We start from the raw sequence: 69754 nt of genomic DNA on the forward strand, positions 1-69754 counted from the left end.
AGCGAGAGACTCAGCGGAGGAGGGATATTTGGTATTTGTCTACCTGAAGGAGGAGAAGGAGGATCCCAGGAGCGATGCTCCAACTCTGAAGATACATAGCCTACATGGGTTTTAGTCAGCAAAAAAAAACACTTTGTTTTTCCCCAAAGAGACAGAGAAATCATTCGGTGGAATAAAACGTAGATGAGTAGAGTTACAATTCATCAAATACTCTGCTCTTATGGTTCTTCCCTTTGGCACTTATTTTGGTTGTTCACAATATGTGCTTCATGTTTTGGCTACTCACAATGTTTTGGGGCTTTTCTTGCTGTTATTATCAGTGACCTATGCACTTTGTAAAGCTCTCTCTTGGAAGTCGCTTTGGAGAAAAGCGTCTGCTAAATGAATAAATGTAATGTAATTGTAAATACAGACTGCAATTGGTCATAGCCTACGTGTCCCAACATCAGTTTATTTTTGCTTCTGCATAAAAGTTAGAGCACATTTTAGGCTACTCAAATTTAATACAAATGTACTCTAACAAGATAACATTTGGTTACAATTCTTGTTAGTGTTGTTTCTATTCCATTCTGCCCCTTTATGGATTTTCTGCCCACCTGCCCCATACCTTAGATTACCCTCCCTCACTTCCATCTCAATCACAGGGGCAAACAACATTGCGTTGTTTCAAGGGTAAAGTCAACTCATAACTTGCACTGACAGAATTGATTAAGCAAATCTTTCACTGACTTGTGCACACTGAGCAAACGTAAGTTGTTACAAGTAATAATATAATGACAGTGCATTCAGGTTATTCAAACTTACTTATTAAATATTAAATCACAATACACATTGAGTTAGGCTACATGGGTTTAGTCAATTTAAGGATGAGTTACATGAACTTAGGAAGGCTAACGTAAACAACCCATGTTGCATTCCTACTTGGTAAGGAGTTGGTGATCCAAAATTATTTTAGTTTTCAAACTTTTACAGTGAGGCTATTAATTGAACACCTTTGCTCATCCTTTTTTCTAACAGCTACATTTTGGAGATAACATGTTCTCTTTGATTAATTATCGTCACCAACAACCATTTCTCTAAATAAATCCACTGCAAGAAAAAGTATTTCGAATAATAAACGAATTATTGGACGGATCGTTTTAGTGAACTGAACCTGAAGATTTGTGTCCCTTTAAATGAATCAAACCCTTACAGTCATTCGATTAAACCGCCGATCACTTCGACTCATACTTATGACGTTTTATAAGTGCCCCAATTGGCAAGTTATTTCACAGTATTTTAACAAAGATGAGTGATTCCTCGAGTTGGTTGTCTTTGATTACAGTTGTGTAAACAGTCACTAGTCCACTATTTAAGTATTCCTAGAAATAATGAGAGGAAAGAGATTTTACAAGACAAATATGACCTCAGTCAGTGGGTCAGTTTTTCTCTCTCTTTCGGTGTGTGTTCCGACTCCCTGCTGTTTCCAGGTGCTGATCTCGTCCGCTGAAGTTCCTCTCCATTGCTGACCAACTAGCCATTCAGCAACTCTCACGCATCAATTGTGTGTGTGTGTGTGTGTAGTACGTGTGTGTGCAGTCTGTGTGAGCGGAAAGTGAACCGCACACTTTCAGCTGTTATTGTGTATTATTTCAAGAAAACGGTATTCACGTTCGCAGAAAGTAAGAGTCAATTCACACCAAAAGTTCCCAATAAGGTTTTTGTGGAATGTATTATGCATGCTGCATGAGTTCTCTGTGCAGTACAACAGATGCTTTTATTTTGAAATGGAAAGGTAGGCTACTCTTCTCATGGAATCCTCTTAACCTGACCTGGTTAAAAAGCAGATTAACCGCTAGCGAATGCGCCATCACAGTGATAGGTCCCCCCCCCCCCCCCTCCCCCCCAATAGTTCATCATTTAGACAACAGGGAGCTAGTTTCTGAACGTACGCTTTATTTAGGTTATCCTGATGGCCCCCTCTTTTACACATTGCGTCTGAAACAGGTTCTCTGTACCAGAGTCCTACTGCGATAAACTAAACACTGCTCGATCGCTTAATGGATTATGTCATTTCAACACAATGTCAGACGAAAATGATGAAAACGATGAAGACTCTGATGAATGGGAGGAAGAGGAACGAACAGGAGGCACACTTTCTTTCGTGACTACTTATTTCAGCGGTGTTGTTTCAGGTAGGCAATTTTCTCAAAAAACATCAGTTACCCCGTCAAAAAATAAGTACGCTACACAAGTACTCGCCCATTGAATATAACCAATATGTATTAGCAATTTATGCAATTGGAGAATTTTCAGTGATTGTTTGCCTTTAAAAGGTTATTTTTTAAGTTGCGTTTTGCCACACAACTGTAACTATATAGTAACGACGCTAGAGAGCGATGTTCGTAAATAGTTTTTTTTCACAATTTTTTTATAGATAATTTTTTATTTTGTATTTTACAAAGAGACAACAAAGAAATGTATACCAACAATGACCAGAAATTGAGCATAACCACACAGTATTAAGTATTGTAAAAAAGAAATAGTTGACGTGTTTACATGTACGTCATGGTCCTGCGACACATACTCTGTAGTTCTCTAACAGTGACATGGATGGCTAACTCCTTAATCCTTTTTGCAATGTTTCGGAGGATATCAGTTTTTTGGGGGGATGAATTCCACATTATACGCTAAGTAGACGTTTCGTCATGGATTTCATGTATGTGTATATATAGCCAGGCATGGTGGATCTAGCCCATGCTAAGCTGACTAGCTAGCTAGCATTACCCAACCGGTATTTCACTCCAGGAAATGTGACTTGCACCTCAAAGACAACATTGTTACAACGTCGTTTTGCGAACAGTAGCTGTTCCCTTTTTTGTCGTGACAACTGTAAGTTTGTCACGTAGGATTCCTAAGGAATTTGGGCTGTTTTCGAAGAGTCAACATGCTTAACGTCCCGTCCCAGTCCTTCCCAGCGCCAGGCTCCCAGCAGCGCGTGGCTGCGGCGGGACAGTCCGGGCGAAACAAAGTAAGTTGGTTGTCATGTCCGTCAAAGTGCCATATTCTTCCAGGAAGCACCATAAGTGGACAAGCTGCACCCCATTTAGTGTCATGTTAAGAGTGAGCTCTCTACATGGCATTGTTACACAGTCTCTGAATTGATGAACAATGTTTCTCTTCGTATTGTAGTGAACTGGGTTTGAAAGCAGAATTCAGCGTGTAAGACGTGACAGTTTGAAACAACTTAAACAGTGCATCGGAAAGTATCCACAGGCTTCACTGTTTCCACATGTTGTACACACGATCCCATAATGACAGTGACAACAATTCAAATTAACAACGAAAATGTAACATGAACATAAGTATTCACAGCCTTTGCTCAATACTTTGAATCACCTTTGGCGGTAATTACAGCCTAAAGTCTTTGAGTATCATGCTACAAACTTGGCACACCTATTTTTGGGCAGTTTCTCCCATTCTTCTCTTGCAGGACCTCTCAAGCTCCATCAGGTTAGATGGGGAGGATCAGTGCACAGCTCTCAGATCTCTCCAGAGATGTTCAATCGGGTTTAAGTCTGGGCTCTGGCTGGGCCACTCAAGCATTTTGAGCCAAACATTTTAATGTAATCCATCTAAAAATGTCAAATCAATTCAAAAAAAATATTATTTTATTGCCCTTTTTACAAGCAATGTCACAGAGGGCTTCACATACGCCCATAGACCTGCCCCTCAACTAACCTGAACCCTTAAGGAAGACAAGGAAAAACTCGGAGACGGTTGGTGTAAGAGAGGCTACCGGTAAACATAGTCATACAGCAGGGAAGTGTCAATGGGTGTTGAAACACCAACATCCAGTGTTCAACTGGGGTCAGAGTTGGTAAATGTTAGTTTAAGCAGAGGCAGCCTCAGGGCCACAATATGGCTGTAACAAGATGTGGAAGAAGCAAAGCTCTGTGAATACTTTCCAGATGCACTGTACATAATTCATACTGCTAATAAGACGCATCATAAATATAAGCTTGTGCCTGGTTGTTTATTAACAAGTCTAACTTCACGACACATTAGGCTACATAGTTAAATACAGTGGCTTTCAATAGCACATTCCTGGCTTTGTTTTGGAAACCAGTCACAAGAATGGGGACACCGGTTTCATCAGGATGACAACCTCCTCTTCCACATCTGTCTCCTACATGCCTCCATCGTTGATCCCGTTGCGTTAACTGTGTTTACCTCCTATTTGATTAATTTAACAGACACTTTTTATTTAAAGTGCCGTTCTAACAGTTTATATAGAAAGTACAATGTATGATCCAGGATCAGAAGTGCGTAGTTGTAACAACATTTTCGTCAAGGAACAGCCTGTGTTTACCCAGCACGGAGCAGCATAACCACATCTCAGTTTTTAGGCACTGTGCTACAACAACAATATCAAAGTCCACAGTCCTGCACACGGTCATTCTGGACAAAATATATAAATATAAATAGCAACAGTATTTTAAATATAAAGTGAGTTTACAGTAAGGTAAGTTCAGTACGGTGCAACAATAACATCTCACTCCAGTATGACAGTACAGTGCCACAATAACATCTCACTCCAGTATGACAGTACAGTGCCACAATAACATCTCACTCCAGTATGACAGTACAGTGCCACAATAACAGCTCACTCCAGTATGACAGTACAGTGCCACAAAACCATCTCACTCCAGTATAACAGTACAGTGCAACAATAACATCTCACTCCAGTATAAAAGTACAGTGCCACAATAACATCTCACTCCAGTATGACAGTACAGTGCCACAATAACATCTCACTCCAGTATAACAGTACAGTGCAACAATAACATTGTCGGCTCTGCTTCTGTTGTCGAAGGTGGCTCTCAAGCCCGGCCGCAGCTTGATGGACTGGATCCGAGTGGCCAAGAGTGGGCGGGACTTGACAGGGTTGAAAGGTCGCCTGATCGAGGTGACGGAGGAGGAGCTGGGGAGACACAGCACCAGGGAGGACTGCTGGACCTGCATACGAGGTGACCGCTGCTCCTCCTCAGTAGCCTGCCACCTGCAGGCCCTCTACATCAAAACGAAACACTTATCTGTGTCGCCCCTTTTTAACAGGCAGTGTCAAAGAGGGGTTTGGGTTAGGATGATTCCACCTGGAGAGATACCCTCCTGTAGGATAAAACTCTGACCCCTGCTCTTAGAGAGATACCCTCCTGTAGGTTTATATCCCAACCCCTGCTCTTAGAGAGATACCCTCCCATAGGTTTACACTCTTACCCTGATCACGGGGATACCTTCTTATAGGTTTACACAACAGCCCTGGGGTCCGCTAATTACATCCGAGATCAAATGACTCATCCAAGATTACATCATCTTGCTAATCATGATCTGCCTATTTAGGTTCTTCGAACAGCCCTGTTGTTTATGATTAGTATAGCTGGATTGAGGATAGGTCTGGGATAATAGTGCATTCATGCGTTGGTCTAAAAGGGCTGCTCTTAGAAAGATACCCTCCTGTAGGGTGACACTCCAACCCTGCTCCTGGAGAGATACCCTCCTGTAGGGTGACACTCCAACCCTGCTCCTGGAGAGATACCCTCCTGTGGGGTGACACTCCAACCCTGCTCCTGGAGAGATACCCTCCTGTGGGGTGACACTCCAACCCTGCTCCTGCAGAGATACCCTCCTGTGGGGTTACACTCCAACCCTGCTCCTGCAGAGATACCCTCCTGTGGGGTTACACTCCAACCCTGCTCCTGCAGAGATACCCTCCTGTAGGGTTACACTCCAACCCTGCTCCTGGAGAGATACCCTCCTGTAGGGTTATACTCCAACCCTGCTCCTGGAGAGATACCCTCCTGTAGGGTTACACTCCAACCCTGCTCCTGGAGAGATACCCTCCTGTGGGGTTATACTCTAACCCTGCACCTGGAGAGATACCCTCCTGTAGGGTTACACTCTAACCCTGCTCCTGGAGAGATACCCTCCTGTAGGTTTACACTCCAACCCTGCTCCTGGAGAGATACCCTCCTGTAGGTTTACACTCCAACCCTGCTCCTGGAGAGATACCCTCCTGTAGGGTTATACTCCAACCCTGCTCCTGGAGAGATACCCTCCTGTAGGTTTGCAGGGTTGGAGTGTCAACCTGCAGGAGGGTAGATATCCAGAATTTGCCATGGCAACAAATATTTACCAGGAACTGAGGTTGGTTAAGGTAAATTGGGATGATCTAATTTGAGCTAGTCCAACGTGCTCGTCTCTCCCCATCCTTTTCATCCGCCTGCATCATTCGCTCCTCATCCCAGGTTTTCCACATTAGCTGTAATGCACCCATTTGCAGTCCGGGGAATGTGCTCGCTTGTCAGAGCACAGTGAACAATCAAATCTTAATCCACTTTACGAGAGAAGCGGATGTCAGCAGTAGCGACGAGGACCGTTTGTGTCGCTCTCATTTGACACGCACCATTGGGCACGCACGCGCACAGAGACATATACATGTGTCCTGGTGTGTGTGTGTGTGTGTCCAAGGCTAGTACTTCAGCATGTGACTAGCCTTGGGCTTCTCCCTCTGGCAGAACTCCTCATGTTTGTATTCCAGTGACAGAGTAAGTCTAGGTCAGACAAACTATACAACACGTTCTTGAGGATACAGATTGATAGTTGGACACGTCAATATTCAAATGACTGACCTTAACAGCACCATCTAAAGTCACTGCCCCTACTGTTGTCCACCCACACGAATAAAACATCCAAATGCCGGTTCTCTCCAGCAGAGGGCGCTCCACACCCCTGTCACTGCTCAGGTGACCGTGGCTGCAAGCCTCAGGGACGTTACCATGGGAGCCACGTTTATTTGAGTACTCGTACTGTTCTGCAAGGCCATGCACACTCAAAGACTCTCATATTTTAGCCAGGTTTTCTTTTATTCGTTTTATTCAAATATTCATGTACTAAGTAACTTTTTTTGTGAGTAAATTGTGACTAAATGGTGTGTTTAATGCGTGTTGTGTGTGTGTGTGTGTGTGTGTTAGGCATGGTTTACAATATAAGCCCCTACATGGAGTTCCACCCTGGAGGAGAAGAGGAGTTAATGAAGGCAGCAGGCATTGATGGCACAGACCTGTTTGACCAGGTACAGTCCAGAGTGTGTGTGTGTGTGTGTATGTGTGTGTGTGTGTGTGTGCCAGTACACACATTCTGGGGGATGGTGTCGTTTCTGAGTTGCAAAAACTGTTAAAGCAATAATCTTCCTTTTAGTTACAACATCTAGTTAGAGTAGTCTAAATGGATTATCTGATCGCTTGATTTAAGTAAACACATGTTCTGTTTTACTGCACTGGCAGGCAATTTGCTCCAAACAAGTATACTTGCATTTAATCTTGATAGGGCATTAAAGTGTGTCCTCACTAGGTGTCTGGGCGGATGGGCCAACGTGCTGCTGTTCTTAGTGTGTGTGTGTGTGTGTGTGTATATTGTGTGTGTGTGTGTGTGTGTGAAGGTCCACAGGTGGGTCAACTATGAGTCCATGCTGAAAGAATGCCTTGTGGGCAGGATGGCAGTGAAGATTAGCACTGGCACTAAAGGTACACACCTGTCTGTGAACACACACACACCTGTCTGTGAACACACACACACACACCTGTCTGTGAACACACACACACACCTGTCTGTGAACACACACACACACCTGTCTGTAGAAACACACACACACCTCTCTAGACACACACACACCTGTCTGTAGACACACACAAACCTGTCTGTGAACACACACACACCTCTGTAGACAAACACACACACCTGTCTGTGAACACACACACACCTCTGTAGACACACACACACACACCTGTCTGTGAACACACACACACCTCTGTAGACACACACACACACACACCTCTGTAGACACACACACACACACACCTCTGTAGACACACAGCACATACTTCCCTCCCAGTCAGTATCCACACACACACACACTTCTTTTTGTCAATATCCGTACACACACTTCTCTCTCTGTCAATATCCACACACACTTATCTCTCTGTCAATATCCACACACACTTATCTCTCTGTCAATATCCACACAGACACACACTCACTTCTATCTGTCAATATCCATGCACTTCTGTCTATTATTAAAGGTACCTTCATATAAGGAACTCACCTTCATCATTGTATACGTTGAGATGAAAATATCCTCTTGTCTTCACAGCCCCCAAGAAGGACAGCATGACTCACTTGAACGGTACTGCCATCTGGTCTAGACGTGTAGATCACGTTGATGTACGAGTATTGAGTATGGCATATGGGTGTTAACTTTGAACTCTTCTCTCTTACCCTCTCTCTCTCTCTCTCTCTCTCTCTCTCTCTCTCTCTCCTTCTGTCATCTTTGATTAGGTCTCTCCCTTCCCCCGCCCCCTTCGTCCATGGGCCCTCCTGTAAACCTCGCCCCGCCCTCACCCTCTGCCCCACAACAGCCAGCAGCAGCCCCACCGCCAACCAAAGATGCGCGGCCCAGGTATTCAAAACAAACAGTCCTGATGCAATACCCACAGACTAAAGTATCATCTCAGCTACCAGACACAGTGTAAAGTAACAAATTAGATACCAGACACAGTGTAAAGTAACATATTAGATACCAGACACAGTGTAAAGTAACATCTTAGATACCAGACACAGTGTAAACTTACCACATCTCAGCTACCAGGCACAGTGTAAAGTATCATCTCAGCTACCAGACACAGTGTAAAGTAACATATTAGATACCAGACACAGTGTAAAGTAACCACATCTCAGCTACCAGACACAGTATAAAGTAACCACATCTCAGCTACCAGACACAGTGTAAAGTAACCACATCTCAGCTACCAGACACAGTGTAAAGTAACCACATCTCAGCTACCAGACACAGTGTAAAGTAACCACATCTCAGCTACCAGACACAGTGTACGGTAACATCTCAGCTACCAGACACAGTGTAAAGTAACATCTCAGCTACCAGACACAGTGTAAAGTAACATCTCAGCTACCAGACACAGTGTAAAGTAACATCTCAGCTACCAGACACAGTGTACGGTAACATCTCAGCTACCAGACACAGTGTAAAGTAACATCTCAGCTACCAGACACAGTGTAAAGTAACCACATCTCAGCTACCAGACACAGTGTAAAGTAACCACATCTCAGCTACCAGACACAGTGTAAAGTAACCACATCTCAGCTACCAGACACAGTGTAAAGCAGGGTCGGACTGGGACCGAAAAATAGCCCGGGACTTTGAAACCCAGACCGGCCCGTGTACAGTTGCTTAATACAAATAGGCTATATAATAATAAAGTATAATGCAGTGCTAACAAAATTAGATCTAATACAGTATCTAAAAATGAATATGGCACCAGAAGCTCGTCCTACCGTAGACGATCAGCAGGTTGCGCATCTGTGGTGCTTCGCTCTGCAACTGTCAATGATCCCATCACCATCAAGGGCCATCAGAATCTCCCTTTTCTGTAGCCATCGTCATAAAGTTATCCGTGTTATCTTGGGGACATGCTACTCAGTCTGTTCTTGATAAATGTCAAGGTTGAGAAACGTCTTTCACATGCCACTTGTGTGACAGAAAGAGTGAGGAGGAATTGAAAGGCCAAGCCAATCCCACTCTAGGCATCTGTCCAAAGGTTGTACTTTGTCAGGATTTGCAGTCTCTGCTGACCAGACTCATCTCTTCCTCAGTGTGTTCGCCACCATCAACCTCTTCACCACATTCAGATGTTGGAGTGGATCTTGCACTGTATTCATCTCGAGGTGACATCTTCAGTCTTCCCCACTGTGTTGCTGAGGACTTTAAATCAGCTTGAAGTCGTTCAGCCGCGGCTCTTTCGTCACATCTGACGAGGCACTTACTGACCTTTCCCAGTGCTGCTGTCGGTTGCCCTTTCGGCCTTATTTCAAGGAAGTCTTTTGGATCCGTACAGGCGAAATCCTCCCAACGGTTTTCATTTGCCTCAAAGCGGCGGTGGACGCTCTCTACCACTGTGTCCATTATGACATTCGATTCTGTAATGAGTGGCAGGGTGTGGTGAAGTCTCCTCCGTTGGGATATCTCACCCTGCTTGTTTTTCTTCTTCCTGACGCGTCTTTCAGGGGGAGAAGCGTGGACCTCAGCCTCAGAGTCAGCCTGTTTTTGAGGCTCTGTATCGGCCCACGCCACAAAGCTGTCAGCCGCTTGCTTCAACCCCTCAAAGTCCCTGTCCCGCTCCTTCAGGCTGTCTTGGGTACCTACAGCCAGCCGATGGGCAGTTAGGATGTCCATGCCATTGGTTTGCATGTTGTTAGAGAGGGGTGTTGTCAGAAACCTGGGCAGTGAGAATGGTCTCGTACTTGAGCGGACACTGTAAACCATTTTGCTTTAACTCACACAGTAGGGTTAACGGATGAGGCATTCCCAATCTTCTCTAGAGTTGAAATTAGGTCTACAAACAATGCATTCCAAGATGGCCCAAACACTTTTTTTCAGGGCAACATCTTTGGGCCCCAGCGTGTTTCACCTATTGGTGACAGGCGTCTGTGGCTGAGGGTCATCACTCTGGTGTCTGTGGCTGAGGGTCATCACTCTGGTGTCTGTGACTGAGGGTCATCACTCTGGTGTCTGTGGCTGAGGGTCATCACTCTGGTGTCTGTGGCTGAGGGTCATCACTCTGGTGTCTGTGGCTGAGGGTCGTCACTCTGGTGTCTGTGGCTGAGGGTCATCACTCTGGTGTCTGTGACTGAGGGTCATCACTCTGGTGTCTGTGACTGAGGGTCATCACTCAGGGGTCTGTGGCTGAGGGTCATCACTCTGGGGTCTGTGGCTGAGGGTCATCACTCTGGGGTCTGTGGCTGAGGGTCATCACTCTGGGGTCTGTGACTGAGGGTCATCACTCTGGTGTCTGTGGCTGAGGGTCATCACTCTGGGGTCTGTGGCTGAGGGTCATCACTCTGGTGTCTGTGGCTGAGGGTCATCACTCTGGGGTCTGTGGCTGAGGGTCATCACTCTGGGGTCTGTGACTGAGGGTCATCACTCTGGTGTCTGTGGCTGAGGGTCATCACTCTGGGGTCTGTGGCTGAGGGTCATCACTCTGGGGTCTGTGGCTGAGGGTCATCACTCTGGGGTCTGTGGCTGAGGGTCATCACTCTGGGGTCTGTGGCTGAGGGTCATCACTCGCTCCCTCCCAAATGTTCATCTGCTTATAGTCCTCTCGAATGAATACTGCCACATCATGGAATACAGAAAAGAGGGTAACAGATGGAATGACAATGGCAGTAGTGTCAGTTACAACTAGATTCAAAATGTGTGCATAGCACCAGACATGAACTTGAGTCGTCGAGTGTGCTGAGAGGAGAGTGGAGAATCCATGGTCCTTTCCCTGCATGTTAGCAGCTCCATCAGTCGCATTGTCAAGATATTATTTTAATATTCAAGTTGTCGTTGTCCAGGACCTGTTTAAGCAGTTTAACAAACGCTTTCCCAGATGAATCCTGGCAGTCCACCACAGCAAGCAGTCTCTCATGGACAACATCTGAAACGGAGCGAACAATAACACAACACTGGTGTTTAGATGTGATGTCGTGAGTGGTGTCTATCTGGACTGAAAACATACCAGCTTCCCTGGCCTCTTTTGCCACTTGTTCCTATATCATATGGCTGATGGGTTCAATAACTGATTCCACCGTTGCCTTGGAGACAAAGGTAACCAGTGATCCTCTTCCACCTTTTCCTTGAGATGCAAGCAGTTACGTGTTCATTTGGACAGACATCCTATTTGCTTAAAGATCCTGTAAAGTGGAATTGAAAATGAGTTTTAAGTCACACCACAGAAGAATGTGTTGTTAACTACATATCCAAATTTGAATGGAAAAAAAACCCACAGACAAGTATGTTAAATTGGGCTTTGAAATTGTGAGAAAATTAGCTGTCTTCTCTGCTTGAGACTGGTGGGGCGTGTTGCCTGAAGTAGCTAAATATCTGCCCCCTCGAATTAATTGAATTTAGCAACAGCAGCAAAACTAGCTATCAATTGCAGATATCAGAACAGACCTACCTGCAGTCTCTGAGTGTTTTATTTATTAATTACTTTGTCTTTGCATCATACCAGCTGAGTAACAGAATGTAACCGTTTGTGATCTGACGTAGGTAGGTCGCTGTGATGTAGATCGGTCAGGTTTTTCCCCCCCTTTACAAAACCTGAGCTGAGAACGGAAGAGAGACTGTTCAACGGTCTAACTCCACATTTCAGTGCGACAAAGTTTTCGCGCTTTGCACATGCTTTCAGGAACAAATTTCACACGTATATAATTTTCTAAGAAGCAAATCATGGAATTGGCTGTACCGGATCTTTAAAAGCAAAATCTCTTAAAGGAAGTTGGCATGATCAACTGCCTGATTCTCCAAGCTGTAGGCAGCTTCAGATTGGCCTCTGTAACTCAGACCACACTTTCCAATCAGCTTAACAACATCAACCACCCCCTCCAAGACCGTTCGCCTTTTTCTCCCTTGTTGTCGATGTTCACATCTGTTGATCCCAGAGTACAGATTTTGTCTGCCTTGCTGGCTTTGAGAAAGGACGCATCCGCACAATCTTCGTAAGCGACGGTTCTTTCATGCTCCTCTGTCCTTCGGTGCACATGTGACCAGGTTTCCATGCCATCCTTAACAAATGCATTCTCCTTTCCAGGCTTTCAAAATGCAGGGCTGAAATCTAGTCTCAATAGTTTGTGCTCCGTTTGTAGTTCAATTATTTTCGTTTGTGCTTTTATTTTTTTAGATATTAAAGAATGTTTTATAGGTCCTCCTGAGGTCACTCAGCCCCTGACATATTCGGAATGAACCCAAAATAGTCTAAATTGTATGTGCTGGTTGTGCCATTAAAATGGTTGCTTGTGCTGCAGTGGTATTTTTTATATTAGACATTTAACTATGGAAAAAATGAAAGCAGCACTAACGAAAATAATTGCAGCACCAACGTAGCTCAAACGATTTCGACTATTTTGACGATGTTTTGCGTTGGGTGGGGGGCCAACTTCACACAGGTTATGTAAGCCATTTTCTGTTTGACATTTTCAGAAATCAGAAATACCTGTTGGTTGTTGTGGATGAAAATTGAAAAACATCTCTAGGTCATTAGATTGAGGGCATTTGCAGTAATCATCTATCTTCCTTAACTCTGCCTCCACTTTCTCCCCTACTTTCTTTTTCTTTACTTCTATCTGTTTCTGCATCTGCTTTTTAATGTGACAAAGGAACAATAATCAGTTAACTGTAGTCAAGAATGAAAATAATAGCATCTTAGCTACCAGACACAGTGTAAAGTAACATCTCAGCTACCAGACACAGTGTAAAGTAACCACATCTCAGCTACCAGGCACAGTGTAAAGTAACATCTCAGCTACGAGGCACAGTGTAAAGTAACCACATCTCAGCTACCAGGCACAGTGTAAAGTAACATCTCAGCTACGAGACACAGTGTAAAGTAACATCTCAGCTACCAGACACAGTGTAAAGTAACATCTTAGATACCAGGCACAGTGTAAAGTAACCACATCTCAGCTACCAGGCACAGTGTAAAGTAACATCTTAGATACCAGGCACAGTGTAAAGTAACCACATCTCAGCTGCCAGGCACAGTGTAAAGTAACCACATCTCAGCTACCAGACACAGTGTAAAGTAACCACATCTCAGCTACCAGACACAGTGTAAAGTAACACCTCAGCTACCAGACACAGTGTAAAGTAACATCTCAGCTACGAGACACAGTGTAAAGTAACATCTCAGCTACCAGACACAGTGTAAAGTAACATCTTAGATACCAGGCACAGTGTAAAGTAACCACATCTCAGCTACCAGGCACAGTGTAAAGTAACCACATCTCAGCTACCAGACACAGTGTAAAGTAACCACATCTCAGCTACCAGACACAGTGTAAAGTAACATCTTAGATACCAGGCACAGTGTAAAGTAACCACATCTCAGCTACCAGACACAGTGTAAAGTAACATCTCAGCTACCAGACACAGTGTAAAGTAACATCTCAGCTACGAGACACAGTGTAAAGTAACATCTCAGCTACCAGACACAGTGTAAAGTAACATCTCAGCTACGAGACACAGTGTAAAGTAACATCTCAGCTACCAGACACAGTGTAAAGTAACATCTTAGATACCAGGCACAGTGTAAAGTAACCACATCTCAGCTACCAGGCACAGTGTAAAGTAACCACATCTCAGCTACCAGACACAGTGTAAAGTAACCACATCTCAGCTACCAGACACAGTGTAAAGTAACATCTTAGATACCAGGCACAGTGTAAAGTAACCACATCTCAGCTACCAGACACAGTGTAAAGTAACCATGTTTACCTCTGCAGGTACGACTGGTTCCAGACAGACGTGACTGTTAACTTGGTGGTGTACACCAAGAGGAAGGTAATACTGTCACACTGCGAGGCGCAGCCATGACCGCCCACCCCTACAGGAGGACGTGTGGGTTCAACCTCTCTAATTTCCTCCCTTAGATCCCCAGCACGGGCTGTACCATCGTGGATCTGCAGGAGGGTGTGCTGCGACTGGAGGTCCTGCTGGGGAAAATGTCTTACATGCTTCATCTACGTATGTAACCTCCTCCCACACACAGCTCCCACACAACTCACACACAAAGCACACACACAAAGCACACACACAAAGCACACACACCAAGCACACACACAAAGCACACACACAAAGGCACACACACATACTCTTTAACAAAAAAGCTTTCTCAGAACGCTCCGGGATGAGAATTTACTCGGAAAGAGACATAATGAATTGAGAGTGAAACCACACGCACACACGCGCCCTTACAAACACACTCCCGTACACACTCCGATACACACACACACTCCCATACACACACACACTCCCCTGGACGTCTCCGCATAATGAAGTGGCCTTCCAGTTTATTCCACTGTGGGCCAGCCTGTATTAGAAGGCAGGAATGACACTGCTTTGACAAGTGGAAGAAACGGCCTGCAGCATGAGTCAGATAGGCTACCTCTCTCTGGGGATGGAACTCTGTTTGCGTACAGCAGTAAAATAATCTTCAGAGCAGACGCTAAGTGCTTGGTTTGTGCTAACTGTAACTGTACCGCGTTGGGGTGTGAAGGCTGATGTGACTGTGTGTGTGTGTGTCTCTCTCAGGGCTAGCCCAAGACGTACAGCCAAGCGTTGCTGGTAAGAAGATAACTTTTTTTGTGCGATTGTCTTGGCTGTTGATTTGAGTCGTGCCGAAATTAAAGTTTCTTTGTCACTCTTTTCGCCTTCTGTCTGTCGTCTCTGTCTCTCTTCGTCACTCTTTCTTTCTTTTCTCGCTTCCTCTATGCCCCCTCTCCCACCTCTCTCTCTCTCTCGCCCACCTCTTCCTCCTGCACATTTGCCTCCTCGTTCGTTCTTTCGTCCTCCCCTCCCCCTCCTCTCTTCCTCCTCCTCCCCCTCTTCTCTTCCTCCTCCTCCCTTCCCCCTCCCTCCCTCCCTCCCCCCCTCCCTCCTCCCCCTCCTCCCCTCCATGGTACCAGTCCAGACAGCACCTGCTGTGGGGAAGGTCCAGCTGATCCTTCGTAAGCAGGCCAGGGGGAAGTGGTCGGAGCTGGGCCAGCCTCTGGACTCGCACGACTCTCTCCTGAGGAGGAAAGACAGAGGTGATCCTCCCCTGACAGGGACACCTCAGCTCCACACTTCAGACTGGAAACGTGCTCCGTTTATTTGCTGTGGGAGGACAACCCCAAATCAACGTGTGTCTTACTGATTGTCTTACTGCTTGTCTCCTTCCCTCCTCTCCTCTCCTGTGTCCTCCCCTCCTTACTCTCTCTGCCATCTTCTGCTATATCTTTCCCTCTCCTCTCCTCTCCTCTCCTCTCCTCTCCTCTCCTCTCCTCTCCTCTCCTCTCCTCTCCTCTCCTCTCCTCTCCTCTCCTCTCCTCTCCTCTCCTCTCCTCTCCTCTCCTCTCCTCTCCTCTCCTCTCCTCTCCTCTCCCCTCCATGCAGGCCTCTTCTACAGGGAGTGTGTGTTGGTGTCGAAAAGCGAGGTGAGCCACGACACGCTGGTCTTCCGGCTGCAGCTGCCTCAGGGAACGCTTCTGCACGTGCCCACTGGGAAACACGTCTACCTCAAGGCCCGTATCCAAGGTAACGCCCCGGACGTGCGCCCGTACCTCCTGACGACAGCTGGGGAGAGCCATTTGTCAACATGCCTAGTCAGCTGTAACTTAACCCCGCTCAACCCTTAAGTCTACCTCGTGTTTGCTACCTAGATATCTGTTGGGGGGGGGAGGCATTTTCATGGTTTTAATGGACGGTTTTAAGTGGGGAATTCTGTGTCCCTGGTGCAGATAGTGAGGTGGTGAAACCGTACACTCCAGTAGAGCAGACACTCATGCCTGCTGGCCCCGCCCCTCCGGATCCCGCAGGCTCCGCCCCCACGCCCCTCCCCCCGGACTCCTCCCCCCAGGGGGCGGGGCCTGACCTGTTCCTCATGGTCAAGGTGTACCCAGAGGGAGTGTTCAGCCCTCACCTGAACAGCCTTGAGACAGGTAAGGTTGGGAGCCTGTGTACAGGAAGACATTAACAACTACTGTATACTGTACAACATGTGGATGCCAATTACAATTACAGTTATTTTGCTGCTGCTCAACAACGAAAGCGGAGATTGCCAACGTAGCAGAAAGTCGGCAGATTCGTCTCTAGTCGCTAGGTGGCATTTTTTTGTTGCTAGGGACGGTGAAAAGTCAAGCGAAAAAATCGCTAAATTGGCAACACTGCCCCCTTTTGGGTCCGTGTCACCTGGATGGTGACGGCCACCGGTGATGACGCCCCTTGGGGTTCCTGGTCTTCTGTGTCCACTGACGGGGTTACTGGGATGGGAATTAGAACCTGGGGTTCGTTCGTGATATAGTCCTGGATTCAGCGAGGAGGTCTGATGCTAGAATGGACCTTGATTATCCGTTTCTATGAGTGTTGCGTTCTGTCGGGTTTCACTCTGCTGCCTCCTGTCCGTCTCCGTGGGTGATGACGCGGGCCTGATCTTGCCTACCCGTCAACAACCCGTTGGGATGGGTCAAATATGATTGTTTTAATGGCGAGGTCTGGAGAGTCATCCTCGTTACCTCCGGCCTTGATGTCGGCCCGTTTGTTGTCTCGGGACTGACACAAGCGACCTACCCAAGACTCCAGGGTGATTCTCTTTGTGTTGCTATCAAGACGTTACAGTATATGTATAGCCTGTGTGTTTGTGTGTGTGTGTGCTGTACGTATGAACACGGGTGTGTGTGTGTGCTGTACGTATGAACACGCGTGTGTGTGTGTGGTTGTGTATGTGCGTGAGCTTTCGTTATGTAGCCTGTTATGCGTCCAGTGTTATGTTGTTTATGAACAAGACTTGCCAAGGCCGTCCGATTACACTCAGGGGAAATGAGATGGACCCAAGTTTGCCTTTGTGTGACGTACTGCACACGACCACAGCTTGGCTGACGCCAGCTTTTCAGATGCTGATCTCACTGATCCCCCCCCCCCCCCCCCTAACCAAGAGGGCACTAGGGGGCAGACAGACAAACTGCCCCCAGTCCAGATCATTCTGCCTCCAGGATGAGGTTCAGGACCCAGAGGACACCAGTATCCACACGGATGTCCTTGCCTGTTGGGTGCAAGCTGGACTAGATGAAGGTGTTGGTTTCCGGCTGCCAGATCATGTTTGGCAGTCGCACTGAGCAGTAGGTGGGATCGTTGAATTAAGGCGTCACGCGGGCCGCTGTAATCACAGTCTTAGTCACATACACGTCTTCTGCCCAGAGTCTTTCATCATGGCTGTCTCTCTCCCTCTCTCTCCCTCTCTCCCTCCCTCTCCCTCTCTCTCTCCTCTCTCTCTCTCTCTCTCTCTCTCTCTCTCTCTCTCTCTCTCTCTTCTTTGTCCTTTTCCTTTTATCAGTGGTCGTCTTTTGTTCTTCGTCACAGCTACATACTCTCCCTCCCCTCCCTCCCTCCCTCCCTCCCTCCCTCCCTCCCTCCCTCCCTCCCTCCCTCCCTCCCTCCCTCCCTCCCTCCCTCCCTCCCTCCCCTCACCCTAATGTTTTTGCTCCCTCCCTCTCTCGCCCACCCACCCTCCCTCTCATTTCCTCTCTTTTTGCCTCTTCTCCTCTCATTTTGAATATGGCCCCCCACACTCATGCATCAGCAGAGAGCCCATTCAGATAAATCAATTACACCCAGCAGATAGCCTGATCCAACTCGGCACTCACTCTGGAAATGAGTTGCTATTTAAAGTCTGGTTTGCACGCACACACATGCGCACAGACACTGTCCCCCCTAATGGAGGTGGCTCTGATCCTCTCGTACGGTCGGTAGACCAGAACTTTCCGGGGCTTAATGAGTGCCATGGAGTCAGGGAAGCCTGGCCAGACTGCAGGAGGATAAACAGGCTTCCTTCATTACAACTGCAGCACACTCACTCCTGGCTGTCTCTTTCTGAGCCCAGCGTGGAGACAGGGAACCTGTGTGTGTGTGTGTGTGTGTGTGTGTGTGTGTGTGTGTGTGTGTGTGTGTGTGTGTGTGTGTGTGTGTGTGTGTGTGTGTGTGTGTGTGTGTGTGTGTGTGTGTGTGTGTGTGTGTGTGTGTGTGTGTGTGTGTGTGTGTGTGTGTGTGTGCGTGCGTGCGTGTGTGTGTGCATGGGTGTGTGAGGTTGTCAGAGAGCTGATACCTTATTTTGTCCCTGACACCTTCTGCTAGGACTCAGTACAGACAGTCCTCTATCTACACTGATCAACCAGTCAGACAGTCCACTTTTTCATGTTTTTCCCCCCCCAGCTCCACCACCCCCAGCTCAACCACACTGTCTTCTGCATCATCACTACAGGATGCTGTTGGTGCTCTGGGAAGCTTCTGACTTGCCTTGAGACGATTCATTCATGCAGTTGTTTTTCTCCCCGCTGGTTGCCTAGGTGACCGTCTGTCGGTAAGCAACCCTGACGGACCGTTCAGTCTCCGCCCCCTCCGTGATGTCACACACCTGTACCTGATAGCTGCCGGCACGGGGTTCACGCCCATGGCTCGACTCATCCGATTGGCTCTGGAGGATCTGGCCAATCTCAGGTGAGCATGGGACCAGGTGTGTGGGTCAAAGGTCAGCCCGGGCTGTGTGGAGTGGGCGGAGTTTATCCTTTAAGGAGAGAAGAGGTGAGCAGGGTAGAGTAGAGTACAGCAGGGTAAAGAGAGGAGAGGACAGTAGAGCACAGTAGAGTAGACTGGAGAGCAGAGTATAGTACAGTACAGCACAGTAGAGTAGAGTACAACAGTGTAGAACTGATTTCCGAGGGGAATTGAAATGTATGAATTGCTGTTCAGCGTCTTGCAAGGCGATAAACAGGAAATCTGTCCAAACATCAAAGAGTGACCTCTGACCTCTAATTAAACTTTGAATCCTGACCTCTGACATCTAATTACAACTGGGGTGTTGACCTGTGACCTCTAATTAAACATGTGATGTTGGCAGGTCAGCCGTAGGGGGCGCTGTGGGGTCCGGTGACAGGCCGAATGCAGCTGAAAACATTGCATGTAAACACAACCTCTCTGCCAGTAACAATATGTGATGCACCAACAGGTTGTATGGTGTGTTCAGATGGTGTTGTTGTCAGAGAGTTTAGGATGCCAGGGCCAGCTTCCTGAATAAAACAAATGCATGAATCAGTATTTACAGAAGACAGAGGAGGGAGGACAGCAGGGTTTGGATCTGGAATCCAACATGGATTCTAAATCCTGTATTGTGTGTCTGTGTGTGTGTGTGCATATTTGTGTTTGTGTGCTCTCAGGAAAACCAAGCTGATGTTTTTCAACCGTCAGGAGAGAGACATTCTATGGCGCTCTGAGCTGGATGACCTTGCTGCTAAGGAGGAGAGGTAATGCGTGTGTGTGTGTGTGCGTGCATGTGTGTGTGTGTGTGTATCACTCTCGAAGATTGAGAAGCATGGTTACAAACCCTGAAGGAGGCTTTAGTAGTGTGTGTGCGTGTCTGCCTCCAGGTTCCAGGTGGACTACGTCCTCTCCCAGCCCTGTGATAGGTGGACGGGCAGGAAGGGGCGGGTGGACGCGACCATGTTAGCAGACCTCCTGGTCCGTCCCGAGGGCTCCAGCTGTTATGTGTGTGTGTGTGGCCCCTCCCCCTTCACAGAGCTGGCCGTCAGGTGAGCCTTCATCCAGACACTCCTGACTGGCTGCTCACAGAGCTCAGCTCACATCCACCATAACTACATGACCTGGAGATAGTGTCTAATGTTACATCTCCATCTGATGCACTCACCCTCCCTCCCTGTTCTCGTGTGTGTGTGTGTGTGTGTGTGTGTTCCAGGTTGGTGAAACAGCAGGGCTTCAGTGAAGAAGAGATTCATGCCTTCCAGGGCTGACTTCCACCCGTGTCAGCACTGACACCTCTCAGCCTCAGCTTGCTGTGTGTGTGTGTTTCTGTATGCGTGTTTGGGTGTATGTTTCTGTGTGTGTGTGTGTGTGTGTGAGAGTGAGTCATTAAGGTCTGCTAGGTGTAAAGGGTTGTTCTGTGCGGTGCTGACTGAGAGGAACCTAATGCATCTGTTGTTTACCGTGGTCTGCCCAGAGACTCCTCATGCTGTTAGACTAGCAGAGACAACACTGCTCTCTCTCTCTCTCTCTTTATCTGTATCTCTCTCCATTCCCTCATCTCCCCGAGTCTACTCCACTTCACCTCTCTTTTTCTCTCCCCTCATGTCCTCTCTCTTTATCTCTACCTCTCTCTCCCCTCATGTCCTCTCTCTTTATCTCAACCTCTCTCTCCCCTCATGTCCTCTCTCTTTATCTCTACCTCTCTCTCCCCTCATGTCCTCTCTCTTTATCTCTACCTCTCTCTCCCCTCATGTCCTCTCTCTTTATCTCTACCTCTCTCTCCCCTCATGTCCCCCTCTCTGATTCTGACCAGCCATTCCTCCGCAAGCTGGAGAAGCACGCACAGAGGATATCCAATTAGTGTCCCAGCACAGGCCTAACAAGCCCTGGCCACAGAAACCCCCCTAATCACCTGCTTCTGTACGTGAAGCGCATCCCTCTCCGACTGCCTGTTACACGCAGCCAGGAAGTAGGATAGCCTATGATGCGTCCTCATGTGCTCAGCAGGAAGTAGGATATGGAAATGGCTCTCTACTGTGTAATTGCATCATTTTAATTTCTCAGACTGTTTTACCACAACCTTGAAGATCAAAGCCATTCAGAGATTTTGCAGTTCACTACGGTGTGTCACCTGAACAATTGCAGCTGTTCTATCTAATGTAAGACATGAAATGACTTGCTTCTATTTTTATTTTATTTTTAAAGAGGGAGCAAGAGAGACCAGCCTTTTTATTCCACAGCTGTTCAACTTTAACATCCATTTTCGTTTTGACATTTAAGACCACCTGTCCCTTTGTAAAACAAGAAACTGCCATCACATTTCTAAAGAACCTATGCCAAGCTGTGCAGAGCACAATTCAAGCCCTTTCCCCACAAAGTGATATTATTTATTTTGATGTGTGTGAAAGAGTGTAGCCCTCTGGAGTTCACAGGAGCCTGTGTTCAAACGTCAGGGATTAGGACGGGTTCTGTGTTTACAGCCAACAGGGGATTGTTGTTTCCTTTGTGAAGGAATAGTTACTCTCAGATGCTGTGTGTGTGTGTGTGTGTCAGAGCGCTGTCGCATGAGTCCAGTGTAAACACCCAACATTTGTTTGGTTTCATTTTGGAGAGCAAACCTTTTGTTGTCCGAAATCTGTCCCCCAAAGTCTTTGGAAGAAGATTTTTATTTGGCGGAATTGTTTGTGGTTTTATTTTCTTCGCGTCCTTAATAAACCTGAAGCTCTTAGCCGCTCCATAAACACACAGTGAATGACAACATTCAGTGTTGGCTGAGCTGCATTGGGCTTGACTCGAATCAGGAAAAACACACTTCACGCTTCAATCATCCCAGAGCAGCAGATGAACCATCCGACTGTCTTCGTGGAGGGAGAGCAGGCTGATTGTGTAGGCGACTGAAGTCGGGGTGAAGTGGCTGGGCCGGGGGGGGTTATCCTGTAGGCAGAATGTGATTGGTCTTGGTTGGACTTTTGAAATGTCTTCTCCCTCTCCCTTTTTTTCTCCCCCCTTCTCCCTCATGCATATCCAGCTGTGTTAACATGCATACTGCTGTACCGCGTGCTTCATGTCACTTGTGCTTAAGCTGTTTGTAAATAAATAATAGATGCCTAGAAGACAGCGTACTGGCTACTGGCTCCTGTACCTGGCCTGCTTGTGTGTCTGCTTCAGCAGAGCGCAGCATTGCTGTCAGGCTTCTATCTGAAAACATCAGCTCGGATGAGAAGCACGTCTGTTTGCGCCGGGCGGTCCCCGAGTCAACCCTTCGCCCCCCCCCCCCCATCTCTCTCTTTCTGTCTTCCCCCTCTCTTTCTGTCCTTCACCTCTTTCTCTGTCCCCCCTCTCTCCCACTTTCTCCACCTTTTTCTCTATCCCTATCTCTATTTCTCCCCTTCCCCCGTCTCTCTCTCTTTCTCCCCTCCGCCCCATCTCTCTCTATCTCCCCTCATCTCTCTCGATGTAACGACTTCAAGCATGTATCCTGTAGGCGCTCTAAATGTCCTTGAATCTCTGCACATGACTAGAGCTATCTTAAGGAGCCCCAGTGGCACACAACGCCCGCACCACATACACACTACACAATCTACACACACACACACACAACCTACACATTATCTCACACACACACACCACACGCCAGGAAATGAAACGGCACCTTTAGAGGGAAAGATCACACAAGAGGTTTCCACAGATGAAAGACAACCTTGTGTGTGGTCTTGTTTGTAAATGAGAGAGGGACGTTTTAACTGGTGAAGCTCCTGGAGGGGAATGTGTTGGAGCCGAGATGAGATGCTGGATGGTGGGAGTTCCACCCTGGGAAAAGGTCAAGGAAAATCTTGGTTTGAGAGGAAGAGGCATACAAACCAGAGCTGTATGGAAATGTCATTGAAGGGTTTTGTATGATGTTGGATATCTGTAAGGAATGTCAAATGGACATGATTTTTGACATTTTCCATCCACACAATCTAGCAACCGACCCAAGAGTGTGTGATTGTGCTGGAATACTGATGGGGGAATCAGCAATGCCAATTTCGCTCACAGTTACAGAGTTGACTTCTTGTCAAAGGTTGGCACAATAGCCAAACTAAAATGTCAACATGAAATATAATCGTCGGAAGCAACCACCATCACAAATGTTGACGTGAAAGAAAGGTTCTGCAAGGTGAAATCCTTCGGTGTGATTAATGGGGCAGTTTGGATCAGAAGAGTGTCTGGAACACCCTCACCTCAGACACACATTCTGGAACACCCTCACCTCAGACACACGTTCTGGAACACCCTCACCTCAGACACACATTCTGGAACACCCTCACCTCAGACACACATTCTGGAACACCCTCAGACACACATTCTGGAACACCCTCAGACACACATTCTAGAACACCCTCACCTCAGACACACATTCTGGAACACCCTCAGACACACATTCTAGAACACCCTCACCTCAGACACAAATTCTAGAACACCCTCACCTCAGACACACTCTAGTTTAGAGAGGGCTGGCCTGTCGTTACTAAAATTGTGCTGAACTCCCTGAATGATGAACATAACTGTCTGGCTGGATGACAAAACTGAAACGCTTCGTAACAAAAATGGATTTGCAATATAAATACGACAATAAATGAAATAGGAAACGTAGGAAAATATGTGTGGAAAAGAGAATTGATTGTACAGGGACTGATTCTGTTAAATTACTTTAATTATTTTATAGTGAATCACCAGCTACACCGATAGCCAGTAGCCCCTCAGGCTACCTGAGGGTCAGGGGCTTGAAATCAAATAAAAAGGATGCATAAAATGGGGCACTGGGGCCTTGCACCAGCTGCATAGGGTGGGGCACAGGGGCACTGCACCAGCTGCATAGGGAGGGGCACAGGGGCACTGCACCAGCTGCATAGGGAGGGGCACAGGGCACTGCACCAGCTGCATAGGGAGGGGCACAGGGGCACTGCACCAGCTGCATAGGGTGGGGCACAGGGGCACTGCACCAGCTGCATAGGGAGGGGCACAGGGGCACTGCACCAGCTGCATAGGGAGGGGCACAGGGGCGTTGCTAGACATCCAGTTCTACTATGGCACAGGCCCCTCATTAGAGATGCTCATCATCTTTCTTTTTCTTCCAAGCTTTCCGCGGACAAGAAGTGTGTAACACAAGGCACTATAGAAACTTCCCTTTCTTAACCCAGTATACAGTATGTACAGTTCAGGGATGTAGGTTTGATATCAGTTTAGGCAGGTACATCAATAATAAAAGCGAGCTCAACATTTTTGCTATAATCTGCGAACAAACAAAAGCTTCATGTAATAGAATATGTTCGACTCATGTTTTCATTATGTTTGAGTCCAAATGAGCAAATAAGCATGTTTTGTCCACTGGTAGGACCTGTGGAGAGAACACGTGGGACTTTGTCATGTTGTCTTGCAAACTGGGACTGTAAAAGACCCTTTATCTACCCCTTATGTTTAATCTACCATAGGGGCATCCAAGAGGGCATTTCTGCTAGCGTGGGGGCATGTCCCCCTGTCCACCCTAGCCTAGTTTTAGGTCACAAGCAAGCCTGACCTTTGATGAGAAAGATGTTGAATGATGACTTCATTCATTGTGATTCTTGCAACATTGAATAGCAAAAAATGCACGGGCTCCACAATCCTGTTCGCTCTCATCTCAGGGGCTGTTGCTAAGGGACTGGTGTCTGTGGAGCGCTAATCTGGAAAAAATCCATAATAAATGATGATCCTTGACCTTGTAAGTGCTGCAAGACAATGGTCCAATAATTCAGTAATAGGTTACGCGCAAATTATAGCCAATTCTTTCACAACTGACTTAATAGCCATGCATCACCATTCTAAACCCTTTCATCTCGTTCTACACTTATCATTGTCCACGGGCCAAAGTTTGACACGTTCGAAGGGATTTTAACGAACATGGGTTTACGTGTCTTTCAAAGAGCCCATTCCTATTTCAATTCGAAACAAAAGAGTTTGTTAATTCACTGAGCTGTCTGGAGTTGAAATACGGTAGCCTACCCGAACAGGGGGGTTTATTTCCTTTCAGGAAATAGGAAGATCAATAATTAAATAAATGGACAATTATAAAAATGAATAAAACAAATAGAAACTGTTTGTTTTTTTACATTTCCAATACAAGTCATTACATTTCACCCCTGCGGTCAAAAAGGCGGGCAGCATACAGAGTCGGGATTGATATGTTGGCTATCCCAATTACAATATACCCATGTTATACCCAGTATATCATGTCTGTTTAAAGCACTGAGCAATTTCCGTGTTTTTGTTTGATCGATTGTTTGCAGAAGGACGATGCATCTACGGTTCGGTGTCAATGACCGCGCGCGCGTTTGTATGCATGAGAGAGATAGAGAGGAGAGAGACACACACAGGGGGTGAGAGAGGGAGAGGCATACAGATAGAGATAGAGAGGTAAACTATTTTCCTTCGCGCCTTCGCCCTCATCTCACTTGCGCATTTTGCTGGCTACCTGCAAACCGAATGCAACTTTATTTACTGTTAAGTTTATTTTTTAAATCGTCAATTAAGCTAAATCATGCAACGCAGGAAATTGTTCGATCAACCAAGAAATACTTTACTTGCGGTTGATAATTTCTTTGACTTGGGGATTTCATCGACTTGTTTCGCACATAATGCTATTAACTGAAATTAAATTAAATATCTTAGTTTAAGTTCACGGAGCCCCGTTTTAGTAGGCTACATCATCTTCAGAAAGTGCGTTTTTCTTTTCCTTGTCAGCGTTTCTGTGGACGTTTTGAGATGTCCGGATTTAATACAAATACCTCTGTAGCACCGGACCCTGTCTACGAATGGAGATATGAATATTACGACGACGAAGAACCGGTGTCTTTTGAGGGACTCAAAGCGCACAGGTGTAAGTATCAAAATAACGAAACTTGTGACGGTGTACTGTTGACGGATAACTGAATCTTCTGAAATTAGAAAATGTATTACTGAACAGACGGATACAGCGCACAAGCAATGCTGTTATCCTGCTAAAAAAGGGGAACATAATGAATGAGGGAGCGAGAGAAAGAGAGATAACGAGGAGGACCGAAGAAGAAAGAGCGAGATTGAAAGGAGAAAGCAAGAGGTTTGCCCAGATTATTTCACAGTCGTGTTGAGGTTATTTCTCATAGATTTGTTTGTATTCTCTCGGCTCCAGACCCTAAGAGATGAACTTTTCTTTCTTATGTTCCCATTTTAATGGTCATTATTACACACATATATACATATATATATGGGTATCTGTTGCCATATATATAATACATATATTTATTTATATACTAAATGACTTCACTCCAACCCCTGTTCTTCCGTAGACTCCATAGTGATCGGGTTCTGGGTGGGCCTGGCCGTGTTCGTGATCTTCATGTTTTTCGTGTTGACGCTGTTGACCAAGACCGGAGCTCCGCATCCCAAGTGAGTGTTCCGCACACCGTCCAGCCTTCACGCACCACGCCCCTCCGTACACGCACGCAGTTTCCACACGGGTACTGATCAGTACATATTGTCATCCGAGACAGCTTTAGGGAGACGTTAACAATTGGAGATGGAGTTCAGTCAGTGCTGTGTGGCCTGGTATGTGGCAGGCCTGCTGTCAGTTTACTATCACCCCTACTGCCCTCCTACCCGGGCAGGTACTCCCATGTATAACTGCTTAAGTCATTTTGGGAATAGGGCAAATTGACGCAGGCGTTCTACTTGACTAGAACACCGTTTTGAGTGGTGGTATTCGATCTGGTTCAGGACCATGGACAGCACAGATGTAGCTTTGAGTTCACTCCTGCCTGTAAAATACTGGAGGGATATTTTTTTCTCTATCCCTCCATCCCTCCTGCAATTCCAACTTCTCACTTTTTCTCTCTCCCTCCCGATTCAGTTTTTTTCTCCCCTCCATCTACCTCCCTTTCTCCTTCCATGTTTATATTCTGAATGAAGCTTCTCTTGGTGGAACACTTTCTCCTTTTGGCATGTTTCTCTCATCTCAGATGTCACACACAGTCCTTGACGAGTTTAACTACTTGAAATGCATAAACACCTTGTGTGTGGGCGAATGCCGTTGTTGATCAAATAAACATTTCAAGAAGCAATTCTGTCTTTCCTTGCCATTTTATGTTTGTGTGGTGTCTGTGCGTGTGTGTATGTGTGTGTTTGCTGTAAATGCCTGTGGTATGTGTTGTGAAGGTGTATATGATGCATGTATATGTGTTGTGTGTGAATGTGTGTAAGATGTGTGTGTGTGTGTGTTGTGTGAAGGTCAGACATCCCAACCTGCAGAGACTCATTTCAGGGAGGTGGTTTCCCCTTTTAGCACCTGTCTCTACCGTAAATGACCATTGGACGGTCTCTCGCTCGCTATAAATACAAAATCGTCGACTTCCAGGAGATTGTATAGCACTTGCGGGCGTCAGGGAGCCGCTATTGAAATGCGGGAGACTCCCGGACCTTCCGGGAGACTTGGGATGTCTGGAAGGTGTGTGAGATGTTTGTGTGTGTTTATGATGTATTCGTAAATGAGACTAGTGCTGCTTCAGGGTGAACGGCGATCTGTTCTGTCCATGGAAGCGTTCCTGTACTGATGACTGGAAGCTGGCAGACTGACAGGCCCACAGCCACGGGCCTCTGGTGTGGATACTGCAGAGATCCAGCCAGCGCTGTACAACCATGACTCATCGGATTGTTGAGCTTGGCTATGCTCCTTCTGGCGACACATCAGTCACCAGATACCTGCTGGGGGGGGATGTGGTGGGGAGCCAATATCTAGTCAATATATTCAGCCTGTCAAAACACACACACACACAGACCCACAGGCACACACACACAGACACACACACACACACACACCCACAGTCATTCACACACCCCATGCGGTCATTCACACAGATACATAACATGCATGCAGGCTTTCACAGCTTGCTTGCACACACACCCAAACACTTTCAATCGCAAACGTTCTCAGTCACACACTTTTACGTCTTATTATACAACCAAACGAGCAGGGTTGAGTTATAACGCTGACACAGTACTTGAATCAGCTCGTTTCAAAGGGTTTTCTGTATGGAGGCGATACAATATAAAGTGGGTACTTTAGTTTCCATTGAGATGCAGTTCATTTGATCTACATGGTCATGAGTCAATGTGCTTCCATTCAGTCTCTTGACAACACATGACAAATGTGGCTGTCCAGGGTGTCGGATTGTGATACAACACGCTGTGTTTAAGAACTGGTAGGTTTGAATGCTGTTTCAAAGCTAGTATGTTTGAATGCTGTTTCAGAACGTTTTAGTTTGGTTTCATAACTAGTATGTTTGAATGCTGTTTCAGTACTAGTATGTTTTCATGCTTATTGTGCAGTGGGTTAGGGGCAGGGGCGTCGTTAGACCCTTTATACTGAGGCACGTGCCCCAGTACACATCTGTTCTGCTGTGTCAAATCAAAAGCTTGTCAGTGCATTCATTTAGATTGATAATCCCGGAAAATATAAACGCAGTATCCCAATCAACGCTTGTAAAAACAAAACAGTTTAACCGGAAACACAAACCGATGCAAGCAGAGTTCCATGACAGCGCGCTCTTAGGAGCGTCAAATAGTCACTGCAGCACGCAAACAGAAGTCCAGGGGCGGACTCGGGACAAAGTGCTACTGAGTGGGCCCACACACACACACACACACACACACACACACACACACACACACAGCACACTCTCAAAAGACTCACACACACGTACACACAAACACTCTCAATCACACAGTCACAGAACCCCCAGTCTCATGTGTTCTTGTGTCTTTTGTCTCGTCTTCTGTCCCCTGTCCCCTGTCCTCTCTCCCCTGTCCTATCTCCCCTGTCCCCTGTCCTGCAGAGGAGCTGACAGCTGTGAGAAGCGTGTCGGTGCCACCAGCTGCATGGAGGAGCTGGCTCCTCCCGCCTCCAACAGCGACCACAGGGCCTGCTTCTCTCGCCCCATGCTGGACTCCTCCCGCTCCCTCCTGCACTGCTACATCAGCGAGGAGCAGCAGGGCCCAGGCCAGAGGCCCAGGCCTGGGGCTGGAGTGGGTGGAGCCCCCCAGGCAGGGCATGCCCCCGGCAGGTTCGGCAGCCCAGAGGAGGCGGGGGGTCTGGGGCTGGAGGGGGTGGCAGTGATTGGGAACCGGGCTGAGAGAGAGTCCGAACTCCTGGCCCACTTCAACATCCCCAACTTTGTGAACTCGGAGAACAGCTCCACTCTGGGGGAGGATTACCTGCTGCTGGGGGGCCCGCCAATCATCCTGGAGGGGGACTGTTCGCCCAATAGGAACCGTGATGTGGTTGACTGAGGTTCCCCCCCCTCCTGTGAGGATGTGGTTGGTGCACGCTGCTGACCTCATGCATGTCCCGGCTTCTTCACCAGCCATTCCTGTATGGTGAGGTGCGTGAGGACATGACACCCTCTGGCCATCCAGAACATACGAGGATTCAGGAAACAGGACAGGAAACAGGAAATAGGACAGGAAACAGGACTCATCAGTAGCAACTCTTGTTAGAATTATGTTCCCCAATGTACAGTTCTAAGACAACATGTATTCATCTTAATAATATCGTATTTATTTAACAGACACTTATCCTAAAGGATGTCCAGGGGGGATTTGAACCTGCCACTTCTTCTTGATCTGCATTCACCGAGTTCTTCACAAGCCAACCCACAACCGCTGTTCATCTGGGCTCCCCCCGTCGTCATGGCGACTTTCTAGCGATTCTAACATGGTTTGGGGTGAGCCAGGTCGTTAACGAGCCACCTCGTTAGAGCTCCACGGAGTCACCAAGGTCGGCGGTTCCGCCTGGACCAGGAAGAGGAGAGCCCGTCCATCACCAGGCCCTGACTGCCATATGGGAGATGAGCATTTGTCTGGAACTAAACAACCGTCAGAGAGGTCAAATGCATCCTGACATCATTAAGGAGACTGGTGATCTGACACCAGTGATTTGTCTATGGGTATAGTGTGGCAGTAAATGCAAATATATGCTTATGTGTTGTTGTGAGATGCTAATGATATGCTAAGGAGCCGGGTGAGAGACAGAGGAAGATGTGAAGCCAGTGATTGGTCGTGATCAAGAGGTTTGGGGGGAAGGTGAAAGGATAAATTGAAAAATATTGAAAGGTTATTTATTTTGACCATATATGGAATAAATGACATACTTAAACACAAATAAAACAGGGCTCTCTCTATACACACAAAACAATCTACAAAAATAAAGCCTTAACGTATTGCTTCAGCATCCGTGAGCATACTCATGGCATGAATATTTATGAGCTACGGTAGCGAACCCTTTGTACAACAAAGAGGTGTGTGTAATGTGTGTGAGAGAGAGACAGGTGTGTAATGTGTGTGTGAGAGAGAGACAGGTGTGTAATGTGTGTGTGAGAGAGAGAGAGACAGGTGTGTAATGTGTGTGTGAGAGAGACAGGTGTGTAATGTGTGTGTGAGAGAGACAGCTGTGTAATGTGTGTGTGAGAGAGAGACAGGTGTTTAATGTGTGTGTGAGAGAGAGACAGGTGTGTATGTGTGTGTGAGAGAGACAGGTGTGTAATGTGTGTGTGAGAGAGACAGGTGTGTAATGTGTGTGTGAGAGAGACAGGTGTGTAATGTGTGTGTGAGAGAGACAGGTGTGTAATGTGTGTGTGAGAGAGACAGGTGTGTAATGTGTGTGTGAGAGAGACAGGTGTGTAATGTGTGTGTGAGAGAGAGAGAGACAGGTGTGTAATGTGTGTGTGAGAGAGACAGGTGTGTAATGTGTGTGTGAGAGAGACAGGTGTGTAATGTGTGTGTGAGAGAGACAGGTGTGTAATGTGTGTGTGAGAGAGAGAGACAGGTGTGTAATGTGTGTGTGAGAGAGACAGCTGTGTAATGTGTGTGTGAGAGAGACAGAGAACGAGAACAGTGTGTTTGTGTCCATGTGGGAGAAAGACCATGAAAGAGATGAGCACAGATGGTGTGTTTGTGGGAAGGTGTGTGTGTGAACATGTGTGTGAGCGCGTGTGCGAGAGCGAGCGCGGGTGTCAGGTGGTCCAGGCTCCGCCGGCTCCGCCCAGGTGGGCGGGGCTAGGGATGACCACACCCTGCTGCTGGAGCGCTCTCAGGATGTCCAGGATGGAGTCCAGCTCCAGGCGGAACACATCCAGCTCGCGGCTCCTCTCCTGGGCCAGCCTCCGCCAGGCCTGCACCTCCCCTGACTCCCCCTGCTGCTGCCCCGGCAGCCTCCGGCCCACCACCTGGGGCAGGGGAGGGGGGGTGGAGAGGAGGGGGAAGGGGGGAGGAGAGGAGGTAGAAGGGGGGGAGGAGAGGAGGGGGAAGGGGGGTGGAGAGGAGGGGGAAGGGGGGTGGAGAGGAGGTGGAAGGTGGGAGGAGAGGAGGGGGAAGGGGGGTGGAGAGGAGCGGGAAGGGGGTGGAGAGGAGGGGGAAGGGGGTGGAGAGGAGGGGGAAGGGGGGTGGAGAGGAGGGGGAAGGGGGGAGGAGAGGAGGGGGAGGGGGGGTGGAGAGGAGAGGGAGGGTGTGGAGGGGGGGTGAAGAGGAAGGGGAGGGGGGGTGGAGAGGAGGGGGAGGGGGGATGGAGAGGAGGGGGAAGGGGGGTGGAGAGGAGGGGGAGGGTGTGGAGGGGGGGTGGAGAAGAGGGGGAGGGGGGTGGAGGAGGGGTGGAGAGGAGGGGGAGGGTGTGGAGGGGGGGTGGAGAGGAGGGGGAAGGGGGGAGGAGAAGAGAGGAGGGGGAGGGTGTGGAGGGGGGGTGGAGAGGACGGGGAGGGGGGTGGAGGAGGGGTGATGGGTTGTTGGTTACCTGGGCCGTAAGAGACGGGCATACTAAACACTAAACAAATATTGTAATTTCTGTTGTATGCTCCTTTTGTATGTATGTGTGCGTGTGTGCGTGCGTGTGCGCGTGTGTGTGCGTGTGTGCGTGTGTATGCATCAGTAATCACCCGCTGGAGCAGGTCTCCTCCCTCCAGGGCTGTGTGTGTGTGTGTTCAGTCTGAACGTGTGGTGTGTGTGTTCAGTCTGAACGTGTGTGTGTGTTCATCCTGAGCGTGTGTGTGTGTTCAGTCTGAGCGTGTGTGTGTGTTCAGTCTGAGCGTGTGTGTGTGTTCAGTCTGAGCGTGTGTGTGTGTTCAGTCTGAGCGTGTGTGTCTGTTCAGTCTGAGCATGTGTGTGTGTTCAGTCTGAGCGTGTGTGTGTGTTCAGTCTGAGCGTGTGTGTTCAGTCTGAGCGTGTCTGTGTTCAGTCTGAGCGTGTGTGTGTGTTCAGTCTGAGCGTGTGTGTGTGTTCAGTCTGAGCGTGTGTGTTCAGTCTGAGCGTGTGTGTGTGTTCAGTCTGTGTCTGTGTGTTTGTGTTCAGTCTGAGCGTGTGTGTTCAGTCTGAGCGTGTGTGTGTGTTCAGTCTGAGCGTGTGTGTTCAGTCTGAGCGTGTGTGTTCAGTCTGAGCGTGTGTGTTCAGTCTGAGCGTGTGTGTGTGTTCAGTCTGTGTCTGTGTGTTTGTGTTCAGTCTGAGCGTGTGTGTTCAGTCTGAGCATGTGTGTGTGGTCAGTCTGAGCGCGTGTGTGTGTTCAGTCTGAGCGTGTGTGTGTGTTCAGTCTGAGTGTGTGTGTTCAGTCTGAGCGTGTCTGTGTTCAGTCTGAGCGTGTGTGTGTGTTCAGTCTGAGCGTGTGTGTGTGTTCAGTCTGAGCGTGTGTGTTCAGTCTGAGCGTGTGTGTTCAGTCTGAGCGTGTGTGTGTGTTCAGTCTGTGTCTGTGTGTTTGTGTTCAGTCTGAGCGTGTGTGTTCAGTCTGAGCATGTGTGTGTGGTCAGTCTGAGCGTGTGTGTGTGTTCAGTCTGAGCGTGTGTGTGTGTTCAGTCTGAGTGTGTGTGTTCAGTCTGAGCGTGTCTGTGTTCAGTCTGAGCGTGTGTGTGTGTTCAGTCTGAGCGTGTGTGTGTGTTCAGTCTGAGCGTGTGTGTTCAGTCTGAGCGTGTCTGTTCAGTCTGAGCGTGTGTGTGTGTTCAGTCTGTGTCTGTGTGTTTGTGTTCAGTCTGAGCGTGTGTGTTCAGTCTGAGCGTGTGTGTTCAGTCTGAGCGTGTGTGTGTGTTCAGTCTGTGTCTGTGTGTTTGTGTACCTGCTGCAGCTCCCTCTCCCTCTGAGCGTGTCGGACCTCCATGCTGTGGATCTTCCTGTCCAGGCTGAGGAAGTGTCTGAGCTGGGGGCTGTGGGCCTCCGTCGCCTGCTTCAGGTCCTCCAGCAGCCTGGACAGCTACACACACACACACACACACACACACACACACACACACACACACACACACACACACACACACACACACACACACACACACACACACACACACACACACACACACACACACACACACACACACACGGTCAGCCTTCCATCCCTCCTTCCAACCATCCCTCTCTTCTCATTTCCCAGTGTGGCCCTTTGTGAAATTGACTTTGACCCCCGGAATGACATTCATATACCACTCTATCTATCCATCCATCACTTCTGAAGAAGATGAATAAGGACATGAATAGGTTTTTCTGTACTGAATGAATGATGCATAAGCAAGTATTCAAGGAGTGAACCTAGCATGTAGAGAACAGTGGTCAGCCACAGGGGGGAGGGGGAGGAGGAAAGGAGGGAGAGAGCTTTTACCAGACAGAGAGAGAGAGAGAATGGGCGAGGCACAGCCAGAGACAACAGCAGGCTGAGAGAGAGAGAATGGGCGAGGCACAGCCAGAGACAACAGCAGGCTGAGAGAGAGAGAATGGGCGAGGCACAGCCAGAGACAACAGCAGGCTGAGAGAGAGAGAATGGGCGAGGCACAGCCAGAGACAACAGCAGGCTGAGAGAGAGAGAATGGGCGAGGCACAGCCAGAGACAACAGCAGGCTGAGAGAGAGAGAATGGGCGAGGCACAGCCAGAGACAACAGCAGGCTGAGAGAGAGAGAATGGGCGAGGCACAGCCAGAGACAACAGCAGGCTGAGAGAGAGAGAATGGGCGAGGCACAGCCAGAGACAACAGCAGGCTGAGAGAGAGAGAATGGGCGAGGCACAGCCAGAGACAACAGCAGGCTGAGAGAGAGAGAATGGGCGAGGCACAGCCAGAGACAACAGCAGGCTGAGAGAGAGAGAATGGGCGAGGCACAGCCAGAGACAACAGCAGGCTGAGAGAGAGAGAATGGGCGAGGCACAGCCAGAGACAACAGCAGGCTGAGAGAGAGAGAATGGGCGAGGCACAGCCAGAGACAACAGCAGGCTGAGAGAGAGAGAATGGGCGAGGCACAGCCAGAGACAACAGCAGGCTGAGAGAGAGTGTGGGAGTGCGCTCAGGATTGGAAACAGTAACATTCTTTGTGGTTGGCTGACAGTAACATTCTTTGTGGTTGGCTGACAGTAACATTCTTTGTGGTTGGCTGACAGTAACATTCTTTGTGGTTGGCTGACAGTAACATTCTTTGTGGTTGGCTGACAGTAACATTCTTTGTGGTTGGCTGACAGTAACATTCTTTGTGGTTGGCTGACAGTAACATTCTTTGTGGTTGGCTGACAGTAACATTCTTTGTGGTTGGCTGACAGTAACATTCTTTGTGGTTGGCTGACAGTAACATTCTTTGTGGTTGGCTGACAGTAACATTCTTTGTGGTTGGCTGACAGTAACATTCTTTGTGGTTGGCTGACAGTAACATTCTTTGTGGTTGGCTGACAGTAACATTCTTTGTGGTTGGCTGACAGTAACATTCTTTGTGGTTGGCTGACAGTAACATTCTTTGTGGTTGTGAACGTTGCCTGGAATGAACAGCACCCTGATAGCACAGTAGAAATGTATTGAGAAAGCATTGAGAGAACTATATCCATCCATCCCTTCTGGTTGTGGAGAGTCAGTGCGGTTGTGGTTGTGGAGAGTCAGTGCGGTTGTGGTTGAGGAGAGTCAGTGCGGTTGTGGTTGAGGAGAGTCAGTGCGGTTGTGGTTGTGGAGAGTCAGTCTGGTTGTGGTTGTGGAGAGTCAGTGCGGTTGTGGTTGTGGAGAGTCAGTGTGGTTGTAGTTGTGGAGCCCCCACCTGCTCCTGAAGAGCGTCCTCTCTGAGCTTGGACACGGCCAGTGCCTCCTTGGTGCCCTGAAGATCCTTCAACTGCTCACGCAGGTGCTGCACCACCACCTGGACACACACACACACACACTCAGAATTCAGTTCCATAACAAATCCACGTTTTCCCTCCCCCTGAGGTGAGCCCTAGCCCTTACCTCCTGTGTGGCGATGTGATTGGTCAGTTGGGCCAGCTTGGAGGAGGAGTGTTCCAGGGCGTGGCGGGCCAGCAGGCGCTCCAGCTCCCCCTGGTGGACGAGCTGAAGACACGACAGCTGCTCCGCCGAGCTCTCCTGGAGCCTGGGCGCACAAACACACACACACACAAACACACACACACACAGAGGAACCACACGCACACACAAACACACATGTCATATACACACACACACACACACAGAGGAACCACACGCACACACAAACACACATGTCATATACACACACACACACACATATAAACACGCATGCATGAATACAAGCATAAACACACATACACAGGAACCACGCACACTCACACAAACATACACACAGGAACACACACCCACACACACACGTCACATACACACAGGAACACACACACACATCAAACACCAGCAGAGGCTCACACATGCTCCTGTTCCTTCCCCCCCTGTACTGTACAGCACTTTGCCAACCAGGCCTCATGCTGGGCTGCTCCAGGTATGGATTATGTATGGATAGGTATTATATATTAATACATGCCTATCTGATGGGATTATTCCTCTGGCACTAACTACAGGTAGGTGGCTGCTGGGGGCTGCTGGTGGTTGCTGGGGGCTGCTGGTGGTTGCTGGGGGCTGCCTGGGCCAATGACAGCGCGGGGGCTGCAGATTCTCAGCTTGTCAAAACACTAAGCAACTGGAAGTGTGTGTGTCTGTTAGCTGGTGTGTACTGTCTGCTGAATGAGTGGAGTGTTTATCCTCCCACACACATACACACGTGTGTGTACATCTCTGTGTGTGTAGGTGTGTGTACATCTCTGTGTGTATATATATATATATCTGTGTGTGTGGGTCTCTATCTGTTCCCGCTAGCTTCCCGTGCAGTGTTAAAGAGACGGCCCCTGGTGTCGAGCCCCACCTGCGGAGCTCCTCTCGGGCCAGCGCCGCCTCCTCCCTCAGGGCCAGCCCCTCCTGTCTCCTCTCCCCCTCCAGCCTCTCCAGCTTCTCCCGCAGCGCCTCCTTCTCCTGCAGCACCTCGGAGATGTGGCTCCCCGCGAACGCCGTGGGCTGGTAGGCCTTCTCGTCCAGGGTGGGGGGGAAGGCCGCCTCGCCCCGCTCCGCCGGGCCGGCCGGGGCCTTGGGGGGAGGCGGTGGCCTCCGGGGGTCCCCGGGCCTGAGGCCGGGCGCCGGGCCGCCCAGCATGGTCCTCCTCTCTCTCTGGAGGCGGTCCACGGTGCGGGTCAGCTCCTGCACGCTGCGGGTCTTGGCCGCCAACTCCTGGGTGAGACGCTCGATCCGGGCGCCCTGCGCCGCTTCGGTCTGGAGCTGGTGGCGAGAGGGGCTACGCTGGCCTCGGCCTGGTCCTGGTTCTAGGCTTGGTTTTGTTCCTGGCCCTGGTTCTGGTCCTGGTTCTGGTCCTGGTCCTGGTTCTGGTCCTGGTTCTGGTCCTGGCCCTGTTCCTGGCCCTGTTCCTGGTCCAGCCTGGTCTCGCTGGGAGAGCTGGTCCTGGAGGAGGTGGACCTGGTCCTGCAGGGCTTGCTCCCGGCTCTGCTGGCTCTCCTGCAGCCGGCCCAGCTCCTCCTGCAGGAGTCGAACCCGGGTCGCCCAGGACTCGGACGAGCCGGTCCCAGCAGCCACCTGGCGCTCCAGCTCTGAGATCTGCTGCTCATACTGGAGCTGACACACACACACACACAGACACACACATACACACACAGACACACACACACACACACAATATGAACAATATCCTTCCCATCTACAGTCCAAATCTCAGTTTCCTGTCCGGGAGTCCTTGTGTGCTGACAGTGTTCATAACACTCCTGGCTCTCCTCCTACACCTCCAGCATTTGAACGAACCATGAATTGAGGCACGACTCATGCAGATGGGTGAATGGAGGCCTTGCCTGAGAGTGTGTGTGTGTGAGGTTATAGATCAGCTCTGTGTGTGTGTGTGTGTGTGTGTGCGTGTGTGTGTGTGTGTGGAGGATATAGTACAGCTCTGTGTGTGAGTGTGTGTGTGTGTGTGTGAGGATATAGATCAGCTCTGAGTGTGTGTGTGTGTGTGTGTGTGCGGGCTGGCCTTGTGCAGTGGTCACCACCACAGTACTTAGGTTTCAGAAACTGAAGAAAGGGCTTCGAATACTCAAAGTACTGTGGTACTCAGGAGGAACAAATACCTATCGACAACACTTTGAAAGTGTTACAGATCCAGTATTGTGCCCAGATATACAAAATGTATCTTGCAAGGATCCAGTGTTGTACCCAGCTGTGGTGAGCGCTCCTTGCAAGGATCCAGTGTTATACCCAGCTGTGGTGAGCGCTCCTTGCAAGGATCCAGTGTTGTACCCAGCAGTGGTGAGCGCTCCTTGCAAGGATCCAGTGTTGTACCCAGCTGTGGTGAGTGCTCCTTGCAAGGATCCAGTGTTGTACCCAGCTGTGGTGAGTGCTCCTTGCAAGGATCCAGTGTTGTACCTTGATGCGTTGGAAGCGTTGCTCCATGGTCCTCAGGCTCCTCTTGGCGTCGTCGTCTTTGCCCTCCAGCTCCGCCTCCAGCCTGTGGACGCGGCGCTCCCATAGGGCGGCTGTCTGGGTGGGAGGCTCCTCTTCCTGGGCGGCGGCGGCGGCGTAGAGGAGAGCTGGGAGGGAGTTGGGGTTCCTGCGTTTCAGGATCGCCTCCAGCTCCTTCACCTGGAGAACCAGGGGTTCAACATGTTACACTGCAGCCAGGAGAACACGGGGAGAACCGTCGAGAACTAATGTTCCTCTTTAGCAGGTAGCAGGTTAACAGCACACACACAGACACACACACACAGACACACACACACACAGACACACACACAGACACACACAGACACACACACAGACACACACAGACTCATCCCAGCGTACTTGGCGTTCTAGGTCCTGAGTCCTCCTAGCGTCAGCAGCTCTCTCCTGGGCTCTGCTCTGTCGCTGGGCAGCTCGACTCCTCCCCACCTCTGCCTTCAGCTTCTCCACCTGGGACCAGCACACACACCCAGCACACACACACCCAGCACACACACACCCAGCACACACACACCCAGCACACCCAGCCAGCACACACACACACCCAGGACACACACACCCAGCACACCCAGCCAGCACACACACACACCCAGGACACACACACCCAGCACACAAAGCCAGCACACACACCCAGCACACACACACACCCAGCACACACAGCCAGCACACACACCCAGCACACACACACACCCAGCACACAAAGCCAGCACACACACCCAGCACACACACACACCCAGCACACACAGCCAGCACACACAACCAGCACACACACACAGTCCATATCCGACATCCTCACACGTCCGGCCGCTTGCCTGTTAATGGCAATGTTTTATGGAGCTAGCAAACATTTTCAGCATCTGAGGAGCAACTGACGCACCATGTAGCATTTGGATTTGACATTCACTACATGATTCATTCCCCCCCAAATTATACAATTTCAACAAAGGTAACTATTGTTGCTTCATTTCTTTGAGCAAACGTTTGCTCTAGCCTGGTCGATTCTGGGTTCTGACCATTTGTGATCTGCCTTAAACTGTCGTTTAAACCATGAATTGTTCGTGTGAGTTTTCCGTGTTTCATCACCCTTCATATCAATACAACCAGTTCCGTTTATTATTACATTATTTACTAGAGCACAAACTTGTTTACAATGGCAAAACATTTTTACAAGAGTAAAAAAGCTATTTTAACTTGATTGTGCTCAAAGTGCAACTGAATGATACATTTACACAACACACAATCTCTCACTCACACTGTCTCTCTCACACACCACACAGTCTCCCCCTCCCCCTCCCCCTCCCCCTCCCCCTCCCTCTCCCCCTCCCTCTCCCTCTCCCCCTCCCTCTCCCTCTCCCTCTCCCTCTCCCTCTCCCTCTCCCTCTCCCTCTCCCTCTCCCTCTCCCTCTCCCTCTCCCTCTCCCTCCCCCTCCCCCTCCCCCTCCCCCTCCCCCTCCCCCTCCCTCTCCCTCTCCCCCTCCCCCTCCCTCTCCCTCTCCCTCTCCCTCTCCCTCTCCCTCTCCCTCTCCCTCTCCCTCTCCCTCTCCCTCTCCCTCTCCCTCTCCCTCTCCCTCTCCCTCTCCCTCTCCCTCTCTCACACCCACCCACCCACCTGCAGGGTGAGCTTGCTGATCTCCTCCGTGGCTTCCTTCAGCCTGGCTGTGTCTCGGTCCAGCAGGTCCTGGTTGTCAGCGTACCACTGCAGCCTCCTGGTCAGAGCACACACCTCCTCACAGTGCCTCTCCTCCTGCAGCCTCTGCTGCTCCCAGCCTGCCTGCTGCTCCCATCCTGCCTGGCCTGGGGGGGGCATTAGGTGTGTGTGTGTGGGGGGGGGGAGGCAGGGATAATGTGGTTACCTGAGGTGTCACTATAAACTTGTAGAAAACAAAAAAAATGGGATTTAAGGGAAAATTTGACATTCAAAAGGTTAAAACTTTTCTGTTTAGTCAGTTCTACAGCTAATAAAGTGTGTGTGTGTGCTTTGAAAATGTCACTACAAATAATGCAAACCTGAAGTGTGTGTGTGTGTTTGTCTGTATATGTTTCATATATAGCTTTTAGATTACAAATAATGCATCTATATGTCTGCATAGGTATCATATAACTTAAATTTTATAAATAAAGTAAACCTGTTACTGTATATTGTTCCTGTTCTTGTTTCTGTTGCTAGTTGGAGACGACGGGGGGCGGGGCATTCTCATTCTTATTTTATAGTTCTTTCCCCTGGAACAGATTTCATGTTCCAACCGAGGGGGGCTGGCACTGTCTTAGTGTCTAGGGCTGCATCAGATACCCTTTTTTGCTCTGCTAAATTGCTGCACTAGTCCACACTTGACCGGTGGGGACCTCGTTCTAAATATCAACGTAACTGTTAGCTGCTCCTGGCATTCTCTAATCCCTGCTCTCCCCTCTCTATCGTCCCCCCTCCACACATCCCCTGTGGTGTGGGGGATTTGAGCTGTCAGCATCTGCCTGGTCGTCAGTCTGCCAATGCTGGACCTGGTCGCCAGTCGACATCGATCTGTGATGGTCTGCCAAAGCTGGATCTAGTTGCCAAGTGGACATGGATCTGTGACAGTCTGCCAAAGCTGGATCTAGTCGTCATGTGGACATGGATCTCCCTGACGGAGAACAGCGGTTCCCGGTCCCTTTCCTCACCCCCCTGCCTGTGATACTGCCTGTGATGCTGCACTGCCTGTGATGCTGCACCGATCACAGTCCCCAGCCCTCTGGCTACCTCTGCTTAAACTGACATTTACCAACTCTGATCCAAGTGGAACACTGGATGTTGGTGTTTCAACACCTATTGACACTTCCCTGTTGTATGACTCTGTTTAGCCTGTGTTCTGCTCCTCTCTTTCACCAACCGTCTCTGGAGGAGGGGATCCCTCTCTGAAGTGCTCCTCCCAAGGTTTGTTCCATTTTTCTCCTCTAGTGAGTTTTTCTGGGAGTTTTTCCTTGTTTTCCTTGAGGTGCAATGGTTGAGGGGCAGTTCTATGGGCGCATGTGAAGCCCTCAGTGACATTGCTTGTAAAAAGGGCTGTACAGATCGATTTGATTTGATTTAACGGCCACATCGTCACACATTTCCACATTTGAAAAGCAAACCTCCGCCCCTGGAATAATGTAGCGTTACGCTTAGAAGACGCTTGTAATACGGGGTCAATTTCAAAAAGGAGCATTTGTAAAGTCTTCAGATATGATGTTGTTCTGTACAGTGTGATATTGCAGTAGAGGTGTCACTGTTGCACTGTGCCTGGAAAAAGACTGCCCATTCCTTGACCCTGACCATGGAGGACTGTTAGAACTACGTATCTTCTGCTGTCAAAAGCAGCTACCTCAAACACCATTTCCTGTTTCTTTAAAGCAAAGCATACTGTTTCTTTGGTGCAGACAGTTTGAAAGGTTGTTAGTGCACTTTGGTAGGAAAACTATGCCTTTTCTACATGAATATGGTATTAATATATTCCTATATACAGAAACATGATCTGTGGCCACGCCCCTAGACAGCCTCACCTGTGGAGGTGAGAGCCTGGACTCTCTCTTTCCTCATCACCTGCAGGTCCACCTCCAGACCCTGCTTCTCCTGCTTCAGTCTGGAGGTCTCCTCCACCAGCCTGGCCTCCACCCTCTACACACACACACACACGCACATCAACACGCATATACATCCACAAAAACACAAACACACACAACCTGTGAGATCCCAGTTATCTATAGGGCCTTGCAGTGAGAGCCCAGTTATCTATAGGGCCTTGCTGTGAGAGCCCAGTTATCTATAGGGCCTTGCTGTGAGAGCCCAGTTATCTATAGGGCCTTGCTGTGAGAGCCCAGTTATCTATAGGGCTTTACAGTGAGATCCCAATTATTTATAGGGCCTTGCTGTTAACCGAGTCCAGACTGTAGGTGAGGCGTGCTCACCTTTGCAGCCTGGATCTGACCAAGCAGCTCTGTGATTCGCTGACTCTGGTCCACAACGCCTACATTTCCCACAGTCCTCTGCATGTTGCTCTTGTTCAACTGCTCCCTGTTCACATGAGACATGCTTTTTATATTGATCTGTTATCACTGGCAATGTAATACTTACAAAATGTGTGTGTGTGTGGAAGCGAGCGAGAGATAGTATGTGTGTAAGTGGGTGAGAGAATGTGTGTGTGTGTGAGAGCATGAGAGAGATAGTGAGTGTGTGTGTGTGTGTGTGTCTGTGAGAGCATGAGAGAGATAGTGAGTGTGTGTGTGTGTGTGTGTGTGTGTAAAGTGACCTGGTGAGGGCCAGCTCACTGAGCAGCCTCTGGTTCTCCAGGAACATGGCCTCTTCGTCCACTTTCCTCTGGGCCTGCAGGGACTTCATCTGCTGGTACAGCTTCTCATTCTCCTGCAAGCCACACAGACATGAACACACACACACACAGGCAGGCAGAGAGACAGGCAAGCAGAAAGACACAGAGAAAAACTGAGAGATTGAAAGAGAGAGAGACAGGCAGAAAGAGAGACAGACCTGTTGGTAACAGAGAGATAGACAGGCAGAGAGACAGACAGACAGGCAGAGACACAGACAGGCAGAGACAGACCTGTTGGTAACAGACAGACAGACAGACAGGCAGAGAGAGACACACAGACCTGGTGGTATCCCTGGATGAGGGTCTCCTGGTTGTTCATCTCCTTCTCCATCAGCTGGATCTTGTCAGAGAGAGGATCTGAGGGATCCACACACCACCTCCCCCTCCTGCTGGTCTCCTCCACGCTGTGCAGCTGGGGAACACACACACACACACACCTTAATACACACTCATTAGGACATGAATAAACACACACAAATACACACACAGACATACGGTATACACAAACACGTGGACGAGAGAGTGTGAGGGCGGAGAGAAGAGAACAGGATTCTGAAGAACTCTAAAGACCACCAGAGGAGCACCTGACATGCTGAATACAGACCCAGAACAACAACATGTTGTCGCTAAATAGCTAAAAGCCCATGTGAAATGCACTCATGAAAAGATATTATTGGAAGTGGCACCCCCCCCCCTGTCTTGTTCTCCGCCTTTGACAAGCACGCAAAGAGCAGCTAAATAAATGAGCTGATTTAGTGCCATGGCAACATGAACAGTGACATAACCTGATCTGAAACTTAAGTGAGAACCTTACTTACATGTTTGTTTTTTTTCCCTTTTCATTTACTTACGTAATGTTTCATTGGCTGTGCAACATACTTGTTTACCTATTCACAACCTTGATAATCTTTATATTTGTAAGTTTGTGTTGCAAGTCAAGGTTTTGGAACTCTTGAAAGACCAGGGGTCCGTTCTCCGTACGTCGCTTATTACATCCGAGATCAAATGACACATCCAAGATGACATCATCTTGCTAATCAGGATCTGGCTAATTCGGTTCTTTGAACACCCATGTTGTTTATAATTAGTATAGCTGGATTGAGTAATGCGTTGGTCTAAAAGGGGGTATGTATCGATAGTAGAAACCTTGATCAGCAACGCTGCTATTGGCTGCTCACATAAGTCTATGGCTGCTCACCTTGGCCAAAAAGAGCGCCCTGTTTTTGCCGCAACAGCTTGCTCGAAAGTTACTCCGATTTTGAAGATTTAATCAGAAAGCCAGGGAACACCTCAAAGTCTGGAAAATCCAAGACAGAAGGCTGACAAAAAGTAGCAGACCAAATTAAATGTACAGTAGTGACCACGCGTTTTATCACTTATTACAGTAAGCTAGGCCTATGTTTTTTTTTATTTTTTTATTTATCATCTTTAATGTCATATGATGTGGTTTCAACACATGTATGATGTAAATGACACCCTCACAAAAAAACGATAGGCGATCCTCTCAAAAAGTATAGGCTAGCATATCGCGCTGTGCTTAAGGACCCTATCTATCACGCAATGAGCAATTCATTCAGTTTCATGTTAAATTCTGCTAATTATTCTTGCACCTTCAGCAACAGGTTCCTGTAGTAAAAACGGGCAAGACATGTCTGTGACAGACTTCCTGTATCGCCTCTGCTTGTAAAGCTTCAATCTAATCGTGTTTACATCAAATAAACCAGCTCTCGAGCAGGTTTAAGCTTACGGACCTGTTGCTATGACAGCAAGTCCAGGATGAGCTTCGAAGGAACCGAACAATCCAAGATCGTCAACAATCGAATCCAACTAACTGGGAATGCTTTTAAAACGACAGGTGACGCTCAGCGAGCAGGAGAGGACTGGAAGGAGCGAGACTGGAAGCAGCAGGGACACTGTTGAACACGGCGCCCCGTTCCAAAGGAGCCAAAGACAGTGGAGCTGCTGAAGCAGTGCTCACGCCAACGCCAGGATACCGCCAACCCTCCCCAGCCAGATCGTGGAGCTCTGCTGCCCGGACTGCTCATCCCACTCGCGCACTGACGTTTGAAGTTCCTTCACTGTTTGTTCACTGGTACACGCGAGTCCACTGTGTCGAGTGCCCATGTTGAGTAACTTTGGAAGTTTACACAGTTTTAGCACTGATTACACCACACCACACACCCAGGTCCTCCAGGCTGACCCAGGTCCTCCAGCTGACCCAGGTCCTCCAGCTGACCCAGGTCCACCAGCTGACCCAGGTCCACCAGCTGGCCCAGGTCCACCAGCTGGCCCAGGTCCACCAGCTGACCCAGGTCCACCAGCTGACCCAGGTCCTCCAGCTGGCCCAGGTCCTCCAGCTGACCCAGGTCCACCAGCTGACCCTGGTCCTCCAGCTGACCCAGGTCCTCCAGCTGGCCCAGGTCCACCAGCTGACCCAGGTCCACCAGCTGACCCAGGTCCATCAGCTGACCCAGGTCCACCAGCTGACCCAGGTCCATCAGCTGACCCAGGTCCATCAGCTGACCCAGGTCCACCAGCTGACCCAGGTCCTCCAGCTGACCCAGGTCCATCAGCTGACCCAGGTCCACCAGCTGACCCAGGTCCATCAGCTGACCCAGGTCCATCAGCTGGCCCAGGTCCACCAGCTGACCCAGGTCCCCAGACCCCCTGCAAGAGCCTTTCGAAGCGACCTGACATTAAAGACTCCCCTTTTTAATATGTAATACAATTATATCTTTTAAATCCCGATTCCTGAAGTGCTGACGTCATCTTTGGAGTGGGGATACGGTTCGCTCCTCAGAGTAGCGATTTAGATTAAGTGGAGGCCCCAGCGCCCCCATCTGTGACATATATCAAATATACGTTAATAAATGAAGTGTGTGTGTGTGTACCTTGCTCTGAAGGAGGAAGTTCTCCTGTCTCAGAGAGCTGAGCTCTTGCTGGGTCAGCTGGTCTCTGGCAGTCCCCTCCTCTCTGTCCTGGTCAGACTGCAGTCTCACCCTGTCCACCAGGGGCCGCTCCTCAGCCCTGCTCTCCTCCCTCCACCCAGGCTGCCACGCGGCACAGGAGAAGAAGACAGCGTGACGCGTGTGAAATCCCCCCCCCCTTCCCAAAACATCCCAGCAGTATCACCCGTGAGGTCAGCTCATTCTCACCTCTCTCCTTCCACCCTCGGGGCGTTCCCTGGTTTCCCGGGAGACGTTGGCGGTGTTTTGGCGCCCGCCGGTGTCGATCTGGTGCTGGAGGAAGGCGGCGAAGGACTGGACGGACGCCACGAGCTCGCCGCTCACTCTGAGAGCCTGCGGAGCTGCAGAACACACGCTCACTCTGAGAGCCTGCAGAACACACGCTGGAGGGAGGTCTTTGCTAGCTACAAGCACGTCAACATGTGTGCGTATCTGTACGGCGCTTTGGATCAAAGCGTCTGTCGAACTATTCGAATGTCGAATTGAAGTGGCGTGGAAATATGAAGTGGGACATGAAGCGACATAAAGGATCGACCTAATCCGAGCCATGGAGAGTGACTTCCAGAGTCGCTTGTCTAGACGAGGTGTGTGTCTGGTACCTTGTGTCTGCTCAGACGGAGCAGGACTGGAACTGATGGTTCTCGTCTGGTCCAGGGTTGATGGAGGTTTGGCCCCAGCTCCAGCCCCGGGCCTCACCCCAGCCTTAGCCCCAGTCTTAGCTCCAGCCCTCACCCCAGCCCTAGCCCCAGCCCCAGACATTACCCTCCCCCCGGCCCCAGCCCCAGCCCCAGCCCCATGTCTGCCTGGCCCGGGGCTCCGGGGGGCCACAGTGGGAGGCTTCCTCCCCCCTCCTCTCCCTCTCCTCTGGGGGGCGCTGGGCGGACCAGAGGCGGCAGACCAGCCAGGTACCTGAGGAGACACACAGCATCATTGGTGGGACTGATAACTAGCGGGAGGGAAACACAACCTTGCATCTGTGCTAGTGCCAATCCCCCGAGAAAATAAAAGCAGCAAAAATAACTGGACAGTGAAAGGTGTATTTCCTCTTCCCTTCCAACAGCCTTCTAGTTACTCACAACAATCATGTCACATTGTGGTTTGATGGCCCTTTAAGTTAGTCATTGTTGTTGTTAGGTGAATGTTGGATTCACCAACCGGCCCTTTAAGAGCTTGCGTGTTGGCTAACCTGGCGCTGCTGGTTTGTGCCGGGCGAGGAGAGCAGGTCCGGGGGCCAGAGCCCCCCCTCCTGCATCAGCCTGGACACCTCCTCTCTGATGCTGGGGGGCCGGGGGGCTGGGGAGGGGGGGTCAGGGGAGGGGGCGGAGGCCCAGCGTCGGGGGCTCATCTGCGGGGAGCACCTCTCCCCAGACCTGCCTGGGCTGTAAGGCTGGAGCTCAGCACCGCTGTGGAGAGGACACACAGGAGGCCGCATGCAGGTTCATGTGACACTGAGGTAGGGTTTGGGTGCGTGTGTGTCTCCACTCTCCAGACACTGAGTGTGTGATGAGACAGGTAAGCCAATCTCTCATCTGGGAGCTCCCTTCTCTCTGTGTATTCAGTGTGTGTGTGTGTGTGTGCTTGGTGTGTATGTATGTGTGTGTACCTGATAGGTTGCAGTGTGAATCCTCTGCTGTCGTCAGTGTCAGGCATGATGCGTCTCAACAGCTCCTCTGCTGTTGGCAGATCTGACACACACACACACACTATTAATAACACAGACCTGACACACACCACTTTTAACTAACACTGATCTGACACATACACACACCTCTCTCTCACTCTCTCTCTCACAAACACACACGCACACACAAACTACTGAATTAAACAAACTGCTTTTAATAACACAAATCAGACACACACACGCACAGCAGTCTAACGTAGGGAAAATTCAGCTAATTCAACCTCACAAGCATGTCAATCTATGCTCGGCTGGGGGCCAGAGGGGACCGGCAGACACTCCCACCTGATCCGGAGGTAGAGGCAGCCCTGAGAGACCCACTGGGGGCCCCTGGTACAGGGGGGGTGGTGGTGGTGGTGGCCGGGGGGGACCCAGGGCTGCTGGTCCTGTCCCTGCCCCCCGAGGGAGCAGGCAGCTGGGGAGCGGGGAGCTGGGGGCCCCCGGAGCCCTCCGCAGGCTGGCTGATCTGCCGGTAGGCCTCGTGGAGGGCCTCCATGTCACTGCCTCCGCTCTGGCCGTGGGACAGGGCTGGGGGAGGAGCACAGACCACATTCAGACTGCCTCCGCTCTGGCCGTGGGACAGGGCTGGGGGAGGAGCACAGACCACATTCAGACTGCCTCCACTCTGGCCGTGGGACAGGGCTGGGGGAGGAGCACAGACCACATTCAGAACCGCCGTCGGGGAGGCCGCGCTACGGTCTCTGGTTGGGACTTGAGACTCAGACCGTTTCTAGGCGATAAGTACCGTGGTGACCATTCGAGCTAACAGTCATTCTTATCTTGCAGTGATTATAACATGCGCTGTTTTGTTGGACGATTTGGTTATAACCTTCAGCTGAATAAATTGAAATTGGATGTATAAATATGTCATATATAAACAACCTATCACCACACATCCACACACTGGTCCACATACACATACACAGGTACATACACACTGGCTCACACACACACACTGGTACACCCCCCCCCCCCCCTCTCTATCCTCCATGTCTGGAGAGGAGGGTGGTGGGGGAGCTACCTGGTAGAGCTGTCTCCAGAGAGTCTGCTGTGTCCCTGGCCTCTGTCCTCCTCCTCTCCTCCTCCTGCTCCTCCTCCTCTCCAGCCCCTCCTCTCTCTCCTGTGGGCGGGACTTCACAGGTGGAATCCAGCGAATCGTGGAGGGAGACTGAGAGAGAGCAGGAGTCAGAGCAGCAACCACAGTCAATGCCAGTGCAAACCATGACCACATCAAGGGCCGAGCTAGTCTGGAGAGTTAGTCATAACTGTGTATATATATATATATGTGCACACACACACTGGTGGAATTGTGGGCTGGTTCTCCAGATAACAAGAAGCTGAGTCAATTTGGTGGATAAGGGGTACAAGAGCAGAGAACCAGGATTGAGATCATTTCGTTTCTACCTCTGGCGAGCATGGCTGGTCTCAGCGGCTTCTGGAAGACAAACGGAGAAAGAAACAGATTGAGATTGGGGAGCTTCCAGTGGCCTTACCCCTCTCTCAGCCAATCACAATCAATGAGGAAGTGCTGCCCCACGCTGTGAGGCTGAATGGAGCCTTGCGTCTTTCTCCACGGACGCTTGGAGAAGCAGAGGGTTTAGCTTCAGCTGTGAGTGTCAACATGCACCAGATTCACACCAATCACTATCACACAGTCAGAGGTTTGTAGAAACGAGTGCCTTCTTACTTTCTCTAAAAGATTGCGAGGCAGGGCTTTGACAGAGGACGAGAATCAAATCAAATTGTGTTTGTAAAGCCTGTTTTAACCAGCAATGTTAGGTCTTCACAGATCAGCACCTATAGCCAACCCTATAGTAAACCCTCAGCACCTATAGCCAACCCTATGTACAGAGAACATCCATTACTCTGGCTGTATGTAAACAGAACATCCATGACTCTGGCTGTATGTCCACAGAACATCCATGACTCTGGCTGTATGTCCACAGAACATCCATGACTCTGGCTGTATGTAAACAGAACATCCATGACTCTGGCTGTATGTCAACAGAACATCCATGACTCTGGCTGTATGTCAACAGAACATCCATGACTCTGGCTGTATGTCAACAGAACATCCATGACTCTGGCTGTATGTCAACAGAACATCCATGACTCTGGCTGTATGTCAACAGAACATCCATGACTCTGGCTGTATGTCCACATCACCTGCTCCTTTTCCTCGCGGGCGCTGCCTTCATCTTCGAAGTCCTCGCTGTAGTGAGGGGAGGCTGCTGACACACACAGCGTCCAATCAGAGAGACTCTGGTGAGCTCCACGTATGAATATGTATGTACTGTATATTGTGTTTAGGTGTGCATTTGCGTGAGAGAGAGAGAGACGCTGGAGACATAACTAATGCAGTGAGCTCATTTCCTGTCTCACCTGGCCACTCAGACTCCACATCCTCATCCTGTTCTCTATCCTCCAGCCCAACCACTTGCTCAGCTTTCCTGCAGAAACATAACCACAGTAAAGTTAACCACTTACAGACTGACCACAGTAGAGGTTGTTACAGACTGACCACAGTAGAGATTGTTACAGACTGACGACAGTAGAGGCTGTTACAGACTGCAGCTAGTGTTACCTGAGTGTGGTGGTGGAGCTGCTAGTGTTACCTGAGTGTGGTAGCGGTGGTGGAGCTGCTAGTGTTACCTGAGTGTGGTAGCGGTGGTGGAGCTGGTGGACTCCAGCTCCTTGTTGAGTCTGCTGTAGTCCACAGCTGAGGGCCCACCCTCCAGGCGGGCGAAGAAGCGAGCCTTCTCCTCCTCCTCCTCCAGGGTGTCCAGGCCCCCGCCCCCCAGGCCCCCGCCCCGCCCTGACGCCAGCAACGGATCTGTACACACACAGCACACACATAAATGTGTGGGGAAGAGGTGGAGGGGAGAGAGATGGAGTGTGAGAGAGAGGGAGGGGGGAGGAAAGAGAGGCAGGAGGAGAGGGGGGAGGAGGGGAGAGATGCTACTTCCAATAATATCTTTTCATGAGTGCATTTCACATGGGATTTTAGCTGTTTTGAGAACATACACAATTCTCATTTTCCACCCCATTCTCTGAATCAAATGTTCAGAGGCCTAAACCCACTCTTTTGGCAAAACCCATTCTCATTCACTAAACACATTTTGCACTGTGATGCACTTGTGCTGCAAAATGGTAAACACAGGCGGCAAACAGTAAACACAACTACAACACAGTTGTCATCTGTAAATCACAATGACTCAAAATTGTTCCCACTTGTTTCTAATGGTGGTTTGGGACAATGTCAGCTTTCACCGTGGTGTCCTTGTACGAGACTAGTTCAACATCAACCATTTTAACTGTAAATGTTTGCCTTCGCCCATACAGCCCTATTCTCAACCCAATTGAAGAGTTTTTCTCTGAATGGCAGTGGAAAATCTCAAATCAAATATACTGTATTTGTTTATCCCGTTTTACAAGCAATGTCACAGAGGGCTTCACATACGCCCATAGAACTCAAACAACCTCAAACAACCTTAACCCTCAAGGGAAGACAAGGAAAAACTCTTAGAAAACTCACTAAAAAAAGAATGGAAGAAACGTTGGGAGGAGCTATTCAGTGAGGGATCCCCTCCTCCAGAGACGGTTGGTGAAAGAGAGGAGCAGAACACAGGCTAAACACGGTCATACAGCAGGGAAGTGTCAAGGGGTGTTGAAACACAGGTTTATGACCGAAACCCATGTACCAGGGTAAATCTCCTACAGGTAATGGGATTGGAGTGTTTTCAAGGCTGGATCCAGCACACCAGAGGGTTTTTACCGTTTTTAATTTGTTCTTTGTTGACAGTAGTAAGTTGTGATGTTTACTGTAAAATTAAATGTTTTGCTAAATGCATTTACTGTGTATACATAAACAAATCTTTCTTTACATGTAACTACATGCCCTGGATGCTGTGTTCTCCATTTGTTTGTGCCGTGTCTAACAATGACTTCATAGTGTTTTTATATTGATTGGTTGTGTTTATGATCTGAAAGTTTTGTTTGATTTTGAGCACAGGTTAAATGGTTTAGGGGCGAGTGTTTGATTCAGGCAGGAGGACTCAGTATAGTACTTATTTGATACTTTATTTCACACGGATTAAACGGCAGATTAAACAGAGCATCCTGTGTCGCACTAGCAAAGCGCAGCACATTCTGCATATCCTGATTAAATAGCCCGCCCTGCTAAGAGGGTGTGCCCCTACTACGTGATATGACGCGCTGCTAGTGAGGCGCTGCTAGTGAGGCGCCGTCTCGCGTCCCCTGCATGAACCATCTCCGCTTGATTTTGCCAGAGGAGTACGAGGTTTTGGAAATTGACTTTAAAGATTTGGTTTTGTGTTTACAGTTGAGAAAATGGGTGACTGTTTCAAGAAGCGTGTTTTAGCAATTGTGAAAAACTGTAATTACACACAAGTACAGTACACACGCATAAAACACACAGAAGAGACACACATGTGCAGCACACACACACACACAGACAGACAGTAAACACACACACACACACACAGTACACACACACAGTGCACCCCCCCCCCCTGCTCCTCTCGACAGTTCTCCATCAGTCTAGCCTCTGTCCTGTGAGGTGGTTGTGTCTAACATCTCACCGGCAGCTCCACCTACCCTCCTGCTCCAGGCTGTCTCTGCTGAAGGAGACCCCTGCCTCCGCCGCCTCCTCCTCCTCTGGCCGCCCTTCCACCTCCTCCTGGATGGGCTGCGACCTCCTCAGGGACTTCCGGAAGGTTCTCCCAGACCCCAGCAGTCCTGAGGACAAACAAGCCTCTGGTGAGGACAGACATTCTGCTGCTGTGCTTGCTGTGTGTGTGTGTGGGGAGGGGTGTGTGTGTAGGGGGTGGGGGGGTGTGGAGAGGAGTGTGTGTGTGTGTGGGTGTATGTGGGAAGGGGGGTGTATGTGTGGGTAGGGGGGTGTGCGGATGTATGTGGGTGCTGCGTGTGTGGGAGTGTTTGTATGTGTGTTGAGTGTGTATGTGTGGGGATGGGTGTGTGTGTGTGTGCAGAGAGGTCGGGAATGAGACAGCTTCACAAAGGAGCTCACAGTGTTCTCCTGGAGCCAGTCAGCTCATTAGTACTGCCGTGACTCAGCACCCTGGCAGCGTTTGCATTTGGTCAGGGTTTTCAACTGCTCAATAGAGTCCCTTCTAACCCAATGTAATCCACAGAAAACACACACACACGCAGAGAAGATCCGATGTAAGCACAGCTTCACAAACCCTGGCTGCTGGGCAGAAATGGAGGCTGTGACCGGCATCACATCCGCGGAAAATAAGTGGCTTGGTAAAAGGAAGTCAATGAAATTACTTTCCTACTTCCTATTAAGTTTCCTCCCCTTAACAAGACACGCATTAGTGAGCTTCCCCTTTCCTCTCCATCTTCCAGAACAAGATGAAAGCATTGAAAGGAAGGAAGGGGGGGGGGGGGGGGGGCGGGAAGGATCAAATGGGAAAAACGTACATAAAAAGCTCTTACAGCGGAGAGATCATTCATCAAGTCTCAACTGCCACAGAGCAGCTGGTTACCATGGCAACTACCCAGAACGTCCCCCGCGTTTGGTGTGACACTCGTCGATGATGGAAACTTCCCCCGGCCCTCGTGTGTCTATCTACCTAGTCTAGATGGGTACCAGGAGTTGGGTGTTTGGTCCAGTCATGTTACCGTCTCCACTGCTCTGGGAATCACTATCACTGCTGGCCCTCGCTGGACCCCCAGAGGGGCTCTCGTCACGACTCCTGACTCCCGGTGCATTGTGGGAGCTTTCATTGGTGGGGCTCCTCTGTATTTCACTGTGAGAGTCCTCCTCTGGCCAGGGAGCCTCCGGATTGGCTGTGTGAATCTTGTCCAGCTGGCTCAGCCTATCCGGAGCCTTGCTGCGAGGTTTGGGCGTGGGCTTAAAGCGGGGCTCCGCCCTCACGGCTGAGGGGAACGCATGCAGAAACACGAGGAAAACCAGGGTGAAGAAAAGACGAGAAAATACTTTTACAAATAAGAAGGAAAATGAGACAAGGAGGTGAAGCAGGGCTGGGTGAGGCAGGGTTAGGTGAGGCAAGGCCTGGGGAGGCAGGGTCTGGTGAGGCAGGATCAGGTGAGTCAGGGCTTGGGTGAGGCTAGGTGTGGTGAGGCAGGATCAGGTGAGGCTAGGTGTGGTGAGGCAGGATCAGGTGAGGCTAGGAGGTACGAGGAGGGGTGAAGCTGGGCTCGTACCCTGAGGAGGGAGGAGGGGTGGAGCTGGGCTCGTACCCTCAGGAGGGAGGAGGGGTGGAGCCGGGCTCGTACCCTCAGGAGGGAGGAGGGGTGGAGCTGGGCTCGTACCTGAGGAGGGGTGGAGCTGGGCTCGTACCCTGAGGAGGGAGGAGGGGTGGAGCTGGGCTCGTACCCTGAGGAGGGAGGAGGGGTGGAGCTGGGCTCGTACCCTCAGGAGGGAGGAGGGGTGGAGCTGGGCTCGTACCCTCAGGAGGGAGGAGGGGTGGAGCTGGGCTCGTACCCTCAGGAGGGAGGAGGGGTGGAGCTGGGCTCGTACCCTGAGGAGGGAGGAGGGGTGGAGCTGGGCTCGTACCCTGAGGAGGGGTGGAGCTGGGCTCGTACCCTCAGGAGGGAGGAGGGGTGGAGCTGGGCTCGTACCCTGAGGAGGGAGGAGGGGTGGAGCTGGGCTCGTACCCTGAGGAGGGGTGGAGCTGGGCTCGTACCCTGAGGAGGGAGGAGGGGTGGAGCTGGGCTCGTACCCTCAGGAGGGAGGAGGGTGGAGTTGGGCTCGTACCCTGAGGAGGGGTGGAGCTGGGCTCGTACCCTGAGGAGGGGTGGAGTTGGGCTCGTACCCTGAGGAGGGAGGAGGGGTGGAGCTGGGCTCGTACCTGAGGAGGGGTGGAGCTGGGCTCGTACCCTGAGGAGGGAGGAGGGGTGGAGCTGGGCTCGTACCCTGAGGAGGGGTGGAGCTGGGCTCGTACCCTGAGGAGGGAGGAGGGGTGGAGCTGGGCTCGTACCCTCAGGAGGGAGGAGGGGTGGAGTTGGGCTCGTACCCTGAGGAGGGGTGGAGCTGGGCTCGTACCCTGAGGAGGGAGGAGGGGTGGAGCTGGGCTCGTACCCTGAGGAGGGAGGAGGGGTGGAGCTGGGCTCGTACCCTGAGGAGGGAGGAGGGGTGGAGCTGGGCTCGTACCCTCAGGAGGGAGGAGGGGTGGAGCTGGGCTCGTACCCTCAGGAGGGAGGAGGGGTGGAGCTGGGCTCGTACCCTCAGGAGGGAGGAGGGGTGGAGCTGGGCTCGTACCCTCAGGAGGGCCCGTTACAGGCAGGATGGCATCCTGCTGAGAGTCCTCAGCCTGGGCCTTTCTCACTTTGGTGAATCTGCGCTTCACAGACCTCTCTTCTGGGACCAGGGGGAGGACACAGAGAAGGGACAGGTGATGACGAGAAAGAGGGGGAGTAAGACAGAGAGAGAGAGAGAGAGAGAGAGAGGGAGAGAGAGAGAGAGAGAGAAAAGAGAAAGAAGACAAAAGGAGAGAAGAAAAAGAGAGAAAAGGGGAGAGAAGATCAAATGGACAGAAATAGAGAGATAGAGAGAAAGAGAGGAAGAGAAGATACAGTGGGCAGTAATAGCAGGCAGCCTTCATAGCAACATGACATGAAATGCAGGACCAGATTAATTGTTACGGGCTGAAAGCAGTAAAGTGACCTTTACATGTTCTCTTTCCTCTATTAATACACAGGCCAGCGTGACTCTGTCTTTGATTACTCTAAACTGTTATGGTACTATGTTGTGGGCAGAAATACTCGTATGGATGTCCCTTTGTCAACACTACGCCCACCACCGACGCCGATCAGATGGATATACAGCCCCACCTGCTGGTTGAAAATTATAGAAAAAATATGGCTTTCATTCATAAACAATTATTATAATATCTCACTCAGAGAATTTGGTGCCTTCATTGAATTGCAACGTTGGCACAGCTCTTTGACTATTTGAGAGTTTTTCTTTATTAATGAAATACTGGTTAACTAGTAGAAACACAATATGAAGTGGATACTATCAGTAACGATGCAATAAATTGTTTTAACATGTTTCTTGAATTAACACGTTTACTGATAATCAATGTGGATGCACAGTAATATCTTTAACCTAACTGTGATGGTTTATATAAATGAAACGTAAATACATCTAAGAGTCGTCATGGTACAACAGCTGTCAACCAATCAGATTTCAAGGTCTGAACTACCTGTTGTATACGTTTTTGCGAATTGCTCTGTAGCAGTGCCCAGTACAATCCAGCGAAAACAACACGTCTTAAGTGCAAAATCAACTAGCCATGGGTGTAGACTCCAGACAGTTTAATAGCAGGATCTCCAACACAAAGTGCAGCGACGGGACACATTTTAAGTTGACAAAAGATAATGTCTTGTGCCAGGCAGAGTCAGTGCTGTACCTCTTCCAGGTCCTCCCTCGCTGTCATCCTCATCTTGCCACCATGGCACCGAGACAGCAGACTTCTTCTGGGGTTTCGGAGCGGGTCTGGCTTTGCCTAAACTGTCCAGAACACTGGAGCGATGGGCACTGCCAGTTCCACCCAAGTCCACTGACTCATCCGAAACAGACTGGAAGCAGCAGGTTGTGATTTAGAGCGCATGCACCACAGCACCTAGCTACATTACATGCTAGCTGTCTACATAAGTAACAACGGGAATGGGCTGGTTAGATATGATGAACTTCCACAATAGTAGACTGTTATTATGAACAGACTGGCTAGCTAATGAAACGCACCAGTGTAAACTCACCTCTTTCAAGAACTGCTCGAACTGTTCATCCAGCTCTTCCTTAGTTAGTCGTGACATGATTCGAACTGGACTCCAAAAAGCAGGCTGTAAAATGCAACCCACTTAACTGAAATTAAAACTAAACTTCGAAGGCTTCCGAATTGTTGTTAAAGAAGTACTATATGACTAGATCTACAGCTATAACTTGCGTTTTCGTCAGATCTAACCAATCGTATCGGGCGAGAGCTAGTTTAATGCATTCCCGGTTTCACCGTTTTGACAGTTGCTACGACTTGGCCATAACTAAGAGGATTATCAACAAGTGTGTGTTGGCAAGGCAGCATCTCTAGCCTCCTTGAAGATATTTAGATGCTAGCTTAGTGCTAGCTATATAGCTAGGCTACATAGCTAGCGTAAACGTGTACGTGACCCATGGAATGACATATTTCACTAAGATACCAGAGTAAAGGAATATTCCACCACAATATCTTTAAAGGGGGACGTTTGGCCGTTCATTTAACAAGTCGAACATGAGAGTTGAACTAAGCAAGCTAGGTTGGATGGTAAGCTAGCTCAGAGCCTGCTACTAATGTTTGTTTGCACTGAAGTTCCCGCGACAGCAGCCCGGGTGGGAGGTCTGCCCTTGTGGCTGTCCAAGTTCACCAATTACGTTAGCAGTGTTGCCCAAAAAATCTCACCAGAAGTCGTTATTGGCTCTCTGAATTGTCGCTCAAAATCGCTAGATTACGTGATATATATTATTTTTTTTGTATTACGTGATGACGTAAATCAAAACCAAATCGGGGCCCAAACACATGTTAGCATTTGCTGAAATTACTGGTGCGAAGGTGAGAAGTCATATGAGGAGTATTATCCGTCAACAATATTCATAAAAAATATAAATTAATGTAATAAAATTTGAAAAAATTATAACAAGTAAGAATTGTTTCTGAAGCCAAATGCGGGCAATGCCAAATTATTCGTAGTCAGAATGATTTCATGATTTAAACATAGGTTATGGTATCTCATTGAGATTTGTTGTCAGAAATTGGGAATTCACAGTGTGATAAAAAACTGACTGGACAAGAACGAAGATGATCTTGAGATGGTTCGAGATGTGTTTGGTCCATCTGAGGGCAGTGTTGAGCTTTCTGCGGAGCAGGGCTGCATCCTCTGAAACAGAGAGGCTGTGGGCTGTCCGTCACCACAAGAGATCAGTGGAAATCTAATAAACTCTGTCCTCCCTGCCTCTCTTTCTCTCTCTGAGGTCAGGACAGATCCATTTAAACTTTGTTTTCACCTTCCTCCCTCACTGTGCCCCCAGACACACTCACACACACTCACACACACACACACACACTTACACTCACACACGCCAGGCACTACGTATAAGCAATGATACACATGCAAAAGGATTCTCACTGCGCCAAAGAGTATTTCAAAGAAAAGAGAAGCTGAGCTCAATTCGAGATGATTATATCGCTTATAGATGAGGCTACATAAGGTTTAATTAAAATACCTAAGTGCATTAGGGCCTTTTGAATGGCAAGGATAGGGGATGGGGAAGCCAGTGTCTACATGTCAATGAACATGCATGGAAAGACAAGAGTACCTTTTGATTTTATGTATATGCTTTTGGGGGGGGGGGGGGTGGACTCAAGAAATCGGTTTCCTAGAATCACAGGATATCAAGCGTTAGCCTAGATCTCAGACTACAAGCTATATGGTTGTTTAAGAACATCGGCTAAGAGTTTTGGGTTCTGGAATTTTACATTTGCTATGTTTGAGTTAGTTTCTAAGGCGCTGATCTAAAACGACCTACCACAAGTATGCTGACATCATCCCAGGATAACGTTCAACAGCTCCGGTCTGAGTGTGCGTGTCTCAGTGGGACCAGAGACGATGTTATGGTAACCACACGGTAACGCACGACCCTGGAGCCAATCAGAGCATCATGGCGTGTTCCCTCCCCCCCCCCCCCCCCCCCTCCCCCCCTCCCCTCACCCGTGTCATCTCTGCTGCATTAGAGGCCTGATGGATGATGCCCAGAGGATGAGGATATCACAGGCTGAAATTAGGGAAAGCGTAACGGGGGGCGGGGGGTGGGGGGGGGGGGGGGGGGGGGGGGGGGGGCTGGAGGGAAGGGTGATGTCTGCAATGCTCATCACTCTCTCTGGTCAGCTAAATGAATGCTTAATGTATTCTAATCGTGCATTCCAAGGCCCATCAGTGTTCCATCCGACCCTGTCGGACTACGATAACTGGCTGAGTGATTGGGATAGGACTGCTGGTAGCGGCTTCTTCCTACTCTGGTGGCTTTCTGATGTAAATGTGCCCCTTCGCCACCTTAATGAGGACTCTGTCTTCTCCTGTCACGGTGACATTGGGATCCCTGTCTCCTCTCAACGCTATCCGGACAGCCCGCTTCGCAGGCACGCCCACGAGCCCCCGCCTTCCATTCATATTCGTGTTCCAGTCGCTATGTTGCTCAGACTGAGGTCTGCGAGAAACCTCTTCCATCACAGGTTAATTGGACTGACCTTCAGTGAGGTTTTAAGAGCGCTTGTTGCAACAACGAGCGCCGTTTTCGTTTGACTTGGGATATTCAAATCCACAGTGAATGTATTAGGTTTCACCGAGCAGTGCAGTTTGGGAGATTACCTTGCGCCGCTTCCGATACCCTTGGTCCCGGCGCGTTGGATTAATTTGATGGCTGCGGGTCAGCCCCCCTGTGTGGGCAGGTGCGAGGGTGATGCAAGCTTGCGGGGGAGGCGGGGGAGACGAGGGAGGTGAAACCGTCTCTACGGCGGTTAGCCCTGAGCCTCTAGCCTTTTTAATCTGCTGAAACGGTGAAAGAGGAATGGTGATTGAATCTCCCACAGTCCTCCACCATAGCACATGTGCAAGGACACCTTTCTCAAGCATTTGAAATCGACTGCAATAACAGACACTGACCAATGTGACATCCTTGTTCACTCAGTTGCAGGGTGGGAGACAGCGGTCGCCAACAAACCTAATCTTGGTTGATTGAAAAGTCTGCCAAACTGTGAGGTAAAAGGGAAGCGATACTTACCAACACCGTTGGAGTGATACACTTGGTCCAATCTGGAAGGAGTAATGTCTTTCCAAACCTTGTGTACTTTATCCTCAATCTGCTGTGCGTTGATTGATTAGCTATGTCTTATTGTCTGCTCTGACAGACACTGACGCCTGCAGGGACCTCTCCATCATTATGTCTCGGGATACATAAACCGTTCGAGATACAAAGGGATTTCCTTTATGATGAGATTCATGGCTTGGGGTCAAACGTTAAGGAAGGCAGAACAAGTTGTTGTAAAATCACAAAGTAGTACATTCACAGTGTACTAAAATGACGTTTTACAGTATATATCCATCTGCGTCTCCATGTATCCTCACAACACTGATTTAATGCTTCAACAAACCGCATTCACAAGAATTGTATAAATCCTGCAATATTTATTCAAATAAATCCTTATCAATCTGTACTGTTTATCAAGAATCCCCTTTATTTGTGTGTTTACGAATGAAACTGTGTTTGGATTATCTTCAAAGGAATATGAAAGCCTGTCTTGGCATTGCCACAAGAAATCCCGACGATAAAATACCTGATCGTGGTATTAGGTAGAGACATCAAGCTTTGTTTAAGTAAAGGGCCTCTAAGCTTATAGATTTTATGTAAAACGTGTGTGTGTGAGAGAGTTTGTGTGTGTGTATTCCCACCTGTGTAAGTGTGTCTGTTCTTCATACACTTGGGTGTTCCTACAAACATACTTGGCGAGTCTGCATGTATGTTTGAGAGCACTATACTCCACTTAGCACTGTATTTATATTAAATATTAAATCCAATTTAAATACAAAATTGCCACATGAAATATTAACCACAGTGTAAATATTTAATGTGAGCCCTTTACCATAGGCTGGTATTCATTACCAAGCAGTGCTGGATTTTAATAGGCTATTTCCTGAGAGACGATGGGTGGGATCACACCCCACACAGATACATGCCAAACCTGTCCAGCAGGGGGCGATAGTGGTCTGTTTGGACAGTGAGAGAGAGTTCCTAAGCAGGTAAATGCTCTTTACAAAACAATGAGTAACTACGATGAATTTCTCACTGATACAATTATAATCTGAAAGCGTTACTTGTATGTTTAAACATAGTCGATAAGTATCAATCAGAATTTTATCTTAATTCAATTGACTGCAGTCTCATTTCCTCCTGTAGTGGACTAGGGTCACATGATTACAGAATGTCAATCCAAACCTCCCCCAGTTTACATGAAGAAAAGCTGTGTAGGTACATATCCAGGTACCCTCTGGTAAAGCGCAAGAGACACAAAAAGATAGAACTGCAAAAGATATGGAATATAAACTGGAGAGGGAGGGAGGTAAAGAGGGAGATAAAGAGAGATAGAGAGGGAGAGAAAGAAAAAGAGAGTATGAGATAGAGAGAGAGCTGATTAAAAAGGGGTTGAGTCAGGGAATTTTGCTTGCAAAGCCACTGTGAGGAGGATGGGGAGAGAGAGAGACATGGAGGGGAGAGAGAGAGACACGGAGGGGGAGAGAGAGACATGGAGGGGGAGAGAGAGAGACATGGCGGGGAGAGAGAGAGACATGGAAGGGGAGAGAGAGACATGGAGGGGGAGAGAGAGAGACATGGAGGGGGAGAGAGAGACATGGAGGGGGAGAGAGCCGAAGAAGAAAGAGTAGAAGCAGAAGAGGAGGAGAGGAGGAAGAGAGAGAGAGAAAAGGAGAAAGAAAGAAAGCGATAGTGGAGGAAGAGAGAGAAAGAAAGACAGAAAGAAGGAGGAAGAGAGAGAGAGAAGAAGGAAGAGAAAAAGAGGAAGAGAGAGAATGAGAGAGAGAGAGAGAGAGAGAGAGAGAGAGAGAGAGAGAAAGAGAGATAAGAGAGAGAGAGAGAGAGAGAGAGAGAGAGAGAGAGAGAGAGAGAGAGAGAGAAAGGAGGAAGAGAGGGAGGATGAAGACATAGAGAGAAAGAAGAAGAAAGAGATAGAGAAGGAGGAAGAGAGATAGAGAGAGAGAGAGAAGAAGGAAGAGAGAGAGAAGAAGGAATAGAGAGAGGAGGAAGACAGAGAGAGGAGGAAGAGAGAGAGCTATACACAGGGTCTGGCCTCTCAGAGCTGAGGAGGAGAGGCACATTAATCACTGTGAGACATCTGTTCATTCTGCCGCTTTAGAATTCTGTCAAAGAGCTAGGACTACCCCCCTCCCCCCACCCCGACACACACACACACACACACATCCACCCAGAGAGAACCTGTCCTCTGTTAAGCATGGACAGACAGCCTGAAACAACACAGACAGACTCTCCACTGCCTTTAATTGGATTTCATTTTATTCTCATCTTCAGAGCCAAAAAGAGGGCGAGACAGAGGAGCAGAGAACATGAGAGGAGGGAGACTGGGGGTGGAACTGCTCCGGCACACATGTCTGTCTGCTGGCTGTGGGTGTGTGCTGGTGGTGTATGTTGGTGTGTGTTGGTGTGTGTTGATGGTGTGTGTGTGTTGCAGGTGTGTGTTGCTGGTGTGTGCTGGTGTGTGTTGCTGATGTGTGTTGATGGTGTGTGTTGATGGTGTGTGTTGGTGTGTGTTGATGGTGTGTGTGTGTTGCAGGTGTGTGTTGCAGGTGTGTGTTGATGGTGTGTGTTGCTGGTGTGTGTTGGTGTGTGTTGATGGTGTGTGTTGGTGTGTGTTGATGGTGTGTGTGTGTTGCAGGTGTGTGTTGCTGGTGTGTGCTGGTGTGTGTTGCTGATGTGTGTTGATGGTGTGTGTTGATGGTGTGTGTTGGTGTGTGTTGATGGTGTGTGTGTGTTGCAGGTGTGTGTTGCAGGTGTGTGTTGATGGTGTGTGTTGCTGGTGTGTGTTGGTGTGTGTTGATGGTGTGTGTTGGTGTGTGTTGATGGTGTGTATGTGTGTTGCAGGTGTGTGTTGCTGGTGTGTGTTGCTGGTGTGTGTTGTGGACAGTAGGTGTGTGTTGTTCTTCCTGCAGCACATTCAGGCCGTGGGCACGTGCATCTCACTGTGTAACACACTGTGTAGAGCATCCATGCTCTGTTCAACAGGATCACAATGTGCAAATCCTTTTCTATTCATTATTCTCATCATTTCAGTGTAACAGAAAATTCCACACAAGCCTGTAAATGAAAGTACATGGGGAGAGATCTACCAATAGAGACCAGACATGTAGGCTTCAACGTCTCTTCATCATCTTCATCATCATCATCATCATGATCCTGTGATGAAAGACATTCTGTTGGGGGTAACTGCTACTACAACTTGAAATAGGCACCCATTGATATTCACTTTGTATCATGTCAAATATGATTTGAACCAAGGTGACGTACAGGCTACAATCACAAACATATAGGCCTAAGCTAAATATCCCTTACCTGTTCATAGCATTTTATTTTATATTTAATATAGCATTTAACATGCTATTTTCCAGTCCAAGTCCACCACTATTTCACCAGAAATATTAAAGGATAATGTGGTGAAATGTTCAATGTATGGACTGGCTACTGCAGTCAAATGTATGCATTGACTCGGCCAGCAATTGTCTGCCGCTCCACTTGTATACGCTGCTACAGCCGTGTTGCTTTTTTCCGTAATATGTGCTCAGATTGATCATAAACATGTATGAACACTTCTAACACCTCTACATTGATATTGGATTTTAATAGGGGTCAGATGGCTGAGCGGTTAAGGAGTCGGGCTATTAATCAAAAGGTTGCCAGTTCGATTCCCGGCTGTGCTATTTGACGTTGTGTCCTTGGGCAAGGCACTTCACCCTACTTGCCTTGGGGAGAATGTCCCTGTACTTACTGTAAGTCACTCTGGATAAGAGCGTCTGCTAAATGAATACATGTAAATAGTTCTCATGCCCGCGCTTAACTCCCGTGGACGCACTCTGAGTTACAGATTGAGTTAACAGATTCATATCAGCTTTACTGGAACTGAAAAGTTGAAGTTTCCCCTTTTTGAATAAATCAACTCAGAGTTCAGGGTTAGGTTCCCAGTTTCTTGATCTCGCTTTCTGGAATACCCCCCTGGTGTGTGTGTGTGTTGGTGTGTGTTGCTGGTGTGTGCTCTGGACAGTAGGTGTGTGTGTGTTGGTGTGTGTTGCTGGTGTGTGCTCTGGACAGTAGGTGTGTGTGTGCTGGTGTGTGTTGCTGGTGTGTGTTGTGGACAGTAGGTGTGTGTGTGTTGGTGTGTGTTGCTGGTGTGTGTGTGTTGGTGTGTGTTGCTGGTGTGTGTTGTGGACAGTAGGTGTGTAATATTCTTCCTGCAGCACATTCATGCATTCTGTCTGTGGGCACATGCACACACGTTCACCCTCTCTGCTTCTTTCTGTGTGTCACACACACGCAGACACACACTTACATGCACACACACACACACACACATGCAGACACACACACACACACGCACACACACACACAAACACACACACCACACACACGCAGACACACACACACACAAACACACACACACACGCAGACACACGAACATACGCACACACATCAATAAGTCAACATTTAGTTCAGACTGAAGCCTCTCTAAATCTCTCTCTTCCTGGCACATTGGCTTTGTTTGCCCACGAGGTCTCTGAGAAGGTCCCTGACACATCAGTGGGAGTATCAAATCAGAAATCCCCCCCGTAGCGAGAGCACAGCCTCTCTGGAGGCCTCTCAACCCCCCCCCCGAGGCCTCTCCACACCCCCCTCAGCCCCCTCCCCCGGGGCCTCTCCACACCCCCCTCAGCCCCCTCCCCCGGGGCCTCTCCACACCCCCCTCAGCCCCCTCCCCCGGGGCCTCTCCACACCCCCCTCAGCTCCCTCCCCCGGGGCCACAGAGGGGGCCAGAAGAGGAACGAGGACTCAGCTAGCGTTTTTAAGATCCACATGTTCGGGTGTGATTGGTCACCGTGGGGCTGATCTCGGAGGTGATTGGTCACCGTGGGGCTGATCTCGGAGGTGATTGGTCGCCTTGGGGCTGAGAAGAAACAGGGGGTTGTGGGAGAGGAAACCAGCTGGTCTTGGCTTCTCCTTTCACATGTGTTTAGAGTTGAACGAATCGAGACACACATGGCTATGGACATCCTCCGTGTCTTCTCTGAGATGTCTCCCTGCTCTGTCACTTACCTGATGGGAACATCAATGTGTTCATGTGAAAAACTTGTGTGGATTGTATTTGATGGGATTTTCTGACTTTATGTGAAGGCATGTTTTAGGAAACTGTAAGGTTGTGTCCTCGGCCTGGTAAGAGTTTTGGTGATAAAAAGCAAATTCTAGTGCTGTGTATGTATGAGGTTGAAGTTGAGGAACATTCACAAACAGACTCATTGATCTCAGATTAAGACCAGAAATAATATAAGAATCTTCTCTTCTCATTCATTTGAATATACAGACTTTGGTAGGTTTCAGAAGAATTCGGCAAATGCTGTGGCAAAACTTTTATTCCACAAACAGGACCATTCAGTGGCGGTCCATTGTGTGCCCAGGGCGATTTTATCACTTGCACCAGTGTGCAAAGGCCGCTCTGCCAACAGTAGCGTAAACATCGAAGGATTCCGGACGTTCCTGAGTGTTGATCTGCCTACATCTGTGAAGCCCTCTGTGACATTGCGTGTAAAAGGGCTGCACAAATAACAGCTCATTTGATTCAGCTGTGTGAACAGGCATTCTCAACCCGGTGCTTTGCGGTGCTTTGCGGTGCTTTGCGGTGCTTTGCGGTGCTTTGCGGTGCTTTGCAGTGCTTTGCGGTGTGAAGTGTTGCGAAGCGGTGCGAAGCTTCATGAGTAAACTTGCGCATGTGATTACCTCATTATGTAAAAATACACTGCACTGTTCCAGGCCTTGTTGCACAGCTGGTATTCAGAGGAAGTGATCATCTTGACAAGGAACTTCCATGCGTAGTGTTTTGTTTCACTAATAACAGAACAAGCCTTCATCAGAAGACTCCAGCAGCCAACTGGTGTTTTGGCAGAAACACACAAATCTAAATTCAACAGATGAGTACAAAATAAAAGACACACAGTATTTAGCAAAGTGGTTGTTTAATAAGTTCCAAACATTAGAGTTGAACATAAACACACTTTATTAATCGAGACTTGTTACATGGTTTCATTTGTGGAGAAGATCAAGAGGAAGCGATGGATGATGAATCATTTCTAATCACACAGCATGTGCACACTCCCTCTGTGTCTGCAGAACTCACTGCATCTCTGCACCGTCTCTTGTAACACAGTCCCCCCAGCACTAACCTCTGCAGAACTCTCCAAACACTACGCTTTTAGTCCTTGATTATCTACTGCACTTACCATATGCACTTCCTCGCACGTTGCTTCAGGTAAAAGCTTCTGCTAGATGAATAAACGCCACTCCAGCCTCACAGGTGATCCAGCCAGCGTCGCCGCAGCGAGGAGAGAAGGGCAGGCCCAATGATGTAGGTGGATTTCCTGTCATAGTGCGCCGAGATGAAGATCTCCTCGATGCGGTTCTGGTTGCGGTTGAACTTCACCAGAACGCGATCCATGTTGCTGAGGGGTTCGCTTCTGTTGTGGTACTGCTTGACGTCGTAGGGCAGGTCTTCGGCGCCCGGGGAGTGAAGGTTTCCCACAGTGTAGTAGGACATCAGCTTCCTGCGGGGGAGAGATAGCATGGGGGCCATGAGGTGGGGAATGAGGGTCTGAATGTGGATAAAGACAGGACGGATGACGGAACGAAGAGAGGGAGGATGAAGTATTAGAGAGACTCACAAGAGACTCACAAGGAAATAATAATAATACGTTACATACATGAACCACTTTTCTCACACACACAGAATAATAGACACAGAGAATAAAGAAACACATATATAAACAAACAGTCCCACACGTTGCCTAGTCCTTCACCCTGACACTATCACATATAGCACATGACCGAGAATGAATGAGGTTCATTAACGCGAGCACACAGGATCTCCTGGTCTCTTTCCACACCTGTTCTTCAGTCTGGGCAGCACGGGCGGTACTCCGCGGTTTTTGAAGTAGTGGAAGCCGTAGTCCCCTCGTGGCGGCTCACACAGCGCCTGCATGTTGTTGTCCAGGCAGCTCCGGGCGTACCACTGCAGCAGCTTGAGACCGTGGCGAGGCGGGGGGCGGCCGAAGCCAGATCTCTGCAGCTCCTCCTCAGAGTCCAGGGTCTGGAGGGCAGAGGCCAGGAGCACAGCCACAGCCAACAGCAGGTGGAGACGGAGCAGGAAGCGCAGAGCCTCGACAGGGGCCATGACTGGGGCTGGAGAGATGTTCACAGACTCACTGTCGGAATTCAGCAAGCAGTCATAAAGCTTTGACCATACGAGATCACCTTTTCAATAAACTGTGTAGCATACAGAAGATCCAGTTTTTTCCGTCTTTCTTTAGATTTGTGTAAGATATGTGGACCTCCTGCCTCTCAGTTTGTTTGTTGTGTCTCAGTGTCTCTCTATTCCAGCCACTGTTGACTGCTTCTCTTCAGGTCTGTTCTCTGTAGTAGCTTTAAGGAGCTCTGGTAGATGTTGTCTGGTGTTGAGAAGTGTACGTGCTAGCATGTATGTTCTTGTGGGAAGAAACAAAACATTTGTTCACATCCGGATATGATGTAAGAAGGGGTGTAGGTCCAAACACAGCTGGTGAAAGCCGAAGGTGTCTGTTTCCAAACAGATACACCAGCTTCTGTTTCCGAAGCTAAATATGAACACATTGAATCTGAACAGTCTCTAACAGGATGTTGTGGTGGTGGTTGAAGTACTGAAGCTTCCTCTTAAACTGAGAGCTGATGAACATAGACCTCCTCCCTGTCTCTCCTCCCTGTCTCTCCTTCCTGTCTCTCCTTCCTGTCTCTCCTCCCTGTCTCTCCTTCTTGTCTCTCCTCCCTGTTTATCTTCTTATCCTCCCTGTCTCTCTTCCCTATCCCTATCCCTCCTCCCATTCTCTCCTCTTATCCTCCCTGTCCATCCTCCCTGTCTCTCCTTCCCGTCTCTCCTCCCTGTCTCTCCTCCCTGTCTCTCCTTCCTGTCTCTCCTCCATGTCTATCCTCCCTTTCTCTCTCTCCTCTCTCTCTCCTCCTTGTCTCTCCTCTCTCTCTCCTACCTGTCTCTCCTTCCTGTCTCTCCTTCCTGTCTCTCTTCCCTGATCTTTGCATGTAAAGGCAATCCACCACCTTGGTGTGTGTTGATGGTTTGTGTTAATAATGTGTGTTGCTGGTGTGTGTAGTGTTTTGGTTCACTAATAACAGAACAAGCCTTCACAAAAACTCCAACAGCAAACTGGTGTTTTGGCAGAAACACACAAATCTAAATTCAACAGATGAGTACAAAATAAAGGACACACAGTTTTTAGCAAAGTGGTTGTTTAATAAGTTCCAAACAAACCAAAACAAAGACTCTTTGATTCTACAGTCAGAAGGGTGGTGCGTCACTAATTCAATCACAAACTGAGACCTTGTCAGTCAGCCTTGTCCAGCCTACAGTAGAACGATAGCAAGCTAGCTTCCTCCAGAGCGTTCTTGCATTAGAGTTGAACATAAACACACTTTATTAATCGAGACCTGTTACATGGTTTCATTTGTGGAGAAGATCAATAGGAAGCGATGGATGATGAATCATTTCTAATCACACAGCATGTGCACACTCCCTCTGTGTCTGCAGAACTCACTGCATCTCTGCACCGTCTCTTGTAACACAGTCCCCCCAGCACTAACCTCTGCAGAACTCTCCAAACACTACGCTTCTGGTCCTCGATTATCTACTGCACTTACCATATGCACTTCCTTGCACGTCGCTTCAGGTAAAAGCTTCTGCTAGATGAATAAACGCCACTCCAGCTTCACAGGTGATCCAGCCAGCGTCGCCGCAGCGAGGAGAGAAGGGCAGGCCCAATGATGTAGGTGGATCTCCTGTCATAGTGCGCCGAGATGAAGATCTTCTCGATGCGGTTCTGGTTGAGGTTGAACTTCACTAGAACGCGATCCATGTTGCTGAGGGGTTCGCTTCTGTTGTAGTACTGCTTGACGTCGTCGGGCAGTTTTTTGGCACCCCGGGAGTTGAGGTTTCCCACGGCGTAGTAGGACATCAGCTTCCTGCGGGGGAGAGATAGCATGGGGGCCATGAGGTGGGGAATGAGGGTCTGAATGTGGATGAAGAAAGGACGGACGACGGAAGGAAGAGATGGAGGATTAAGTATTAGAGGGACTCAAAAGAGACTCACTAGGAAATGATAATAACAATAACTTACATACATGAACCACTTTTCTCACACACACAGAATAATAGACACAGAGAATAAAGAAACACAAACAAACAAACAGTCCCACACGTTGCCTAGTCCTTCACCCTGACACTATCACATATAGCACATGACCAAAGGTTCATTAACGCGAGCACACAGGATCTCCTGGTCTCTTTCCACACCTGTTCTTCAGTCTGGGCAGCACGGGCGGTACTCCGCGGTTTTTGAAGTAGTGGAAGCCGTAGTCCCCTCGTGGCGGCTCACACAGCGCCTGCATGTTGTTGTCCAGGCAGCTCCGGGCGTACCACTGCAGCAGCTTGAGACCGTGGCGAGGCGGGGGGCGGCCGAAGCCAGATCTCTGCAGCTCCTCCTCAGAGTCCAGGGTCTGGAGGGCAGAGGCCAGGAGCACAGCCACAGCCAACAGCAGGTGGAGACGGAGCAGGAAGCGCAGAGCCTCGACAGGGGCCATGACTGGGGCTGGAGAGATGTTCACAGACTCACTGTCGGAATTCAGCAAGCAGTCATAAAGCTTTGACTATACGAGATCACCTTTTCAATAAACTTTGTAGCATACAGAAGATCCAGTTTTTCCCGTCTTTCTTTAGATTTGTGTAAGATTTGTGGACCTCCTGCCTCTCAGCTTGTGTGTTGTATCTCAGTGTCTCTCTATTCCAGCCACTGTTGACTGCTTCTCTTCAGGTCTGTTCTCTGTAGTAGCTGTAAGGAGCTCTGGTAGATGTTGTCTGGTGTTGAGAAGTGTACGTGCTAGCATGTATGTTATTTTCGGAAGAAAAGGCGGGTAAGAACAGTCTTTAACAGGATGTTGTGGTGGTGGTTGAAGTACTGAAGCTTGCTCTTTATAACTGAGAGCTGATGAACATTGACCTCCTCCATGTCTCTCTTCCCTGTCTCTCGTCCCTGTCTCTCGTCCCTGTCTCTCCTCCCTGTCTCTCCTCCCGGTCTCTCCTCCCTGTCTCTCCACCCTGTCCCTCCTCCCTGTCCCTCCTACCTGTCTCTCCTCCCTGTCCCTCCTCCTGCTCTTTGCATGTAAAGGCAATCCACCAGGTTCTCCACATCCAATAACATGTAATTTCCTGTCAGGTTTGCCTATTCTGTTCTGGAAGGAGGAAGTAGGTATACATACAAAAAAATAACACATACAGTAAACGCACACGTACACACACGCGTAGACAAACTAATTCACACAACATAGATGTTCTTGAGGAAGTGCTATCTCTGTTCTGTGTTGCTGGGTACAACCAGGCATGGAATTACATACCCTCTCAGACGATGATGGACAGCATCACCAGGACTGGGTCCTCAGCATCACCAGGACTGGGTCCTTAGCACCAACAGGACTGGGTCCTCAGCACCAACAGGACTGGGTCCTCAGCACCAACAGGACTGGGTCCTCAGCATCAACAGGACTGGGTCCTCAGCACCAACAGGACTGGGTCCTCAGTACTGTAGTGGAAAAGTTGGTCATATGCATAGATGTATGTGTATGAAATCTATAATCTTCTATGCTCATTGGTTAGAGACAGGAAGGGAAGATAACTAAGTTGAGTTCAAAGGAATGTGAGGTGCTGATGAGCCAGCTTGACCTGGGGGATGGGTGAAGCATTTTATATGGCCTTCTGTCCTCTGGTTACTGTAAGGGGTCAATGAGACAGTTGCTCTGAACTTTGGCTAGAAGGACTGTGTCCTGTTTCATTGTTTGTGTTAATTAA

General features: G+C 49.1%; 4 protein-coding genes across 8 annotated transcripts; 2 read left to right on the forward strand and 2 right to left on the reverse strand.

Annotated features, from left to right (window-relative positions):
* Positions 1-1962: 1962 nt before the first annotated feature.
* LOC124464424 (cytochrome b5 reductase 4) lies at positions 1963-22285 on the forward strand. 2 transcript variants are annotated; one of them, XM_047016284.1, is made up of 17 exons: positions 1965-2174; positions 2889-3010; positions 4856-5009; positions 7014-7114; positions 7481-7565; positions 8192-8224; positions 8377-8497; positions 14380-14437; positions 14527-14620; positions 15188-15220; positions 15562-15684; positions 16031-16171; positions 16375-16575; positions 18976-19126; positions 19843-19929; positions 20053-20214; positions 20379-22285. In XM_047016284.1, exons 1-17 carry the CDS (start codon positions 2063-2065, stop codon positions 20431-20433), a joined length of 1833 nt encoding a protein of 610 aa, XP_046872240.1. In that variant the 5' UTR covers positions 1965-2062; the 3' UTR covers positions 20434-22285. The 2 variants fall into 2 exon arrangements, with proteins under 2 accessions (XP_046872241.1, XP_046872240.1); XM_047016285.1 differs by lacking the exon at positions 8192-8224 and having other exon boundaries at positions 1963-2174.
* A 3290-nt stretch (positions 22286-25575) lies between these two features.
* Positions 25576-30585, forward strand: mrap2a (melanocortin 2 receptor accessory protein 2a). The gene is made up of 4 exons (XM_047016282.1): positions 25576-25600; positions 25928-26063; positions 26512-26611; positions 29053-30585. The coding sequence occupies exons 2-4, from the start codon at positions 25949-25951 to the stop codon at positions 29504-29506; spliced, it is 669 nt and encodes a 222-aa protein (XP_046872238.1). The 5' UTR covers positions 25576-25600; positions 25928-25948; the 3' UTR covers positions 29507-30585.
* A 469-nt stretch (positions 30586-31054) lies between these two features.
* cep162 (centrosomal protein 162) lies at positions 31055-56346 on the reverse strand. 4 transcript variants are annotated; one of them, XM_047016287.1, is made up of 26 exons: positions 55758-56346; positions 55409-55577; positions 51603-51743; positions 49638-49818; positions 49368-49435; positions 49152-49213; positions 48390-48420; positions 48007-48153; positions 47271-47570; positions 46911-46992; positions 46494-46710; positions 45907-46216; positions 45497-45648; positions 45233-45391; positions 42622-42753; positions 42264-42376; positions 41923-42028; positions 41518-41632; positions 39614-39798; positions 38347-38454; positions 37930-38145; positions 36374-37131; positions 35434-35575; positions 35249-35347; positions 33306-33440; positions 31055-31440 (listed from the first exon to the last, which is right to left on the reverse strand). In XM_047016287.1, exons 1-26 carry the CDS (start codon positions 55812-55814, stop codon positions 31228-31230), a joined length of 4398 nt encoding a protein of 1465 aa, XP_046872243.1. In that variant the 5' UTR covers positions 55815-56346; the 3' UTR covers positions 31055-31227. The 4 variants fall into 4 exon arrangements, with proteins under 4 accessions (XP_046872243.1, XP_046872247.1, XP_046872244.1 ...); XM_047016291.1 differs by having other exon boundaries at positions 47271-47513; positions 49152-49216; XM_047016288.1 differs by having other exon boundaries at positions 36374-37125; positions 49152-49216.
* An 8480-nt stretch (positions 56347-64826) lies between these two features.
* On the reverse strand, positions 64827-66406 carry si:ch211-198c19.1 (uncharacterized protein LOC100151013 homolog). Its single transcript, XM_047016283.1, has 2 exons — positions 65757-66406; positions 64827-65417 (listed from the first exon to the last, which is right to left on the reverse strand). The coding sequence occupies exons 1-2, from the start codon at positions 66041-66043 to the stop codon at positions 65165-65167; spliced, it is 540 nt and encodes a 179-aa protein (XP_046872239.1). The 5' UTR covers positions 66044-66406; the 3' UTR covers positions 64827-65164.
* Between the last annotated feature and the right edge of the window lie 3348 nt (positions 66407-69754).

Source organism: Hypomesus transpacificus, unplaced genomic scaffold, assembly GCF_021917145.1.
Source record: "Hypomesus transpacificus isolate Combined female unplaced genomic scaffold, fHypTra1 scaffold_336, whole genome shotgun sequence".
Taxonomy (NCBI): Eukaryota; Metazoa; Chordata; class Actinopteri; order Osmeriformes; family Osmeridae; genus Hypomesus; species Hypomesus transpacificus.

Coding starts and splice junctions, on each gene's coding strand:
- LOC124464424 (XM_047016284.1), top strand. CDS start 2,063: ATGTCAGACGAAAATGATGAAAACGATGAAGACTCTGATGAATGGGAG. Junction 2,175..2,888: donor TTTCAGCGGTGTTGTTTCAG/GTAGGCAATTTT, acceptor TTTGTCACGTAG/GATTCCTAAGGAATTTGGGC. Junction 15,221..15,561: donor CGTACAGCCAAGCGTTGCTG/GTAAGAAGATAA, acceptor CCATGGTACCAG/TCCAGACAGCACCTGCTGTG.
- si:ch211-198c19.1 (XM_047016283.1), bottom strand. CDS start 66,043: ATGGCCCCTGTCGAGGCTCTGCGCTTCCTGCTCCGTCTCCACCTGCTG. Junction 65,418..65,756: donor CTGCCCAGACTGAAGAACAG/GTGTGGAAAGAG, acceptor TCTCCCCCGCAG/GAAGCTGATGTCCTACTACA.
- cep162 (XM_047016286.1), bottom strand. CDS start 55,814: ATGTCACGACTAACTAAGGAAGAGCTGGATGAACAGTTCGAGCAGTTC. Junction 46,217..46,493: donor GCACAAACCAGCAGCGCCAG/GTTAGCCAACAC, acceptor GTGTCTCCTCAG/GTACCTGGCTGGTCTGCCGC. Junction 42,754..45,232: donor ACTTCCTCCTTCAGAGCAAG/GTACACACACAC, acceptor TGTGTTCCCCAG/CTGCACAGCGTGGAGGAGAC.
- mrap2a (XM_047016282.1), top strand. CDS start 25,949: ATGTCCGGATTTAATACAAATACCTCTGTAGCACCGGACCCTGTCTAC. Junction 26,064..26,511: donor GGGACTCAAAGCGCACAGGT/GTAAGTATCAAA, acceptor GTTCTTCCGTAG/ACTCCATAGTGATCGGGTTC. Junction 26,612..29,052: donor ACCGGAGCTCCGCATCCCAA/GTGAGTGTTCCG, acceptor CCTGTCCTGCAG/AGGAGCTGACAGCTGTGAGA.